This window comes from Musca vetustissima, unplaced genomic scaffold (assembly GCF_032173495.1).
Source record: "Musca vetustissima isolate MV318-11 ecotype Yass unplaced genomic scaffold, APGP_CSIRO_Mvet_v1 utg62027, whole genome shotgun sequence".
Taxonomy (NCBI): Eukaryota; Metazoa; Arthropoda; class Insecta; order Diptera; family Muscidae; genus Musca; species Musca vetustissima.
The window spans coordinates 7,415-79,503 of NW_026886719.1; the positions used below are offsets into that span (position 1 = coordinate 7,415).

The window sequence follows — 72,089 nt, forward strand, 5'->3', positions numbered from 1 at the left end:
TAAAATATTTGTATTCATTGAAAAACATTGGGATCATGTTGAAGATTTAATAAAGATTAAATAAACACATTTTTTTTTAAAATTTGCAGTTTGTTTTTTATTTACACAAAATTTTGTTTATGGAATTGAAGGTTATAAATGTGAATAATAACATGAAAAGTGTTGAAATCTCATTCACTCTGGTATTACCGCAAACATCTGGACCCAATTCAGGAAGCAAAAATCTAATAATTTTGGGTTAATTGGAATATTGTTTGTGATTCGTCTTCTCATCAAAGGGCAACCATATGACCATCTTAGATGTTCTGCAACTGGACAATCAGTTCTCTCCCAATGAAGAATATCAACTTTACGAAAATAACATCTAGGTACATCTCCTACTCCAGTTAAAAAATACCAACTGCAGCCATTATTTTCTGGATATGATAATGACCAACTGTTAAAGGTTTTCAGACGTTCATCTTCACTATTAAGTAGAGACATCTTTCCTCCAAAAGATATTCTAACAAACTATGTTATGATCTGAAGTTGACATGGGTGCATATTCTGCAAGTTACCGGGGACCTTTTCCCACCTTTTGCGGCGTTCGATGCAGGAACGACAGCCAAGGAACCGGTAGCCTGCGGAATTGACATTGGTTGGTTGTCTTCCTTCTTAACAGAGGTGGTGGGGACATTATCCAAATTGGATCTTCGGGGTTCGCTTGGATTCCCGGACTGGTAGCCAACATCTCCGCTTCCAATTCCCAATCCGACATCATCACCTCGTCGTAATCGGACAAAATAACCTCTGGGAATAATTCTTGTTGAGAGGACATTCTAACACGCCAAAAATGGCAACACGAAATAGAAAGAGAAACGGCTTAGTTATGCAAGACGACTAATTTAACGACTGGTCGCCTAACTGTTCCCTGAGCAGGTTTGACATCAACAACTCGAACATTCCCGTCAATACCTGGATAAGTCTGGACAACACGCCCTAACTTTCATGAAGTAGGTGGCAGATTTTCGTGGCGAATCACAACTAAATCATCTATTTCAAAATTTATCTGGGGGTATTTCCACTTATAACGCTTATGGAGACTGACTAAATATTCTTCTTTCCACCGAAGACAAAATTGGTGTGTTAAGGCTTTCAATTTTCGATATCGATTAATTAAGCTCAATGGTAATTCTTCTATCAGAGGTTCGGGTGGAGAAAGGAGGGGAGCACCTATAAGAAAGTGTCCAGGAGTGAGCGCAACTAAATCATTTGTATCATCTGTCATCGGGTACAAGGGTCTAGAATTCAGACAAGCCTCTATTCGAGTCAAAATAGTAGAAAATTCTTCAAAGGTGTAAGATAAGGGCTTGGCATGTCGATAAAAATGTTTCTTAAAGCTTTTTACAGCTGCCTCCCATAAGCCACTCATGTGGGGAGCACCAGCTGGTATAAACTGCCAAGTAAGTTCCTGAAATCCTAAGGTGGAGCAAACCTTATCACGACTTTCATCAATAAATTTCCTAATTTCCATTATTTGATTACATGGTCGATGCATTTCTAACAAACAGACTTTACAGCGGCTAATTGCGGTGCGGATCAGAACTTTCACCCGAGGTATCCAATACTCCATACGAATGAGACGCAACATTAGTTGGTTTCCACCATGAACGTACTTTGCATGTACATATTCAACAAGGAGACGAGTGAAACGACACGAATACTGCAAAATTATGGGGTATTTTTCGGCAAGAGTTAAAGTATCAGATTTGACCAAACGACCATTCAATCTCATGACACCGAATTCATCCAACACTGGGTTAAGCGACAAAAGGGAGCTACTAGAGGACAAACGGCGTTTATCGATAAGGGTCTTATATTCTGTGGGGTAATAAAGTTTTTGTGCTATGATGGCAAGGCGACGTTTAACTTTTCCAATTTCCTCTGAAGTTATAACCGTACTGGTAAAAGAATTTTGTGAACGATAACGTGGATGAGTTTGATGTATAAATCGGAACATATAAGATATAACTCGCAACGCTCTATCCAAGGATGAAAAATTATCTGAAATATCTTCATATTAGGTAAAAAACGAAAAATGTGATTTCACGCTTCGAACCTCTAAATTGGTTTCAAGAATACTTAATTCATTCGTGTTCCAATGTGAACTATCAATACTCAACCAAGGAGGACCTTTCCACCAAAGTGTGGACTTAGCAAGTTCTGCAGGTGAAAGACCACGACTTCCCAAATCAGCTGAGTTGTCCTCAGATCTAACGTGAAACCAATTGGCACTTCCTACGTTTTGTTGAATTCGACAAGCCCGATTTGCTACAAATGTCGTCCAAGTAGTAGGCGTTTTTCGCAACCACGCTAACACAATTCTTGAATCCGACCAACAGTATAACTTTTGAATAGGAATGTATATTTCATTCAAAATGGGTTTTAAAAGCTCCGACGCTAAAACGGCCCCACACAACTCTAAGCGAGGAAGAGAAACGGACTTTATGGGTGCAACTATCGTCTTGGATGATAACAAATTTACCTTAATATTACCAGAAGAGTCCTTTATACGAATATATACCCCCGCATATGCTTTCTCTGAAGCATCAGAAAACACGTGCAATTCCGCTACGGAGCTTGGCTCGTATTGAACCCAAAGCGGAATCTTAATTGAATTTACCTGGGGATAATTCTCAACAAATTCTTGCCAGGAGGTTTGTCTTGCAGACAAAAGTGAATCGTCCCATCCAATATTATCTAACCACACTTTTTGCATTATAATCTTTGCAACGACAATAACGGGAGCTAACCAACCTACAGGATCAAATAATTTGGCTATATGTGAAAGGACTTCGCGCTTTGAGTAATTAGATTTTATAGGAATTGGATTTACAGCAAATTAGAAGTAGTCTAGACTGGCATTCCATCTTATGCCCAAAGGTTTGGAACTGCTCACTTCTACGAATGATAGAACTTGAGCATCGACTAAGTGACTAGGGGTAAACGTTCAAGAATAGATTTTTCGTTTGAGGTCCATTTTCGTAACTCAAATCTAGCTGTGGACAAGGAAGTGATAAGTTGGTCACGCGCAAGCAATGTGGAATTTATATCGTGACCACCAGCAAGAACGTCATCGACATACATACTTTTACGTAATATTTTAGCAGCCAGAGGATATTCTGATTCACAATCATGAGCAAGTTGAAATAAAGAGCATATAGCAAGATAAGGGGCACAGTTTACGCCAAATGTGACCCTTTGCAATTCGTAGTCTTTAATGGGGTCACTAAGGGTGTCTCTAAATAAAATCCTTTGGAAAGGCGTATGTTTTGGGTGGACTCGAATCTGGCGATACATTTGGGTGATATCACAATTAAAAACAAATCGATATAAGCGCCATCTCAGAATTAATAGGACTAAGTCAGCTTAGAGTGTTGGTCTCACGTGCAGAATATCGTTAAGACTTGTACTAGTGAAAGTCTTATTCGATGCATTGAAAACTACTCGCAATTTTGAGGTCGGTTTTTCTAAATTGACAACGGGGTGATGGGGTAAATAACAAATATCTGGCGCTTGAGAAGGAGAAACAAGTTTCATATGATCTAAATCAAGGTATTCGCGAACAACTGCATCGTACATATCTTTAAGGGAGGGTTTGCATAAAAGGGACTTTTCATTTCGAAGATATTGACTCAAGACATTCTGACGTGACTCACCAAGTTTCAAATATTTCAGCTCGCAAAGGGAGGGCGACAACATATCGACCATCTGAATTCCTCGTGGTGGTGGACCTATAATTCTCCTCGCAAAACTTGTCAGACGGCGAGAGAAATTTGCGCTTGGCAGCCTCCTCAAGTTCCCAAAAACGCAAATTCTAATGTGGTCGTAAAGACACGAACTGGTGAACAAGAAATTGGACCAGAAATAATCCAACCGAAGACAGAATTTTGCGCCAAAAGAGAACCTAAAATGTTTTGTTGTACCCCAGGCAACAGAATTTGAGGATATAAATCAGCACCCAATAACATATCGACAGGACGACAGTCAAAGAGATGTGGATCAGCTAAACGAATTTGAGGCAAGGCACACGATACAGCAGGATCGATAGAAAAGGAGGGTAGATTGCCAGAAATTGTGGGCAGAACAATGGCATCGGTTTCTAATGAAATTGAGGAATCTAAAAGAGAGCTTATTCTTATGCGACAATTTTTCCTTGAAGTGACCGACGGGGAACCATTTACACCAGAAATGTTGGCAAGGGTGGATTGAGAAGACAATTTAATTCTATTTTGCAAGTGCTCAGTTATAAAGGCAGCCTCAGACGCAGGGTCAATGAGGGCTCACACTGGATACGAAGCACCTTGGTGCACAAGGGTGACTATAGCTGTTACGAGAAGAACTTTAGAATTGTGAGAAGTGTGATAAACTTGTCGATTAACTATGGTAGGGTTCGCCCCAGAAGACGTAGAAGCGACATTAGCTAAATTAGAATCCGATTGGGCAGTGGAGGGAACGGGCGTTGCAGTTGATGAGTTATTAATGTGTGCCACTCTATCGGGGTTGTGCAAAAGGGTATGATGATGTCCTTGACATATATTGCAATTATGGGGACTTGGACATTTACTAACCGAATGTCCTTTAGAAAGGCAATTGATACACACCACCACTTTTTTGACAGAAGATAGTTTTTGATCAAAAGTTAACTTTTTGAATCGAGGGCAAGAATATAAAGTGTGGCTTTCGTTGGAGCAAAAGAAGCAACGATGTTTGGAGTGGAATTTTACTTGTTCAGAAGTTTTCGCCAAATGTGGCTTAACGTTGCGTGAATTTGAATTAGACGAATCAATACCTTTTATATCACGCAAACAAGCCAGCGTCTGAATTCTCTCAGTAAGGAAAGACCATAACGGTAAGGAAGACTTATCTTTGAGACGCTGGATGCAAATAAAAACCAGAATAGGATCCCAATGATCCGTTGTAATGTCGTAAACTGACATTGCAGACAGACAACCGTTGATGCCCCGTTGTAACAATTTTAGCCCCGAACTATTTTCATTGTTAAGCGAAGGAATCAAACGGAATTTTTAAATGACTATTAACAAGAGAGCAAACCAACGACAACGAACCAACAGTGATAGGTGGGGAGAAAAGAAATAAATTGTTGGTAAGCTTGCTGGTTAGTAAACCGGTTTTGAGTTCTATTGTGTTGTTATTGTTGAGAATTATAACAAATATAAAAAGAAAAATATTTCTCAACAAAGCAATAGAAGAGGTGAACAATTTAAAAAAAGCCAACACAATAGATGTACGCTACAATGGCAGAATATTTCGATGAACACTAATACTTGGTTGGTCAATATTATTTAAACAACCGCATATATTAGGAAAAAATTTATATTTTGTTCACATTAACTTAATCTTAGGGGACGGAAATAAAATGCCAATAAATTATTTTCACTTTCTCGTTAATATTTAAATTGAGTGGACTGTAAAAGGTTCAATATCAAGAAATAGGGTGTAACAAAGGCCACCAGTACCGCGAAATATTTAAACAAAAACACTTTTTCACTGCGGTATTTTTTTTTTGCTAACAATAAAAACACTGAACTTACGTACCTTGTTTTTGTTGAGTATTGATGAGTAGGTGATGAAGGTGATTAATGTGTTCGATGAAGGTATGAGGGGGGATGCGTTTTTGTTGGTGATTCTTTCGTAAAAACAGAAAAAAACTTCAATTAGTTCTCGTTAATTTTCCACATCCGGCTCGATGCGACCAAATGTTTGTGTGGGGGTGTGATGCAAAACAAAAAAATGGAAAATAAATGAGAACACAAGGTGATTAGTTTTGTATTAAAAAATAGTTGGGAGGTTTATTGAATCCTTTTCTTTTCAAATGACAACAATAATTTACCTTTGTAAATTGGAGTCGCGTCAGAGTCCTTGGTGCTTTCGCTTACAAATCAAAACGACAAGTGAACGTTGGGGCTCAGTGCAATCGCAGAGGATTGCGGTGATCGCTGAGGATCGTTGTCTTATATTACTACTACTACACTACTTCCAATGAGAGCGAGAATCTCTCATGTACCAAGGTGAGAAAAACCAAGAACAACCACCGCCCGGTGGCATCTGAACTCTGCGGTCTCCGCTGAGGGAACTTGCTGAGTAGATGCCCGTTGTGTCAACCAGCAAACGTGATTGACTGAGCTCGGGAAGTTGAAGGTCAACATATCTAACTTATACAGTACCCTTATATGGGAGCTATGCCTAAACGAACTTGAACTTGACCTGCCTGCAGACAAAAGACAACGCTATGCAAAATTTCAGCACCGTATCTCAATTCCTTCAAAAGATAGCGTGATTACAACAGACGGACGGACGGACATGGCTAGATCGTCTTAGAATTTTACCCTGATCAAGAATATATATACTTTTAGGGTCGGAAATGAATATTTCGATGAGTTAAAAACGGAATGACAAAATAATATACCCTTCATACTATGGTGGATGGTATAAAAAGGGGGTTATATAGGGACTACCCCAAAAATGGGCCGATTATAAATAATTTTTGGTAGGGAGATTTGTTACCATATACGACTGCAAAATACCAAATTGCAGCGAATTCGGTTGAAAAACGCGCTCAAGAACCCCAAAATACCGAATATTGGGGGTAACCTTTATATGGGGGCTACCCGATAGTACAAAATGGAAAAATTCACTTTTGCAAACATAAATTTACTGTGAAAAAAAATTCATTTCGGGTTGAATTAACATAATCTACATCTTACTTATCTAAATATCGGAAAATATAGTAAAAACTATAAACTAAACCTTTTCTAGTGTTTCTAATCTAATAATATTAAAAATCAAACAACTACAATTTGTGAAGTTAAATAAACTTAATTTCTTCACTTAATTGTAAAACAGTTATAAAAATGAGTAGTGAAATAAATGGAGAAGAATCTCCAATAATGTACGACAAGGAGAGAGAATTAAAGAATAAAACTCCAGGTTCCAAATTCCTCGTAATGAAGAGAAGATTTGGTGGAGATCTACAAAAAGTCTCTCCCTTCTTCCTAAAAAAGTCATTGACTCTACATGTAACGGAGAAGTTGACTTTTGCAAAAAAAAAACAGAAGTGGATTTGTATTGATCAAATCAAAAAAATGTTAATCGGGCAAAAAAATTGATTCAATTAATAAAAACAGCACCTACTATAATTGTGGATGCTACTGAGCACAACTATTTGAACAATTCAAAAGGATTTATCTTCACCAAAGAATTATTGGGAATCTCCGAGGAAGAAATTCTTAAAGATCTCAAAATTTTCAACAATATAGAAGTTAAGAAAATATACAAAAAAGTTGAGGAATAAATGATTGAAACTGGACGTATAATCCTGACTTTCTCATCCAGTGTTACACCTGAGGACATATTTATTGGCTATGAACATATTCAAATACGTCCCTATATTCCAAATCCTCTACGGTGCTACAATTGTCTTAGATTTGGCCATCCTACCAAGTACTGTAAAGACACCAAAAAGTGCATAAACTGTAGCTATCCCCTTCATATCAACCTTGAACAAAACGAAAATTGTAACAGAGAAGGAGATTCAAGCAATAAAAACCATTCAAAAAGTAGACATGAAAACAGCTCGACAAATATTTTATCAAAGAATGAACCATAGCTCAGTATTCTCAACACCAAGAACATCAACCCATCACATCCCCTCATCCACTTTTGTCCCCCTTACTCAACAAAAAGAAGTAACAAAATATAACAGCACTTCTATTCCCCTACCCTCCACCCAAGCATCACAACCCCCCGAACTCTCACCATCTATTAATAAAACTCCACATTTGGAAACAGTTGACAACAACATCAACTCATCGGTAACATTGGCAAACCAAATGTCTCCACAAGAAACCGGTTTGGAGATAGAAAACTGTAGCCAGAGCAGCAAGAAGCCCCAACATACAAGAGAGAGATGGAGACTCAGTTTACTCTTTGATGGATGAAGATGATATTACTTGTACGACAGTAAATACTCTTAATGTTAAAACCAATAACAATATTAAAATTCTCCCAATAACAATATTAAAATTCTCCCACGTAAAACCTCTCATCGTTTAAAACGTCAATTAAAAAATACTAACAATACTAAAAAGAAAACATCTATGAAATATAATAATGAGAATTTTTAAACATTGTAAATAATTTTTGTATTATAATTTACTTACTATACTTGTATAATATTTCTCTTTCTTCATTATTTATGTCACTTAAAATAATACAATGGAACATTAAAGGTTACCTAAATAATTACAATGAATTGCTTCTAATACTAAAAGAGCATAATCCTCACGTAATATCATTACAGGAGACGCACTTATATTCGATTGAACATATTCCGATTCCTATAAATTATATAATGTTCAATTCTAATAATTCTGGTAGTTCTTATGGAGGCACTGCCCTCTTAATTCACAAAACAATTCAGCATACTTTAAGACAACTAATAGTACTTTCGACATAATTTCCGCTAATATTTTATCAAAATCTAAATTTACAATTGTTTCTACATATATTTCCCCAAGTACGAATTTTAATTTAGAAAATTTAACAAAGAGTTTTGAAAATATGACAACGCCAATATTATGTACAGGGGATTTTAACAGTTGGCAATGGGGATCAGTATCCAATAATCGTAGAGGGAAAACGCTTTTTAATTTATTAGCCAGTCAAATTTGATCCTTTTAAATAATGGCGCACCAACTCATTTTTCGACCCACAATTCATTTTCACACATTGATGTCTCTTTGGCATCTCCAGAAATTGCCATCGGTTCTTCTTGGAAGGTTTTACCAGACTTTTTTTTTAATAATATTATATCCTGAAAAATCTGTAGACAACATTAAAATACCACCTAAATTGGATACTAATAGAGATAAATGGAATAAATACACAGATCGTCTCATCCATTACAGTTCCATTCGTCCCGTCAGTTTTGATATCAACAAAGAATCTGCAAATATAAAGAAAATAGTACTCCAGGCTGCAAATGAATCTATTCCCCTCATTACCCACCCTAAATCCAAGAATGTTCCTTGGTGGAACAATAAACTAGAAACATTAAAGAAGGAACGAAATAGAAAGTGGAACAAATTCAAAAAGAATATGACAATAGACAATTTAGTAGAGTTTACAGACCCATTTCTCTTAATTCGTGTTTTTCCAAATTCCTAGACAAAATAATTGCGAATAGACTAAGTTGGTTTATAGACTCAAATAAACTTCTTAGCAGTCGGCAAATAGGATTTGTACAAGGAAGACCTGCAGTCGATAATCTACTTTATATAGATAATCTTATAACTGATTCATTGTCAAAGAGGACACATTTATCAGTATTTTCCTTAGACTTTACAAAAGCATATGATAAAATAGGCATACACGCCATTATAGATCAATTGAAATCGTGGAAACTAGGAAAAATATGATGAAAAATAGACAATTAAAGTTAGAGTTAATAACGGAATTCCTCAAGGGTCACCAATTTCAGTTATATTATTCCTTATTTCATACAATAAATTATGGACAATTTTAAATGAATTTAAAGAGATTAAATTTTGCGCAAACGCGGATGATTTCATTATAACTAGGCAATGTTCTAAAAATGTATATCACTTAATTTAAGTCCAGTGATAGGTAGCATTAATGAGTGGTGTCGTTAGTCAGGAGCCACATTGTCTCTAAATAAATGTAAAAATCTGCACGTTTGCCGGAAAAAGAGTTGTAACTTCTCCATAAATATAGACCAATGTACAATACCAACAGAGGATTCGATGAAAATTCTTGGAGTGTACTTCAATTCTAAATATTCTTGGACCTCTCACATAGAGTATCTCGTGACTTGTTAAATCGTCTAGATGTTATAAAATGTCTCAGTTGTACTAAATTTCAAACCAATATAAATACCATAATTTCAGTAATAAAATGACTAATAACAAGTAAAATAGAATATGGAATATATTTATATGGATTTTCTTCCAAACAGAACTTAAACAAAATTAAAACTTTATACAATAGCGCAGTAAGAATAGCTTTAAATGCGTTTCGCACAACACCGATTACCAACATGCTCTTCGAAACTTTATCCCCCACAATAGAAGATATTAGAGATAATTCAGTAAGACGTCTATTTAAAAATATACTATTTTGTGGAGAAACTACTAACGCATATCTCATCAGAAATAATATTAAATCAAAACGAGAAAGTAGAGTAATATCGACAAATAAACGAATTATAAATTATATCAAAAATAGGGAAATTTCTTTATATGTTAAAAAGTTGCCCATGTCAAAACATTATATAAAAATTTAGACGAATAGTTAAAATTCGATCTTACATTATCTAATAAACAGTCAACACCCAAAGAAACATACATCCAATATTACCAAGAAATGAAAAACAAATTTACTAATTATAATTTCATTTACACGGACGGTTAAAAGAAGGACGGCTTAGCTGCTTTTAGCGTTACTACACAGAGTACTGTTATACACCAGGCTCTATTACCCCTGAGTTACTCATCCGTATTTTCTGCCGAAATAATTGGAATATTTTATGCAATAAATTATGCTAAAAGAGAAAATAAGAAATGTATAATATGCACTGATTCATTAGCTTCCATGAATGCAATAAAAAATATTACCAATAATGACTACTATCCGAAATATATTCGGATTACTCTAATTAATTGTTCGCCCTCTTTGAAAATAATGTGGATTCCAGGCCATTGTGGTTGTTGAGGCGAGGAGTGTGCTCTACTCCTCGCTGTGGTGATGTTTGTGTGGTGGTTGGGGTGATCAATGATTAACTCAAGGGAGCGGGGGTTGCGAGCGACAAGAACTCCCAAGCGGTTAATGGTGTATGGAAAAGAAAGTTCAAAGGAAATAAAACACAAGAAAGAATTAGTTAAATTATTCTAAATATCTTGGATTTATTGGTGGTACTCTTTTCCTTATTACAACAAATAAATTACCTCTTATAATTTATGGTGGCGGCGCTGAGACCTGTTAATAACGCGTAGACGTTATACGACTAGTTACTTCTTAGGAGGTTGGTCGACAAGTTAACTCTAAGGAGGTTAAACGACAAGTGAACGCTGTGGTTCATGCAATCACAGAGGATTGCAGTGATCGCTGAGGATCGGTTGTCGTTTACTACTACATTAACATATTCCAATGGGAGAAAAGTGTCGAGCAAACCAGCAACAACCACCGCTCGGTGGCATCTGCACTCTACGGTCTCCGCTGAGGGAACTTGCAGAGGAGATGCCCGTGGTGTCAATCAGCAGACGTGATTGACTGAGCTCGGGAAGTTGAGTCAGAATATATCAAATTTATACAGTGGTATTAAAGGTAATGAATTTGCAGACAAATCAGCCAGAGTCGCCGTATGCGCTCCATTAGAAACAGTACATAATTATAATTACAGAGACATAAAACAATTTTTAAGAACAGAAATTAATTTACATTTATTAAATGATTTTACAAAAACATCGACGTGGTATAAAAATATAAACAGAGAGAAGAACACAAACAAGAATTATTATAACAGGACTATTTTCCAAAGTATTACTAAATATGAAGCTACCAAATTAATTCGAATTAGATTAGGACATACCAAGATTACTCATGGAAATTATATTGACAAAACAATTCCATTAACATGCACATTTTGTAATTTGAACTGTATTTCAATTGAACATTTGTTGGATGACTGTACCCATTTTGATTCAGTTCGAAAGGGTATATCCGGAAATATTGTTCCAACATCTACTCTAAGTTTCCTTCGTGATAGTTACGTCTTGGACATGATCAAATATATTAAAACTACACAAATAATTAACCTAATTTAAAATGAATTTAAGTTTATAACCATTAATGTTCCATTTGGCTGAAGACCTCAGTTGTCATAGCCATATTCTTTTCTATATTTAGCTTATAATTATTTTAGTTGTAAGTTAAATTTACAATAAATAAATAAATAGAAGTTGCCGTTATATGAGGGCCACCAGAAAAAGTGGACCTATACTCATAATTTTTTGTGGAGACATTTAGTACCCAATAAGAACCCAACGTACCAAATTTCAATTCGGTTGAAAAACACGGTCAAGAACCCCAAAATACCGAAAATTGGGGGGTACCCTTATATGGGAGATACGCCTATACGTGGACCGATATATCTCATCTTCGAACACTAATAAGAAGTAAAATAGAATATGGAATATATTTATATGGATTATCTTCCAAACAGAACTTAAACAAAATTAAAACTTTATACAATAGCGCAGTAAGAATAGCTTTAAATGCGTTTCGCACAACACCGATTACCAACATGCTCTTCGATATTAGAGATAATTCAGTAAGACGTCTATTTAAAAATATACTATTTTGTGAAGAAACTCCTAACGCATATCTCATCAGAAATAATAAATCAGAACGAGAAAGTAGAGTAATATCGACAAATAAAAGAATTATAAATTATATCAAAAATAGGGACTTTCTTTATATGTTAAAAAGTTGCCCATGCCAAAACATTATATAAAAAATTTAGACGAATCGTTAATATTCGATCTTACATTATCTAATGAACAGTCAACACCCAAAGAAACATACATCCAATATTACCAAGAAATAAAAAACAAATTTACTAATTATAATTTCATTTACACGGACGGTTCAAAGGACGGCTTAGCTGCTTTTAGCGTTACCACACATAGTACTATTATACACCAGGCTCTATTACCCCTGAGTTACTCATCCGTATTTTCTGCCGAAATGATTGGAAAATTTTATGCAATAAATTATGCTAAAAGAGAAAATAAGAAATATGTAATATGCACTGATTCATTAGCTTCCATGAATGCAATAAAAAATATCACCAATAATGACTACTATCCGAAATATATTCGGACTACTCTAATTAATTGTTCGCCCTCTTTGAAAATAATGTGGATTCCAGGCCATTGTGATATTAAAGGTAATGAATTTGCAGACGAATCAGCCAGAGCCGCCGTATGCGCTCCATTAGAAACAGTACATAATTATAATTATAGAGACATAAAACAATTTTTAAGAACAGAAATTAATTTACATTTATTAAATGATTTTACAAAAACATGAACGTGGTATAAAAATATAAACAGAGAGAAGAACACAATCAAGAATTATTATAACAGGACTATTTTCCAAAGTATTACTAAATATGAAGTAGAGTAATATCGACAAATAAAAGAATTATAAATTATGTCAAAAATAGGGACTTTCCTTTATATGTTAAAAAGTTGCCCATGTCAAAACATTATATAAAAAATTTAGACGAATCGTTAATATTCGATCTTACATTATCTAAAAAACAGTCAACACCCAAAGAAACATACATCCAATATTACCAAGAAATAAAAAACAAATTTACTAATTATAATTTCATTTACACGGACGGTTCAAAGAACGACGGCTTAGCTGCTTTTAGCGTTACCACACAGAGTACTATTATACACCAGGCTCTATTACCCCTGAGTTACTCATCCGTATTTTCTGCCGAAATGATTGGAATATTTTATGCAATAAATTATGCTAAAAGAGAAAATAAGAAATATGTAATATGCACTGATTCATTAGCTTCCATGAATGCAATAAAAAATATCACCAATAATGACTACTATCCGAAATATATTCGGACTACTCTAATTAATTGTTCGCCCTCTTTGAAAATAATGTGGATTCCAGGCCATTATGGTATTAAAGGTAATGAATTTGCAGACGAATCAGCCAGAGCCGCCGTATGCGCTCCATTAGAAACAGTACCTAATTATAATTACAGAGACATAAAACAATTTTTAAGAACAGAAATTAATTTACATTTATTAAATGATTTTACAAAAACATGGACGTGGTATAAAAATATAAACAGAGAGAAGAACAAAATCAAGAATTATTATAACAGGACTATTTTCCAAGGTATTACTAAATATGAAGTTACCAAAATAATTCGAATTAGATTAGGACATACCAAGATTACCCATGGAAATTATATTGACAGAACAATTCCATTAACATGCAGATTTTGTAATTTGATTCAGTTCGAAAGGGTATATACGGAAATATTGTTCCAACATCTACTCTAAGTTTCCTTCGTGATAGTTACGTCTTGGACATGATCAAATATATTAAAACTACACAAGTAATTAACCTAATTTAAAATGAATTAAAGTTTATAACCATTAATGTTCCATTTGGCTGAAGACCCCAGTTGTTATAGCCATATTCTTTTTTATATTTAGCTTATAATTATAACCATTAATGTTCCATTTGGCGGAAGACCTCAGTTGTTATAGCCATATTCTTTTTTATATTTAGCTTATAATTATTTTAGTTGTAAGTTAAATTTACAATAAATAAATAAATAGAAGTTGCCGTTATATGAGGGCTACCAGAAAAAGTGGACCTATACTCATAATTTTTTGTGGAGACATTTAGTACCCAATAAGAACCCAACGTACCAAATTTCAGCGAATTCGGTTGAAAAACACGGCCAAGAACCCCAAAATACCGAAAATTGGGGGGTACCCTTATATGGGAGATACGCCTTTACGTGGACCGATATATCTCATCTTCGAACACTAATAAGAAGTAAAATAGAATATGGAATATATTTATATGGATTTTCTTCCAAACAGAACTTAAACAAAATTAAAACTTTATACAATAGCGCAGTAAGAATAGCTTTAAATGCGTTTCGCACAACACCGATTACCAACATGCTCTTCGAAACTTTATCCCCCACAATAGAAGATATTAGAGATAATTCAGTAAGACGTCTATTTAAAAATATACTATTTTGTGGAGAAACTCCTAACGCATATCTCATCAGAAATAATAATAAATCAAAACGAGAAAGTAGAGTAATATAATAATTATATCAAAAATAGGGACTTTCTTTATATGTTAAAAAGTTGCCCATGTCAAAACATTATATAAAAAATTTAGACGAATCGTTAATATTCGATCTTACATTATCTAATAAACAGTCAACACCCAAAGAAACATACATCCAATATTACCAAGAAATAAAAAACAAATTCACTAATTATAATTTCATTTACACGGACGGTTCAAAGAAGGACGTCTTAGCTGCTTTTAGCGTTACCACACAGAGTACTATTATACACCAGTCTCTATTACCCCTGAGTTACTCATCCGTATTTTCTGCCGAAATGATTGGAAAATTTTATGCAATAAATTATGCTAAAAGAGAAAATAAGAAATATGTAATATGCACTGATTCATTAGCTTCCATGAATGCAATAAAAAATATCACCAATAATGACTACTATCCGAAATATATTCGGACTACTCTAATTAATTGTTCGCCCTCTTTGAAAATAATGTGGATTCCAGGCCATTATGGTATTAAAGGTAATGAATTTGCAGACGAATCAGCCAGAGCCGCCGTATGCGCTCCATTAGAAACAGTACATAATTATAATTACAGAGACATAAAACAATTTTTAAGAACAGAAATTAATTTACATTTATTAAATGATTTTACAAAAACATGGACGTGGTATAAAAATATAAACAGAGAGAAGAACACAATCAAGAATTATTATAACAGGACTATTTTCCAAAGTATTACTAAATATGAAGTAGAGTAATATCGACAAATAAAAGAATTATAAATTATGTCAAAAATAGGGACTTTCCTTTATATGTTAAAAAGTTGCCCATGTCAAAACATTATATAAAAAATTTAGACGAATCGTTAATATTCGATCTTACATTATCTAATGAACAGTCAACACCCAAAGAAACATACATCCAATATTACCAAGAAATAAGAAACAAATTTACTAATTATAATTTCATATACACGGACGGTTCAAAGAAGGACGGCTTAGCTGCTATTAGCGTTACCACACAGAGTACTATTATACACCAGGCTCTATTACCCCTGAGTTACTCATCCGTATTTTCTGCCGAAATGATTGGAAAATTTTATGCAATAAATTATGCTAAAAGAGAAAATAAGAAATATGTAATATGCACTGATTCATTAGCTTCCATGAATGCAATAAAAAATACCACCAATAATGACTACTATCCGAAATATATTCGGACTACTCTAATTAATTGTTCGCCCTCTTTGAAAATAATGTGGATTCCAGGCCATTGTGGTATTAAAGGTAATGAATTTGCAGACGAATCAGCCAGAGCCGCCGGATGCGCTCCATTAGAAACAGTACATAATTATAATTACAGAGACATAAAACAATTTTTAAGAACAGAAATTAATTTACATTTATTAAATGATTTTACAAAAACATGGACGTGGTATAAAAATATAAACAGAGAGAAGAACACAATCAAGAATTATTATAACAGGACTATTTTCTAAAGTATTACTAAATATGAAGTTACCAAAATAATTCGAATTAGACTAGGTTCAAGAACCACAAAATCCCGAAAATTGGGGGTACCCTTATATGGGAGCTATGCTTAAACGTGGACCGATATATCCCATCTCCGAACTTGACCTGCCTGCAGACAAAAGACAACCCTATGCAAAATTTCAGCACCCTATCTCAATTCCTTCGGAAGAGAGCGTGATTAAAACATACGGACAAACGGACGGACATGGCTAGATCGTCTTAGAATTTTACCCTGATCAAGAATATATATACTTTATAGGGTCGGAAATGAATATTTCGATGAGTTACAAACGGAATGACAAAATTAATATACCCTCCATACTATGGTGGAGGGTATAAAAAAAATTAAAAAAAAAAAAAAAAAACAGAAAAAGGCTCAACAAAATCGAAATAATTATATTAAAAAAACTATTATAAAAGAAGCCAAAAAGGCGCAGAAAAAAGTAAAAGAAGCTTAAAAGGCTCATAAAAAAGCAAAAAAGGCTCATAGAAAAGCCAAAGAAGGCAAAAATAAAAAAGCCAAATAAGGCAAAAAGAAACGCAAAAAGTGAAAAAGCGTTAAGTTCGGCCGGGCCGAATACCCTCCACCATAGACAGGTACTTGAAATGAAAATATAGGGAACATACCAAAAAATGGACCTATACCGATATTTCTTCAATCCGATTATGAAAACAATAATCTTTAATAGAAAATTATACCCTCAGCCTTATGGCTAATTAGTGTGTATACACGTTCATACGGTGAAAATGTGCCAATCGAAATATTGGTTCTAGAAACCATGTTTCTTGGGACCAAATCAGTTTCAGAAAATTTTGATTTCATCCCATCTTATTATGTCTTTTAAACTTAGTTCAAGTCCGAATGTGCCTTCTGGTACCTCCCACACAGGGGCTACGGCTAAGCCTAAATGCGGGCTATAGTTCACATATAGCTCATTATCGAACCGTACGTTCTAGTTTTTTATCTCGATAACCTTCGCAGGTGAAATGATTACAACAGAGTGTTAGAACCAAACCCAAAACACGGAAAAATCAGATAATTATATTAAATAAACAAGTAAAAAAGCGTTAAGTTCGGCCGGGCCGAACTTCGGATACCCTCCACCATAGATATACTAACAGGTACTTGAAATGAGAATATAGGGAAAATACCAAAATGTGGACCTATACCGACATTTCTACAAACCGATTATGTAAACCATAATATAAATTTCAAAAATTTTTAATGGATAATTATACCCTCAGCCTTATGGCTAATTAGGGTGTATACACTTTGACACGGTGAAAATGTGCCTCGTCGAAATATATTTGTTTTTCTTTCTTTGGAAAAAAACCGTTCCAGAAAATTATATTTTCATCCATCTTACTATTTCTTCCAAACTTAGTTCAATTTCGAAGAGTGGGAACATCGGTCCATTCCTTCTGGTACCTCCCGCACAGGGGCTAGGTCTAAATGCGGTTATAGTTCATATATACAGTTCTTTATCAAACCTTACGTTCTAGTTTGTTATCTCGATATCCTACGCGGGTGAAAAGATTACAACAGAGTCTTAGAACAAAACCCAAAACACGGAACAAATCAGATGACGATTTTAATATAAAACCAGCGAAAAAGCGTTAAGTTCGGTCGGGCCGAACTTTGGATACCCTCCACCATAGATATACAGACAGGTACATGAAATGAAAATATAGGGTAAATACGAAAAAGTGGACCTATATCGATATTTCCACAAAACGGTTATGAAAACCACAATGTAAACTATAAAACAAATTTCAGAAATTGTTAATGGACAATTGAGGGTATAATTGTCCATTAAAAATTTATGGATAATGAGGGTGTATACACTTTGACACGGTTAAAATGTTTCTTTGGGCCAAATTTGTTCCAGAAAATTTTGATTTCATCCAAACTTTGGCCATCTTATTATTTCTTCCAAACTTAGTTCAATACGTCTACATATACGACTACAAAATATCAGCGAATTCGGTTGAAAAACCTGCTCAAGAACCTCAAAATAGCGAAAATTGGGGATACCCTTATATGGGGGCTACTAGAAAAATTGGACCTATATTTATAATTTTTGGAGGATATATTTCGCACCCAATAAGAACCAAATGTACCAAATTTCAGCGAATTCGATTGAAAAACACGCTCAAGAACCCCAAAATACCGCCATTTGGGGGGTACCCTTATATGGGGGCTACCAGAAATAATTGACCTATATTTATAATTTTTAGTGGAGAGATTTGCAACCCAACATGAACTCAAAGTATTAAATTACAGCTAATTCGGCGGAAAAATACGATCAAAACCTCCAAAATACTGAAAATTAGGAGGTACCGTTATAATGGGGCTACCAGAAAAAGTGGACCTATATTTATAATTTTTTGTGAGAGATATTAAGCACCTAAAAAGAACTCAATATAGCAAATTTCAGCGAATTCGATTGAAAAACGCGCTCAAGAACCCCAAAATACCGAAAATTTGGGGATACCCCCATATGGGAGCTATACCTAAACGTGGAACGATAAACCCCATCTTTAAACTTGACCTGCCTGCAGACAAAAGACGACTCTATGCAAAATTGAGGCGATATATCTCAATTCGTTTAGACGCTAGAGTGATTACAACAGACAGACGGACAGGCACACGGACAGACGGACATGGCTATATCGTCATAGAATTTTACGCTGATCAAGAATATATATAATTAATAGGGTCGGAAATGATTATTTCGATGAGTTACAAACGGAAAAACAAAATTAATATACCCTCCATACTATGGTGGAGGGTATAAAAAAGGGGATTATATGGGGACTGCCCCAAAAAGGGGGTGCATATTAATAATTTTTTGTAGCTAAAATTGTTACCATATACGACTACGAAATACCAAATTTCAGCGAATTCGGTTGAAAAATGTGCTCAAGAACCTCAAAATAGCGAAAATTGGGGATACCCTTATATGAGAGATTTGCAACCCAATATGAAGTCAAAGTACTAAATTACAGCTAATTCGGCGGAAAAATACGATCAAAACCTCCAAAATACTGAAAATTAGGAGGTACCGTTATATGGGGGCTACCAGAAAAAGTGGACCTATATTTATAATTTTTTGGGGAGATATTAAGCACCTAAAAAGAACTCAATATATCAAATGTCAGCGAATTCGGTTGAAAAACGCGCTCAAGAACCCCAAAATACCGAAAATTTGGGGGTTGCCCCATATGGGAGCTATGCCTAAACGTGGACCGATAAACCCCATCTTCAAACTTGACCTGCCTGCAGACAAAAGACGACTCTATGCAAAATTTTGGCGATCTATATCAATTCGTTTAGACGCTAGAGTGATTACAACAGACAGACAGACGGACATTGCTATATCGTCATAGAATTTTACGCTGATCAAGAATATATATACTTTATAGGGTCGGAAATGATTATTTCGATGAGTTACAAACGGTAAAACAAAATTAATATACCCTCCATACAATGGTGGAGGGTATAAAAAAGGGGGTTATATGGGGGCTATCCCAAAAAGGGGGTGCATATTAATCATTTTTTGTAGGTGGTGTAGCACCTAAACAGAACTCGATATAGCAAATTTCAGCGAATTCGGTTGAAAACGCCCTCAAGAACCCCAAAATACCAAAAATTTGGGGGTACCCCCATATGGGAGCCATGCCTAAACGTGGAGCGATAAACCCCATGTTCAAACTTGACCTGCCTGCAGACAAAAGACGACTCTATACAAAATTTTGGCGATCTATCTCAATTCGTTTAGACGCTACAGTGATTACAACAGACAGACGGACATGGCTAAATTGTCATAGAATTTTACACTGTTTGAAGAATATACCCAATAGTGTCGGAAATGATTATTTCGATGAGTTAGAAACGGAAAAACAAAATTAATATACCCTCCATACTATGGTGGAGGGTATAAAAAATGGGGTTATATGGGGACTACTCCAAAAAGTGGGCGAATACTAATAATTTTTGATGGAGAGATTTGTTACCATATACGACTACAAAATACCAAATTGCAGCGAATTCGGTTGAAAAATGCGCTCAAGAACCCAAAAATACCGAATATTGGGGGTATCCATATATGGGGGCTATCCGAAAAAATTGACTTAGATTTATAATTTTTGTGTGGAGAGATTTGGTACCTATTAAAACTCAAAATAATTAATTACAGCCAATGCTGAAATTAGGAGGTACCGTTATATGGGAGCTTTCAGAAAAAGTGGACCTATATTTATTATTTTTAGTGGAGACATTAAGTATCCAATAGGAACCCAATGCACAAAAGAACTCAAAATACTTAATTACGCTACTAGAAAAATTGGACCTATATTTATAATTTTTGGTGGAGATATTTGGCACCCAATAAGAACCAAATGTACCAAATTTCAGCGAATTCGGTTGAAAAACACGCTCAAGAACCCCAAAATACCGACATTTGGGGGGTACCCTTATATGGGGGCTACCAGAAAAAATTGACCTATATTTATAATTTTTAGTGGAGAGATTTGCAACCCAATATGAACTCAAAGTACTAAATTACAGCTAATTCGGCGGAAAAATACGATCAAAACCTCCAAAATACTGAAAATTAGGAGGTACCGTTATATGGGGGCTACCAGAAAAAGTGGACATATATTTATAATTTTTTGTGGAGATATTAAGCACCTAAAAAGAACTCAATATAGCAAATTTCAGCGAATTCGGTTGAAAAACGCGCTCAAGAACCCCAAAATACCGAAAATTTGGGGGTACCCCCATATGGGAGCTATGCCTAAACGTGGACCGATAAACCCCATCTTCAAACTTGACCTGCCTGCAGACAAAAGACGACTCTATGCAAAATTTTGGCGATCTATCTCAATTCGTTTAGACGCTAGAGTGATTACAGACAGACGGACAGACAGACGGACATGGCTATATCGTCATAGAATTTTACGCTGATCAAGAATATATATACTTTATAGGGTCGGAAATGATTATTTCGATGAGTTACAAACGGAAAAACAAAATTAATATACCCTCCATACTATGGTGGAGGGTATAAAAAAGGGGGTTATATGGGGACTACCCCAAAAAGGGGGTGCATATTAATAATTTTTTGTAGGGAAAATTGTTACCATATACGACTACAAAATACCAAATTTCAGCGAATTCGGTTGAAAAACGTGCTCAAGAACCTCAAAATAGCGAAAATTGGGGATACCCTTATATGGGGGCTACTAGAAAAATTGGACCTATATTTATAATTTTTGGTGGAGATATTTGGCACCCAATAAGAACCAAATGTACCAAATTTCAGCGAATTCGGTTGAAAAACACGCTCAAGAACCCCAAAATACCGACATTTGGGGGGTACCCTTATATGGGGCCTACCAGAAAAAATTGACCTATATTTATAATTTTTAGTGGAGAGATTTGCAACCCAATATGAACTCAAAGTACTAAATTACAGCTAATTCGGCGGAAAAATACGATCAAAACCTCCAAAATACTGAAAATTAGGAGGTACCGTTATAATGGGGCTACCGGAAAAAGTAGACATATATTTATAATTTTTTGTGGAGATATTAGGCACCTAAAAATAACTCAATGTAGCAAATTTCAGCGAATTCGGTTGAAAAACGCGCTCAAGTACCCCAAAATACCGAAAATTTGGGGGTACCCCCATATGGGAGCTATGCCTAAACGTGGACCGATAAACCCCATCTTCAAACTTGACCTGCCTGCAGACAAAAGACGACTCTATGCAAAATTGTGGCGATCTATCTCAATTCGTTTAGACGCTAGAGTGATTACAACAGACAGACGGACAGACGGACATGGCTATATCGTCATAGAATTTTACGCTGATCAAGAATATATATACTTTATAGGGTCGGAAATGATTATTTCGATGAGTTACAAACGGAAAAACAAAATTAATATACCCTCCATACTATGGTGGAGGGTATAAAAAGGGGGTTATATGGGGACTACCCCAAAAAGGGGGTGCATATTAATAATTTTTTGTAGGGAAAATTGTTACCATATACGACTACAAAATACCAAATTTCAGCGAATTCGGTTGAAAAACGTGCTCAAGAACCTCAAAATAGCGAAAATTGGGGATACCCTTATATGGGGGCTACTAGAAAAATTGGACCTATATTTATAATTTTTGGTGGAGATATTTGGCACCCAATAAGAACCAAATGTACCAAATTTCAGCGAATTCGGTTGAAAAACACGCTCAAGAACCCCAAACTACCGACATTTGGGGGGTACCCTTATATGGGGGCAACCAGAAAAAATTGACCTATATTTATAATTTTTAGTGGAGAGATTTGCAACCCAATATGAACTCAAAGTACTAAATTACAGCTAATTCGGCGGAAAAATACGATCAAAACCTCCAAAATACTGAACATTGGGAGGTACCGTTATATGGGGGCTACCAGAAAAAGTGGACCTATATTTATAATTTTTTGTGGAGATATTAACCACCTAAAAAGAACTCAATGTAGCAAATTTCAGCGAATTCGGTTGAAAAACGCGCTCAAGAATCCTATGCCTAAACGTGGACCGATAAACCCCATCTTCAAACTTGACCTGCCTGCAGACAAAAGACGACTCTATGCAAAATTTTGGCGATCTATCTCAATTCGTTTAGAGGCTAGAGTGATTACAACAGACAGACAAACAGACAGACGGACATGGCTATATCGTCATAGAATTTTACGCTGATCAAGAATGAAATGATTATTTCGATGAGTTACAATCGGAAAAACAAAATGAATATACCCTCCATACTATGGTGGAGGGTATAAAAAAGGGGGTTATATGGGGACTACCCCAAAAAGGGGGTGCATATTAATAATTTTTTGTAGGGAAAATTGTTACCATATACGACTACAAAATACCAAATTTCAGCGAATTCGGTTGAAAAACGTGCTCAAGAACCTCAAAATAGCGAAAATTGGGGATACCCTTATATGGGGGTTACTAGAAAAATTGGACCTATATTTATAATTTTTGGTGGAGATATTTGGCACCCAATAAGAACCAAATGTACCAAATTTCAGCGAATTCGGTTGAAAAACACGCTCAAGAACCCCAAACTACCGACATTTGGGGGGTACCCTTATATGGGGGCTACCAGAACAAATTGACCTATATTTATAATTTTTTGTGGAGAGATTTCCAAATTGAAAATTAGGAGGTACCGTTATATGGGGGCTACCAGTAAAAGTGGACCTATATTTATAATTTTTTGTGGAGATATTAAGCACCTAAAAAGAACTCAATATAGCAAATTTCAGCGAATTCGGATGAAAAACGCGCTCAAGAACCCCAAAATACCGAAAATTTGGGGGTACCCCCATATGGGAGCTATGCCTAAACGTGGACCGATAAACCCCATCTTCAAACTTGACCTGCCTGCAGACAAAAGACGACTCTATGCAACATTTTGGCGATCTATCTCAATTCGTTTAGACGCTAGAGTGATTACAACAGACAGACGGACAGACGGACATGGCTCGTCATAGAATTTTACGCTGATCAAGAATATATATACTTTATAGGGTCGGAAATGATTATTTCGATGAGTTACAAACGGAAAAACAAAATTAATATACCCTCCATACTATGGTGGAGGGTATAAAAATGGGGTTATATGGGGACTACCCCAAAAAGGGGGTTCATATTAATATTTTTTTGTAGGGAAAATTGTTACCATATACGACTACAAAATACCGAATTTCAGCGAATTCGGTTGAAAAACGTGCTCAAGAACCTCAAAATAGCGAAAATTGGGGATACCCTTATATGGGAGCTACTAGAAAAATTGGACCTATATTTATAATTTTTGGTGGAGATATTTGGCACCCAATAGGAACCAAATGTACCAAATTTCAGCGAATTCGGTTGAAAAACACGCTCAAGAACCCCAAAATACCGACATTTGGGGGGTACCCTTATAGCGGTGCTACCAGAAAAAATTGACCTATATTTATAATTTTTAGTGGAGAGATTTGCAATCCAATATGAACTCAAAGTACTAAATTACAGCTAATTCGGCGGCAAAATACGATCAAAACCTCCAAAATACTGAAAATTAGGAGGTACCGTTATATGGGGGCTACCAGAAAAAGTGGACCTATATTTATAATTTATTGTAGAAATATTAAGCACCTAAAAAGAACTCAAAATAGCAAATTTCAGCGAATTCGGTTGAAAAACGCGCTCAAGAACCGCAAAATACCGAAAATTTGGGGGTACCCCCATATGGGAGCTATGCCTAAACGTGGACCGATAACCCCCATCTTCAAACTTGACCTGCCTGCTGACAAGACGACTCTATGTAAAATTTTGGCGATCTATCTTAATTCGTTTAGACGCTAGAGTGATTACAACAGACAGGCGGACAGACAGACGGACATGGCTATATCGTCATAGAATTTTACGCTGATCAAGAATAGATATACTTTATAGGGTCGGAAATGATTATTTCGATGAGTGACAAACGGAAAAACAAAATTAATATACCCTCCATACTATGGTGGAGGGTATAAACAAGTGAAAAAGCGTTAAGTTCGGCCGGGCCGAACTTTAGATACCCTCCACCATAGATGTACAGACAGGTACTTGAAATGAAAATATAGGGAAAATATCAAAAAGGGGACCTATATCGACATTTCCACAAACCGGTTATGTAAACCACAATGTAAACTATATAACAAATTTCAGAAATTGTTAATGGACAATTGAGTGTATTATTGTCCATTAAAAATGTATGGATAATGAGGGTGTATACACTTTGACACGGTTAAAATGTTTCTTTGGGCCAAATTTGTTCCAGAAAATTTTGATTTCATCCAAACTTTGGCCATCTTATTATTTCTTCCAAACTTAGTTCAAGTTCGAAGATGGGAAATATCGGTCCACTCCTTCTGGTACCTCCAACACAGGGGCTAGGTGATATGATTACAACAGAGTCGTAGAACCAAATCCAAAACACGGAACAAATTGCATAACTAATTTAATATAAACAAGTGAAAAGGCGTTAAGTTCGGCCGGTCCGAACTTTGGATACCCTCCACCATAGATATACAGACAGTTACTTGAAATGAAAATATAGGGAAAATACCAAAAAGTGGACCTATATCGACATTTCCACAAATCGGTTATGTAAACCACTATGTAAACTATAAAACAAATTTCAGAAATTGTTAATGGACAATTGAGTGTATAATTGTCCATTAAAAATTTATGGATAATGAGGGTGTATACACTTTGACACGGTTAAAATGTTTCTTTGGGCCAAATTTGTTCCAGAAAATTTTGATTTCATCCAAACTTTGGCCATCTTATTATTTCTTCCAAACTTAGTGTTAGCGGCACTCCCAAAATCTCATTGATTTGTAAACGATCTTGCAACTCTGTTGCTTATGAAATAATAATTTTTCGGAATGTCAATTTATTGTAAATATTTAACGAAACTTAGAAAAAATGTCAAGTAGCGTCCCTGAGTACCGCCATTTTCTGTCCTGAATAAATACCAATAAGTTGGATAATACGCTGTGCTCAGGAACTGATTTTTTGAACTATTTTAAAAGTTTTTGAGGTTTTCATACCAAAAAGTATGGCTTGTTTTATATTTACTATTTTATAGTTTTTTTTTAATAGTGTTTGGCGGGTTATTTGGGATACCATTTGTATTTTGTTTTTGCAAAATAGTCAGGCTTAATCCCAGTTTGTTGTTTTTATAAAAAACAACTATTTATTAGTGGGGAATGTATGGCATTGTCCGCCGAGGGGTAAGGCAGGGAAGACTATAGTGTCGGATCTCGCCACTGATCCTCATCAGTTCCCTTAGTTTTTTGTTGGGATATTCTCCCCAGAAGCTATTAATAGCTTCTTTACAAAAAAACCTTTCAAACCCAAATGTCTCTTGTGACAATTCGAAGTTCTTACGTTACCAGCGATACAATCCCAATGAGAAGTTCTTTTCGTTGGCGCCTGACTTCGTGGTCAACAAGGCATTTACAGACAACTACAATACATTTCCCACTGCTATGTGTCGTCACTTTGTGACGAATGCACATAACGTTGTTGCTGGCATTGCTAGTTAAAGCAATAAACCAAACAGTATGACCGTGCCTCGTCTACAACTTCAGTAGTGTTTGGCGGGTTATTTGGGATACCATTTGTATTTTGTTTTTGCAAAATAGTCAGGCTTAATCCCAGTTTGTTGTTTTTATAAAAAACAACTATTTATTAGTGGGGAATGTATGGCATTGTCCGCCGAGGGGTAAGGCAGGGAAGACTATAATTTCGGATCTCGCCACTGATCCTCATCAGTTCCCTTAGTTTTTTGTTGGGATATTCTCCCCAGAAGCTATTAATAGCTTCTTTACAAAAAACCTTTCAAACCCAAATGTCTCTTGTGACAATTCGAAGTTCTTACGTTACCAGCGATACGACCCCAATGAGAAGTTCGTTTCGTTGGCGCCTGACTTCGTGGTCAACAAGGCATTTACAGACAACTACAATACATTTCCCCCTGCTATGTGTCGTCACTTTGTGACGAATGCACATAACGTTGTTGCTGGCATTGCTAGTTAAAGCAATAAACCAAACAGTATGACCGTGCCTCGTCTACAACTTCAGTAGTGTTTGGCGGGTTATTTGGGATACCATTTGTATTTGGTTTTTGCAAAATAGTCAGGCTTAATCCCAGTTTGTTGTTTTAATAAAAAACAACTATTTATTAGTGGGGAATGTATGGCATTGTCCGCCGAGGGGTAAGGCAGGGAAGACTATAGTGTCGGATCTCGCCACTGATCCTCATCAGTTCCCTTAGTTTTTTGTTTACAAAAAACCTTTCAAACCCAAATGTCTCTTGTGACAATTCGAAGTTCTTACGTTACCAGCGATACGACCCCAATGAGAAGTTCGTTTCGTTGGCGCCTGACTTCGTGGTCAACAAGGCATTTACAGACAACTACAATACATTTCCCACTGCTATGTGTCGTCACTTTGTGACGAATGCACATAAATAATTCCTATTTTTTTTGTAATTTAGGAATTTTAATAGAAATACATTTTGTTAAATAAATCAACTTTTATGGAACAAGTTGTATTTTATTCAAAATCCCAGTGGAAACCACCAGCTCGGCCTACTTGCCTTTTCAACATTTTAAAATTCTTTTTGTAGTCTCATCCTGGGCCAACTGCAGAGTCTACAATAACTTTCCAATCTCGCAGTAAGTAGAAAATGGAGTTATCAAATTCAGAAGGTCAGCAACACAATGATCACAATATTTCACTAAGTCAAAAATCCCCTGACGAAAATGAGAAATATTGCATAGAATGCAGCAAAAAATTCAACTGCAAAAATTCCACTTCGGACATAACCCAAAAATGTCCGCAGTGCTCCGCCATACGACCTAACTCACCAGCATCAACTGCTACCACTCGGAGTTCTGTTCATTCTAACAAGTCACATTCGCGTAAAGTTCAATTACAACTTAAAAGACTTGAAGAAGAGCGAATATTTTATACAGAATATCTAAATAAAAAATACCAACTTCTTGAGGAAGTCGAAGATATAAGTGATAATTCGTCTAACAAATCCCAAACAGTACAAAATTGGCTAAATAAAGTTCCAAATCAAGATGAAACATCAGAAATTCTCCCTGAAGATAGGCATCTATCTGCCGCTAATAATCAATGTACCAACACAAATCAGCAAGCTACAAGCTTGCCCCACGAGATTGTTTATTGTGACATGTCAGGTCACGCCAATACGCAAAATATACCAAAAACAAACATGCAAATAAATCATAATCACCAAACTGCAAATACTTCATTTGTTCCCATTGTCTCCACTGCTTCTGCGAGTACCTTGCCAATACCGAATCGTCCAATGTACACGGCCACTACAAGCGTCTGCCACCCAGAAGTGCAGTCAGGTGTCATTGATCATCTTCCTCATGTAACCGTAAATCCACATTTACCTCGACCTCCACTAATTCGCAATGCAAATTTTCCTCCTTATCAGCCAACAATTATTAATAATTCTGTTCCCCACACCTTTTTACAAACTGCTCCAATTTCTACCACCATGAATATTTCACCTAATGAGTATCCAGCTCCATTGAATCGCAATACGAATTTCGCTTCTCATCAGCCACGTCAGCAGTCATGCATTAATAATTCAGCTCCACATACGTTCTTACAGAATGCACCGATGTCTTCGACTATGAATATTTCTCCTAATGCCAATACAGCGACATCATTTTGTCCACCTTTAAGTCTGGAACCTCACATCAGGCTACTACAGTCGCACATAAATGCTAGGCAATCCATGCCGAAGGAATTGCCACCATTCTCTGGCAATCCGGAAGAATGGCCCACTTTTATTTCCACTTTGGAATGGTCAACTGCCGCCTGCAACTTCACTAATGCGGAGAACTTAATCCGTCTTCAAAAATCTCTTAAGGGAGAAGCTCTCCAAAGCGTGCAACATATGTTGATTCATCCTGCTAATGTACCAGGAGTAGTTGAGGTACTTCGATTGCTGTACGGCCAACCTGAAAAAATTATAAATTCAATAAAATATAAAATAAAATCGTCGCCAGTAGTTGATGAAAACAATCTAAAACACTTACCACATTTGCGATAAAAGTCCGAAGCCTAATTTCCACCATCACCGCCAGCAATTTGTATGATGAAATAAATAATTCATCTCTTCTCTTTGATTTGATACAAAAGCTCCCCCCTTCGTATCAAATGCTATGGGCAAATTACAAAATGCAGTTGATGAACCAAAACAAAAATCCAAATTTGTCTGAATTTGACAAATGGATTTCAGCATTGGCATCACTGCCAGTAGTATAGCAGTTGAACCTCACTGTTCGAAAACAACAACCAACCATAAAGACAAAATATCAACAAATAACAAAAAAGCATTCAAAAAAGATTACGTTTATACTCATAGCGATGAACGTAAATGTGTTGTATGCAACAACAACTGCAAAGCAGTAGCTAGCTGTCAAACATTCCTCTCACCCGATCGTGGCGAGAAATGGAATGTGGTGAGAAAGAACAAAAAATATTTTGTTCAAAATAATTCCTGTAAAAATATATGGAAAAGATAAAAGCATAAACACATATGCTTTCATAGATGACGGATCTTCAATCAGTTTGATGGACGAGTCGTTAGTGAACCAATTGGATGTGGAGGGCATTTCCAACCCCCTCTGCCTTCGGTGGACTGGAGGTATGGAAAGAACGGAAAATAGTTCACAAAAAGTAAAAATAGGTATTTCAGGTGGAAATGGAAAGCGCTTCAACATGAGTGTTTTTACTGTAAATTCGCTAAATTTACCATCCCAATCGCTGGATTATAAAGTTATGGCGCAAAATTATCGCCACTTGCAAAATCTTCCTGTGAAAAGTTATAGTAATGCTGTGCCAATGTTGTTAATTGGATTGAATCATTTCGACCTAGGAATTCATAATAAAGTCCGTGAGGGATCCCCGTATGAGCCCGTTGCTGTAAGAACACAACTTGGATGGCTAATATACGGCACAGTCGCAGAGCACAAAAACTCAGGTAAGCACTTTAATTATCATATATGTGAGTGTTCTGCGAGTGATAATGATTTAGACAAGTTGGTCAGAAGCTATTATGCCCTTGATAGCGTGGGGATTAGCATAAAAGACCCTCTTATTGCTGAAAGCGAACAACGCGCGTTGCATTTATTAGATAACTTTACAAAACGAAATGCCAATGGTAACTATATAGTTCCATTATTATGGAAATTCGATTTAGTAAAATTGCCTGACAGTTATGATATGGCCTTCAAACGTCTTGTTTGCTTGGAGCGAAAACTAAAGCGAAATGACGAGCTTTTCAACACATTTAAAGAAACATTGTCAAAATACATATCTAAAGGCTACATACGAAAATTGAAAGATAATGAAATTGATCGAGCCGATGGAAGAGTTTGGTATCTACCAATTTTCGCTGTCTTTAATAGAAACAAACCCGGTAAATCGCGTGTAGTTTGGGATGCAGCAGCAAAATCAAATGGATCATCTTTAAATTCATTTCTTTTAAAAGGACCTGACTTTCTAGCTTCATTACCATCAATTCTTTTTAAATTTCGGCAAAAATCTGTGGCTATATGTGGAGACATTGAGGAGATGTTCCACCAAATTTATATACGGCGTGAAGATCGCGACGTACAAAGATTTTTGTGGCGAGAGTGTATGCAGGAGAAAATTCCCGAAATATACGTAATGGATGTAATGATATTCGGTGCCACATGTGCTCCAAGCATTTCACAGTATGTGAAAAATCATAATGCAGCTCAATTTAAAAGACAATTTCCTACTGCATCCAAATCAATAATAGAAAATCATTATGTAGACGATCTTCTGGATTCCGTGGATACTGCTCAGGAGGCTATTAATTAATTACCGAAGTGTCATATATTCACCGCCAAGCCGGTTTTAATATTCGTAATTGGATCTGTAACAACCAATTTGTAATGGATTCTCTTCCTACAATCGAAGCACAGAACGTTAAATGCCTAAATTTCAAAGAAAACCAACAGATTGAGAAGGTTTTGGGAGTATTTTGGGAATATCTGGAGGATGTAATAACATTCAAAATTTCTAACTGGCTTATGGAAAGCGATATATTTTCGAATAAAAAATCTCCCACTAAAAGGCAAATGCTAAGATTAGTTATGTCTATTTACGACCCGCTCGGTCTCATCGGACACATTATAATGTATGTAAAGGTTCTTATGCAAGAAGTTTGGAGGGCCAAAATAGAGTGGGACGAATCGATTCCCCTTGAATTGAACCGAAAGTGGATCCAATGGGTCAATATTTTACCCGAAATACAAAATATTAAAATTCCCCGTTGTTATTTAAGATCTTTTGATACCCATACAGATACAGAGGTGTAACTGCATACCTTTGTCGACGCAAGCAAAGATAGTTATGCAGCTGTCTGCTATTTCAGATTGAAAAAGAATGATACAATCGTTTGCTCCATTGTGGGGTCGAAAACCAGGGTAGCACCTATTAAGATTACATCTGTGCCACGTCTTGAACTTATGGCCGCCCTTATAGGTTCTCGTTTTGCCAAATTTGTAATGGAAAATCATGATATTAAAATATCTAAAAAATATTATTGGTCTGATTCAAAAACAGTGCTAAGCTGGATCAATTCTGATGCCAGAAAATATAATCAGTTTGTGGCTTTTCGAGTCACAGAGATTTTAGAGTTGTCTTCGCTCAATGAATGGAAGTGGGTCCCAAGCAAGCAAAACGTAGCTGACGATGCTACAAAATGGTCGAAGATACCTGTAATTTCTATAGATAGTAGATGGTTTAACGGTCCAGATTTTTTACATTTGCCTGAAGAGGAGTGGCCTAAAACAAGTGCTCATCCTGAGCCAACGGAAGAAGAACGAGTACATCATTCTTTTAAAATTACAACATTATATACAACCTTTGATGTACTCAGATTTTCGAAATGGGTCCGCCTTTTAAGGACGGCTGCATATGTACTACGATTTATTAACAATTGTCGCAGAATTAAGAAACAAACTCATGAATTAACTCAAGAGGAGCTAAAACGAGCAGAAACAATTTTATATAGGCAGGCTCAAAGTGAAACATATTCCGCAGAAATATCACAACTTATGTCGAAAGCCTCTATACACAAATCCAGCGATATTTATTGCAAATCACCGTATCTGGAAGATGGCGTTTTACGTGTGTATGGAAGAATTGATGAAGCAGATGTGCCTTGGGAACAAAAACGCCCTATTATCTTACCTAGAGAATGTCATATAACAAAACTGATATTGTTACACTATCATGAGAAATTTCACCATATGAATCATGAGACAGCCATCAATGAAATCAGACAAAAATTCTCGATTTCCAGACTACGTACGACATTTAAAACAATAACACGATCCTGTCAAATGTGTAAAATCCACAAAGCTATTCCACAAAGTCCACAAATGGCAAAATTGCCTAGAGCACGACTGGCTTCATTCGGTGCACCATTTTCTTTTACCGGAATAGATTTCTTTGGTCCCATATTGGTCACCGTCAATCGTCACAAGGAAAAAAGATATGGATGTCTGTTTACATGTTTGACTATACGAGCAATTCACATCGAGGTTGCATATTCGCTGACAACAAGTTCATGTATTCTAGCCATTCGAAATTTTATGGCACGAAGAGGAATTCCACTTGAATTCTATAGTGACAATGGCACAAATTTTGTTGGCGCAGAGAGAGAGTTACGTGAGGCGGTAACTGAGGTAGATAAAGATGAGTTAGTAAAAACTTTCACTAGTACTACGACAAAATGGAATTTTAATCCTCCTGCCTCACCTCACATGGGAGGTGCGTGGGAGCGGCTTGTACGATCAATTAAAACTATTTTATATAAAATTATGCCAGCAAGGTGTCCTAGTGATGAGCTCCTATTAAGTACCTTAATAGAAGTTGAAAATATCGTAAATTCTAGGCCTCTTGCTTATGTTCCTGTGGACGACGAAACGTCAGAGGCTTTAACTCCAAATCACTTCCTAGTGGGAAGTTCAAGTGGGTTAAAACCGATATCAGTTTGCAGCGACAGTGGCATATTATTAAAGCAAAATTGGCTGCTTTCACAACAATATGCAAACATATTTTGGAAAAAGTGGTTAGCTGAATTTTTGCCTTCGTTAACTTGTAGGTCGAAATGGTACGAAAAATCTAAACCATTATGTCAGGGGGACTTAGTGATTATTGTTGATCCTTCTCTACCTCGAAATGTTTGGCTGCGTGGTAAAGTACTTCAAACGAGATTGGCAAGTGATGGACAGGTCCGTAGTGCAAAAGTGCTCACACAACGAGGTATCATGGATCGGCCTGTAACTAAATTGGCAATTTTGGACGTAGCCCCTCAACGAGAGTCTGGCAGCGGAAAGGTTCCTTGCCATACTGCGGGGGGAATGTTAGCGGCACTCCCAAAATCTCATTGATTTGTAAACGATCTTGCAACACTGTTGCTTATGAAATAATAATTTTTCGGAATGTCAATTTATTGTAAATATTTAACGAAACTTAGAAAAAATGTCAAGTAGCGTCCCTGAGTACCGCCATTTTCTGTCCTGAATAAATACCAATAAGTTGGATAATACGCTGTGCTCAGGAACTGATTTTTTGAACTATTTTAAAAGTTTTTGTGGTTTCATACCAAAAAGTATGGCTTGTTTTATATTTACTATTTTATAGTTTTTTTAATTCCTAATTTTTTTGTAATTTAGGAATTTTAATAGAAATACATTTTGTGAAATAAACCAACTTTTATGGAACAAGTTGTATTTTATTCAAAATCCCAGTGGAAACCACCAGCTCGGCCTACTTGCCTTTTCAACAGTCCCTATATATCTTTCGATTTACACGAAATTTGGCACAGCGTAATGTGTAATGTAATCTCTAGAATGATGTGTGTTAAGTTTCCTTAAAATCGGTTCAGATTTAGACATAGATCTCATATATATTTTCGTCCGATTTAAGGTAAATTGTGCACAAAAGTCCCTATCTATCTCTCGATTTGCACTAAATTTGGCTCAGCGTAATGAATTAGGTCTAGAATGATGTGTGTTAAGTTTCCTGAAAATCGGTTCGGATGTAGATATAGCTCCCATATATATTTTCGTCCGATTTAATGTAAATGGTGCACCAAAGTCCCTTAATATGTTTCGGTTTGCACTAAATTTGGCACAGCGTAATGAATTTGGTCTAGATGTGTGTTAAGTTTCCTGAAATCGGTTCAGATTTAGATATAGCTTCTATATCTGACCAAATGAACAATTTAGTATCGGATGCAGAATGACGTGTTTATGGTTCCAATTTCATTTTACTGGTCCTTTAAAAATGCCACGTCTGTTAGGATTCATCTGTTGAATATACTCAAAGTGGTGAAGGTATATATAGGTGATAGTCGGCCCCGTCCGACTTTACTACTTTCCTTACTGTTTTTTCAAGTCACTGTGACCAACACAACACATGGTGGTACGTCAAACCGCACTGAGAACACGTATGCTAAAAATATGAATGTCTCTAATGGTAATATCAAATGACTCCAGACTGTCTACACCAGAAATATATAGTAGCTAGGGTTGTCAGGCCGGCTGTATTGTCCAGCGTTTTTGCATAAAATGTCCTGATATTTGGGTCATAATTGGAAAATGTCAAGATCCGGTAGCTGTTATAACGTTTAGACCCTGTATTTCCCATTCGTTTTAAAGGTCTCTAAGAAAATTTGGAGCTTTTAATTTTTTAAATCGATGTATTTCAAAATTATCAACGACCAGACTTAAACCTAAAATTGTGGTCACTAGAGCGACCACAAAATTCACAAAATAACTCTTTTTGGAAATTTGTCATAAATATTAAATGACTAGCATATGCGCGCTACTTCGTTAGTGAATGTGGGATATATTTAAATATGTATAAACACATTATTTTATTTTTATAGAAAACTGCATATCGATAGTAAATTACATTTGAGTACCATTCAATACCAAATTTCATGTTCACCCAAATCCAAATTGTACCAAATTTAGTTCCATTTAGCACACATTATTTCCATAAGTACCCACCTCAAACATCCAACTCAACTTCCTGGTCTTAAACCCCCACAAAAATTCCAAATTCAAATTTCTGGATTGCAACGGTATAGGTTCACCCACAATTTAAATTGTACCAAAATTAGTACACAGTAGTACAAATTTCCAAAACCTCCTTCTTACCCCAAACCTACACCCCCACAGTGATCTTATATCCAAGTTTCAGGATTCCAACTCTATCGATTCACCCACAATTCAAATTGTACCAAATTTAGTACACAGTAGTACGATTTTCGAAACCTCCTTCTTACCCTAAACCTACACCCCAACGTGGATCCTAAATCCAAGTTTCAAGATTCCAATTATATCGGTTGACAATCACAATTCAAATTGTACCAAATTTAGTACATAGTAGTATGAATTTCCTAAACATCCTACTTTACTCAAACCAACACCTCCACAGTGATCCTAAATCCAAGTTTCATGATTCCAACTCTATCGTTTCACCCAAAATTTAAATTGTGCCAAATTTTGTACTCATTAGTACAAATTTCTAAAACATCCTACATATCTCAATTTTACTCCACAACAGTTAGCCTGACTCCAAATTTCATGATTCTAGCTCTATTGGTTCACCTAAAATTCAAATTGTACCAAATTTAGTACCCATAGCTATTAATTTCTTAAACTGAATCGTGACCCTAATCCTCTATAATGATCGTGACTCTAAATTTCATTGTTCCCGCTCTATCGGTTCACCCAAATCCAAATTGTACCAATTATAGTAAGATTTAGTACTTATCGTACACATAAATAAAAAAATTTCCAAAACTACGTACATATCCCAATTCGACGGTAAGGATTCCAGCTCGACTTGTACCTCCGAATTAAATTTGTACCAAATATAGTACTATGTAGTACTTTTCGAACACATGAATACACACTTTCAAAACCATCTCCACAAATAGACACTCCATCTCAACCCTAATTCGCATTCCAAATTTCAAGTTTTTAGCTCCATTCATTCACATGTTACGAATGAATACCAAATTTAGTACATTTTAGTACTTTTCGCATACTTATAGTTCGAATGTACAAAAAACTCTTTGCTATATCTATTCTACAGCTCCAACGGTTCTCCAAGTACAAATGGTATCACATTTAGTACTTTTCGTACAGTTCTAGTACGTATTTCCAAAAACCCAGCCTTATCTGTCACCTTTGAATCAAGAGTGACCCTCACCCAAAATTTCAAGATTCTAGCTTCAGCCATTTCGTCTGGGCGTTGATGAATCGTTAAATCAGCCAGTCAATCACGTTACTCTTTTATTAGTATAGATTATTACCAATAAGTATAGATTTCTGTGGTCCTTAATTGTAATATACGGACACACATAGGGATAATATTTGATAATGCTACAAGCTTTTTGGGACGCACAAACTTATGACAGTCTCGCAAGATATTATCACACAAAACCAAAGTTTCCAATTTAGCAACTACATGGTTGGGTTAATATTTATACTAAAATTCCTTACGATTCATGTTATGAAAATTGTATATTTTAATCTTACAGATTGGCTACCTAGATGTCGTTATACCACCCGATTTTGTTACAGAAGATACATCATCTGATGTCATTGTACCCGAGGGAAGTGCAGTTCGGCTGACATGTAGGTAAGTTATCTGTCATTTTTTCTATTATTTATAGAAAATATTCGAACAAAAAATTGATTGTATGAATTTTAAATGTCATCATTAAATAATTAACACTTTTGTGGTAAACGAAGCCATCAACATAACTTATTTAACATATTTAATTAGTTCGCAAATTCGTCGAAAAACTGTAATTTTCTCGCTTTTATCAGACAATGAAAAACGCCGCTCCATTACAAATGACAGTAACTGACCACAAATTAAAGACTCATTAAAACAACATAATTCAATTAACACACATAATTAGGCCAATAAATTTTGTCCCAAACTGAATTGGCAACTAATTCACAGCAAGTGTGTGTGTGCGTTTGTCTGTGTATGTGTCATTATCATGTGGAACAATGACACTGCCAATGAAATGTCCTAACCAAGTCAACTAAATGATTTTGAAATGGAAGAGAAAAGAAAAAACAAATAAAAAGCCATTTATATTTATTACAGACCATAAGGACTTCTGTCTTCTCCTGAAGACCCAATTCACTGCTCCCATAAGGAATTTCCATCTTCTAGAAAATAGGGGTTGATTTATTAAAAATATTTTTTGTAGGCAAGTCCAAGGCGTAGATTTATTACAAATATTTTTTTGTAGCCAAGTCTAAGGCGTAGATTTAAAAAAAAAATGTTGGCAAGTCCAAGGCGTAGATTTAAAAAAATGTTGGCAAGTCCAAGGCGTAGATTTAAAAAAATGTTGGTAAGTCCAAGGCGTAGATTAAAAAAAAAATGTTGGCAAGTCCAAGGCGTAGATTTATTACAAATATTTTTTGTAGCCAAGTCCAAGGTGTAGATATAAAAAAAAATTGTCCAAAATTCCAAGGTGTATATTTATTAAAAAGAGCGAAGAGGGAAGAGCTAGAATTCTGAAATTTGGAATGTGGGGTCACTGATGGAATGTTAGAAAGATGTGCAAAAGGGTTTTTGGAGATTCGACCTATAAGTGTACGAAAAGTACTAAAATTTACTAAATTATATAGATGGAATCCTGAAAAGACGAATTGGAATACAGGATTAAGGTAGCTTTATAAAATCGTACTTATGTGTACGAAAGTTACTAAATGGTACTAAATTTGGTGCAAGTTGAATTTATGTGAACAGATAGAAGTCTTCAAATTGGGAATTAAAATGACTGTTGGAATGTGGAATAGAGGTAGTCTAGGAAATTTGTACTTATTGGTACGAAAGGTACTATATGGTACTAAATTTAGTAATATTTGGATTTTGCTTGAAATGATAGAGCTCAAAACGTGAAATTTGGAATTATGGTTACTATTGAAGATTGAGCTATAGAGACATCTTAGGAAATTCGGAATTTTGTGCACGAAAAGTACAAAACGGTACTAGATTTGGAACAATTTTTTAAAGAACTGGATACCTAAAATTTGGAATAATGGTTGCTGTTGGAATATACAATTGAAATATGGAAGCATAGTACTTATGTGTACTAAACGGTACTATATTTGGTACAACTTGATTATGTGTGAACGTATAGAGCTGAACTCCAGAATTTTGGAATTAAAATTATTGTTGGAGTGTAGGAAATTCTTAAATATAGAAACAAAAAATAATAAATTCGGTACCTGTTTACAAATTGCTTTTGTGTGAACGGATAGGGCTAAGATTCTGAAATTTTGAATTAATATTACAGTTGCAGGGCAGGATTGAGATATATCGGCAGTTTTGAAATTTCGTCAGTATGTGTACTAAATGGTACAAAATTTGGTACAATTTAGATTTTTGTTAAAGTATAGAGATGGAAAACTTAAATTTTGAATGCAATTACAGAATTAAGATAGTATTTTCACTAGCACTAAATAATACAATTCATTTTGTGTGAGCGAAAATCCAAAAATTTGGAGTTAAAATTAAGGTTGGATTGTATGATGAAACATGGAGGTAATTTCAAAAATGCATAATTATGTACACTAAATGGTACAATTTAGATTTGAATGAAATGATGGAGATGGAAAATTTATATTTGAAAATAAAATTACTGTTAGAGGATTGAGATAGTGTTGGAAATTCGAACTCATAAGTACGATAAGTACTAAATGGTACTAAATATGGTACAATTTGGATCTATGTGAACGGATAGGGCTGGGATCCTGAAATGTATGATTAAAATTACTATTGCAGTGTGGAATTGATTTTTTTTTTTTTGAGTTTTAGAAACTTGTGCTTACATCTACGAAAAGTAATAAATGGTACTAAATTTGGTACAGTTTGGATGTTGGTGAACGAATAGAGCTGGAATCATTAAATGTGGACATAAGGTTATTATTAAAGTGAATGACTGAAGTAGTTTTGGAAATTCGTACTTATGGGTACGAAAAGTAAAAAATTTTGGCTTTGGTGAGCGGGTAGAACTCGAATCCTGAAAGTTCCAACTTAAGTTACCGTGGGAGTGTAGGAAAAGTGCAGAATGGTACCAAATCTGATACAATTTGGTGAACAGGCAGAGCTGAAATTCTTAAATTTGGACATACGATTAATATTTGAAAGTAGGTATGGAGTTTGGAATATGGGTACAAAAAGTACAGAACGGTATCAAATCTGATATAATTTTGGTACGAAAAGTACTAAATGTGGTACATGTTGGACTTTGATGAAAATAAGATTACTGTTATTACTAAATGATATAAATAAATGATACAAAATTTGGAATAATTTGGATTTGGTTGAATCCTGAGATTTGTAATTTAAATTATTGTTGAAGTGTAGTATTGAGCTATGGAAACAACTTTGGAAACTCGAACTTATGTGTACAAATAGTAAATAGAATAGAAAATTCACTAAATTTGGAACAATTTGGACATAGGTAACGGAGAGCTGGAAAACTAAAATTTAAAATGTGGGTCACTGACGGAGAGTTAGAAAGAAGTGCCAAAGGGTTTTTGGTACTAACTGGTATTAAACTTAGTGGTGGTGATGGTATGGAGGTAGTGTTGAAAATGTGTAATTATGTGTTCGAAATGTGCCAAATACGAATTTGCACAAATATATATGATTGGAATTCTGACCTATTTCTTTGTAATGAAAATTAGAAAGAGATTTCGGAAAATAGTTTTTATGTGTATGAAGAGTACTAAATGGTAATAAACTTGATATTAGATATAGGGATAGAGGTGGAATTCAGAACTGTAGTACAACAAATTATACAGTATTCACGATTTCCATATGAAATATAATTTTTTGCATTCCCTTTCCGCATACGAAGTAGCGGGCACTTTGCTAATGACTGAAAAAAATGTTGGATATGTGTTTAAAGTTTTCTATAAATTAAAAAAAAATAATAATAATGAAATAAATTGTATTATATAAATTGTTATTAGAGAATTTATTTTTATAATTTTATTGTTATTAAGATTTAGTTTTATTTATTTATTTTTTTTTTAATTTTATAAAATCAAAAAAAACGGTGTATACTCTACTAATATTTTTATTTTTAATTATTTCTTTTGTAATAGTTTTCCAAAGTAATACATGTTTTCCATTGATATTTTTTATGTTCAAATTTATTTTTTATGTGTATTTTTTGTAGAAACAAATATTTGTTTTTAAGTCTTCAATGACTGAAAGTAATAAAATAATATTACATTTCCTAAATGAAATTATGAAAATATAAAAATGTTTTTATTTTTTTATTTTTGTGGTTGATTGCGGGAAGGTAAGTATGAAGCTATAAATTAAATTCATTCCGCCCAGAAGAGGGCTTTACTGTAGGGTATTGTCTGATCATGAGCAGCATTTTATAGAACCCGACAAGACATCTACATCAGCACTATATATTTTGAGGGACAGCAAAATATTTTTTTCTTTACAATTATTTTCTACATCCTGTATTTTTTTTATCAGGTTACTATATAGTCATAGCCAAGGTATTATATTAAAGGCTAAATATTGGTCATAGTTAAAAATCGTCAAATTTTATTGTGAAAAACAAACATATCTTTCTACATAACTGTTTACCTATACATTTTATTTATTGGTATTATATTTATATATAATATATATATACTGCCTCAACGAAATTTTGATTTTAGACTCCATGTTTCTTTGGACCAAATCCGATTCACACAATTTGGAGTGGCTTTACAAATGTCCGTCTGTCTGACTGGTGGGCGAGATAGCTTTCGAATGGATTAACCAATCACATACTGTAATATTTCTTCATAACTTAAATCAAGTTCGAAGATGGGGAATATCGGTTCCCTCCTTTTCACGAGAAATTATACGATTATACCTTCCACATGACACCACTTTTTCTGCAATACGAAAAAAATTATAGCAAAATTAAATAAGGTATGCAATATTTATAAACCCGTCGTCCGCGCCATCTATTGGTGTCTGTAAGACGTAAGACGTTGCCCATCACCATACAAGACCCTAAATGAACGCCATCTCTTGAAAGGAATGACACAAATAAAAGGATGAATATTGGTCTTTGACATAGAATCGGCAAATTGTATTTTGAAAACTTTTGTAAGGCAATAACATACAAATGTATCCTCCTACATAATATTTCAAATAAAACATTTCACATTTTTTAAATTTTGCATAGATCACGAACTAGTCAGACTTCCTACCTTTAAAACGACATCAATTTAATTACAATACCTCCAGTAGTTCCAAAGTTATGAGACGAAATCCAGGACATTAAACTACACATTTAAACTCTACATTTATGAAATTTCCAGTTACGGTATCAATATAGGGCGCTCCGTTCGCCACATTCTATGGTCGTAAAGGAAATTGAAATCGATATATATCTAGCCACTATAAATAATAGCCACTTCAATGGATCGATTATACAGCCACAAAATTGAAGAAACGCGCAATGAACTTTCTTAACAAAGCACGCATTTTCGGTATGAAGTTCAATGATTTGAAAGCGTTGATCGTTTCTATGACGATTCATCCTTAAATTATGGACCAAACTGAAGATGTATGACAGAAAAACAAAACACGAGATGTGTGTAAACTGTTAAAAACAGTGTTGCCACAAAGATAATAGCTAAAAATCACCTTTTTAGGTGTAATAAATTATAAATATATCATTGTGTAATAAAACTGCAGAATTCCCTCTAACCATTGCTGCAAAATTCATAAAAATCGGTTAAGTATTTCCGGAGTTATTCGAATTTCAAGTCTACCATGATCCGAAATAAACTTTCTGTTCGATGCTGGGCGCCTATTACCAAAAAATTAAAAACACCACAAACATCGATCTTGCAAAAATGGTAATTTTTTCTTCATACAGTTACAGTGTGTGTATGTGTAAATAAAAATATTTTACATTGCATATGTGCATAAATCATATACAATCACACCTACATATCATGCAACAAGAAATTGCACCTTGAACTGCCCTTTGCCCCTACAAGTATGCTATAATTTTCATACAACAGCAGACATTATGAAAACAAATTTTGCCTTTTTTAAAAGACCGATTTTTGTGTGGTTTTTCATTTTCAGGTAATAGGCGAACAGAATCGAGCAGGAGGGTGTATTTCGGACCACTGTTCAATTGAAAGACAAATATCTCGGCAACTACTAAACCGATTTTTATAAAGTTTCCAGATATGGTTAGAGGAAATTCGGAAGTTTTATTACACACTGTCATTCCATATTTTTACAATTATAAAGGGTGATCTTTTAGCTATTATCTTTTTGGAAACACTGTTTTTGAACAGTTTACATATATTTCGTGTATTGTTTCACTGCCAAACATCTTCAGTTCGGGCTAGAATTTAACGATGAATAGTCATACAAACAAACAAAAATCATTGATTTTTATATAAAAATGTGTGCTCTGTTAAAATGGTTTATGGCTGTATAATCATTCCACTTATGCGGCTATTCCTTACTCTTTTATTAATATAGATATATACCGATTTAAATTTCCTTGACGACCTGGTAATTTAGCGACCGCAGCGTCATCTATTGATGCAGTAGTTGAAAAAGTCGTAAATGAAAAATGTAATGTCTTGTTTTTTTTGTCATAACTGTTGAACTACTGCAGACATTGTAAAAAAATATTGTGCCATATGAAAAGTAGGAAGTCTAGCTATTTCGTGATTTAATTATAAAAAAAATTCCAAAAAATATGAAATGTTTTATGTAAAAAATTATTTAGAACCTTAACTAAGTTTTCGAAAAAAAAATTGTCGTTTCCTTACCAATGACCAATTTTTTACTTCATTATGATACCTTACAGGTCAGGAAAGACAGCCCTGAGAACCACTTACATCTGTGGTCCCTGGTATTTTTTAATGAATCCACGCCCATATCTGGTCCCCAAAACAAACATGTTTAAAAACCCACGACTTTATGTGTTACTCACAAAAATGTTTCTTTAAAAGATATGTTTTTATCTAAAGTCTAAATGTAATTCCCGAAAAAAATATTTTTAACGAAATCAGTCTTTTGAAAGCTTCCTAAAAAAGTTATGTTGAATTTTTTTTAATCTATTTCCTGAGATGCCGTTCCGAATATCTCTAGTAGTTCACCAGTTATGACAAAAAAATAAAAAACACGACGACATTAAATTTTTCATTTATGATTATTTCAATTTAAATCGGTATATATCTATATCAATAAAAGAGTAAGGAATAGCCGTGGATCGATTATACAGCCATAGGACTGAAGAAACGGGCTGTGAACGCATTTTTATAAAAAAATCAATGATTTGAAATGGTTGTTTGTTTAGTTGTTTCATCGTTAAATTATAGCTCGAACTAAAGATGTTTGGCAGTGAAACAATACACGAAATATATGTAAACTGTGGAAAAAAGTGTTTCCAAAAACATAATAGCTAAAAGATCACCCTTTATAATTGTAAAAATATGGAATGACAGTGTGTAATAAAACTTCAGAATTTCCTCTAACCATATCTGAAAACTTTATAAAAATCGGTTTAGTAGTTGCCGAGATATTTGTATTTCAATTCAACGATGGTTCGAAATATACCTCCTGCTCGATTCTGGTCGCCTATTACCTGAAAATGAAAAACCACACAAAAATCGGTCTTTTAAAAAAGGCACAAAAATTGTTTTCATAATGTCTGCTGTTGTATGAAAATTATAGCATACTTGTAGGGGCAAAGGGCAGTTCGAGGTGCAATTTCCCAACATACCATTCTGTAATCAAATCTCAATACCACTTGAGAACAAGCTTATAATAATAGTTGTTCTTAAGCTTTTTTTAGTAATATTAAAAAAATGTTGTTAAAATTTGACTTCACAAACAGTTTTCAACTATGCTTGATAAACTATTGTTGTACACAAATGTTTCTCAAGAGTTGTATATTGAGATGATAACCTTTATACACACTAGTTAAGATAAAATTACATTTGTAACTTATTCTACAATTGCAAGAATAAGCTTTTAGTAACATTACACAAGTAATTGTATCATAAGGGTTCCGTTTTGATTTTTCTACAATTATTAATAAACATATCTCAAGATTATCTCAAGACTTTTTCAAGCTTAATGCTTTTGTGGTAAGCTTAATATAATATTATTCTCAATACTTTTGGTTTGTTGGGTTCTTGTTGCTTGATATGTGGGTGTGATTGTATGTGATTTATGCACATATGCAATGTAAAATATATTTACATACACATACACACACTGTAACTGTATGAAGAAAAAATTTCCATTTTTGCAAGATCGATTTCTGTGGTGTTTTTCATTTTTTGGTAATAGGCGCCTAGCATCGAACAGAAAGTATATTTCGGAGCATGGTAGAATTGAAATTCGAATAACTCCGAAAATACTTAACCGATTTTTATGAATTTTGCAGCAATGGTTAGCGGGAATTCTGCAGTTTTATTACACAATGATATTATATATTTATTACACCTATAAAGGTTATTTTTTAGCTATTATATTTTTGGCAACACTGTTTTTAACAGTTTACATACATCTGAAGATTTTTCATAAATCTTCAGTTTGGTCCATAATTTGACGGTGAATCGTCATACAAACGATCAACGCTTTCAAATCATTGAACTTCATACCGAAAATGCGTGCTTTGTTAAGAAAGTTCATTGCGCGTTTCTTCAATTTTTTGGCTGTATAATCGATCCATTGAAGCAGCTATTTTTTACTCCATTTCATATAGATATATATCGATTTCAATTTCCTTTACGACCATACAATTTTCCCGAACGGAGCGCCATATATTGATGAAGTAAATGGAAATTTCATAAATGTAGAATTTAATGTCCTGGTTTTTGTCTCATAACTTTGGGACCACTGGAGGTATTGTAATAAAATTGATGTCATATGAAAGGTAGAAAGTCTGACTAGTTCGTGATCTATTCAAAAAAAATTAAATGTTTTATTGTAAAAATTATGTAGGAGAATAAATTTGTATGTTATTGCCTTAAAAAATACAATTCGTTTATCAATTAGTTCCTCTATACTACCATTGTATTAAGTAATATTATGTAAATAATGTATGTAGTTGAGTTATTTCCTTATGTACATACCTTCTTCGTTTATTGAAATAAAACAAATAAACAGATCTAAAAAATACTAAAAATGTGTTTTTATTTATGGACGTCTATTGGGGGGTTCTTAGTGGGGGTTCACAATATTAGTTTTTTAGTAACAATAACGCCCATTGATACAATAATGGCTACCAATGAATTTAAAAAAAAAAATCCCAAAAATTTGGTGCAATTTTGCGCAAATTTCACAAAAATACCAGGCGCCCAGAATGAAGTAGCAAGTTGCCCGCAAAAAAAATCGAAAAATTTTGGTCTGGCAACACCCAACCCGCGAAAAAAAATTCGAGCGCCTAAAAGTATGCTACAAATTTTGTAATTTCTTTGTACGGCATTGCCAGATGCAATTTTTTACATTTTTTAATTGTTGTTTTTTGGCGGGCTACTTTCTATTTTCTTCTGGGCGCCTGGTATTTTTGTGAAATTTGCACAAAAAATGCGTACAACCAGGTGAATGAAAAATTATGACGTCATCACACATGCATAGGGGCATATATACTTACCATATTTGTTGTATCCGTAAATAAAAACAAATAGTATTTTTTTAGTAAATTCATTATTCTTTATTTTTTATTCAATATACTTTGTAAAAAATATATACATTTAAAAAATATATATTAAATATCAAATTTTATGAAATAATTTTCTTAATAACTTAGCCTTATTTGGACTATATTCTACTGTAATCTTTCCTTGCGGTATTTTATGATTGAGAGATGAGGATAATTCCAAATATATATATATTGATCGTTATCGGCGGGCCTGCCATATTTTCAAATAATTTGTATATCGTTTAAGATTATCATCATACGGAAATTCGAGCATATATAATTCATAAAAACCTGGAATGAAAAATAAGACAAATTAAGAAATATATATAAGTATTAAATAATCTATACTAATAAAAGAGTGAAGTGATTGACTGACTGACTGATTTAACGTTTAATCAAAGCTCAGACGAAACGGCTGAAGCTAGAATCTTGCAATTTTGAGCGAGGGTCACTCTTGGTGACAGATAAGGCTGGGTTTTTGGAAATTCGTACTAAAACCGTACGAAAAGTACCAAACAATACTACATGTGGTACCATTCGTATTTGGCGAACCGGTGCAGCTAGAACTCTGAAATTTGGATTGAGGGTCTTTGATGAAGTGTAGACTAGATGTAGCAAAGGTTTTTTTACATTCGAACTATAAGTATCCGAAAAGTACTAAAATTTACTAAAGTTGGTACAATTTCGTAGTATGTGAATGGTTAGAGCTAAACACTTGAAATTTGGAATGCGAATTAAGGTCGTACTTATGTGTACTAAATTTGGTACAATTTGAGTTTTGTTTAGGATCACTGTTGGGGTGTAGGATTGGGATACGTAGGAGTTTTGGAAATTACTACTAAAGTGTACTAAATGTTACGACATTTGGTACAATTTGGATTTAGGTGAACCGGTAGAGCTGGAACACCGAAATTTGGAATTAAGAATGGAGGTATGTGGTAGTTTGGGAAATTCGTACTTATGTGTACTAAATTTGGTACACTTTAAATTTTGGGTGAAGCAATAGAGCTGGAATCTTGAAATTTGGAGGTAGGATCACTGTTGGGTTGTAGGATTGGGGTACGTAGTAAGTTTGGAAAATTCTACTAACGTGTACTAAATGGTACGACATTAGGTGAACCGGTAGAGCTGGAAACCTGAAATTTGGAATTACGATTATTAATGCATTTTAGAACGGAGGTATGTTGGTAGTTTGGGAAATTCGTTCTTATGTGTACTAAACTTGGTACAATTTGAAAATTGAAAAATTTGGATTTAGGATCACTGTTAGGGTGTAGAATTGGGATATGTAGGTAGATTTTGACATATGTACTAATGTGTACTAAATTTAGTACAATTTGAATTTTAGGTGAATCGATAGAGCTGGAAACCTAAAATTTGGAGTTAGGGTCACTGTTGGGGTGTAGGATTGGGATATATATGAAATTCTGAAAATTGGTACAAAGTGGTACCAAATTTGGATTTGGGTAAACCGATAGAGATGGAATCTTAAAATTTGGAGTAATGATCACTGTTGGTATGCAAGATTAGGCTATGCAGGACGTTTTGGAAATTCGTACTTATGTGTACTTATGTGTACTAAATTTGGTACAATTTGACTTTTGGGTAAATCGATGATTCTGGAATACTGAAATTTGGAGTTAGGATCACTGTTGGGGTGTAGGATTGAGGTTTATAGAAAGTTTTGGAAATGCGTACCTATTTGTACCAGATGTTACAATTTCGATTTGGTTGAACTAGAATCTTAAAATTTGGAAATATGATTTCTATTGGATTGTTGAGGAAGGTATAAATGGAAATTTATATTAATGTGCACTAAATTTGGTACAATTTGGATTTGCGTAAACCATTAGGGTTGGGAAATACGATTTCTATATTATTAATGGATACTGCATTTGGAAAGCTTTGGTTTTTGGTAAACATATAGAACTCGAACCTTTAAATTTTAAATTAGTTTTGGAAATAAATACAACTAGAGTACAAAAGGTAATGGTACCAAATGTAGTATAGTTGAGAATTGATGAGTAGTTTTTAGATATGGAAGTAGTTTTGGATATATATACTTTAGGATATCGATATCGGTCGATATAAGTCGTATAAGTCGTCTGTGAAAAACTATTTTTTGTAGGCAAGTCCAGGGCGTAGATTTATTAAAACTAATTTTTGTAGGCAAGTACAGGGCGTAGATTTATTAAAACTAATTTTTGTAGGCAAGTCCAGGGCGTAGATTTATTAAAACTAATTTTTGTAGGCAAGTCCAGGGCGTAGATTTATTAAAACTAATTTTTGTAGGCAAGTCCAGGGCGTAGATTTATTAAAACTAATTTTTGTAGGCAAGTCCAGGGCGTAGATTTATTAAAACTAATTTTTGTAGGCAAGTCCAGGGCGTAGATTTATTAAAACTAATTTTTGTAGGCAAGTCCAGGGCGTAGATTTATTAAAACTAATTTTTGTAGGCAAGTCCAGGGCGTAGATTTATTAAAACTAATTTTTGTAGGCAAGTCCAGGGCGTAGATTTATTAAAACTAATTTTTGTAGGCAAGTCCAGGGCGTAGATTTATTAAAACTAATTTTTGTAGGCAAGTCCAGGACAGAAGATCTTCTCCTTGATCGACAGAAGATCTTCTCCTAGATGGACAGAAGATCTTCTCCTAGATGGACAGAAGATCTTCTCCTAGATGGACAGAAGATCTTCTCCTAGATGGACAGAAGATCTTCTCCTAGATGGACAGAAGTTCTTCTCCTAGATGGACAGAAGATCTTCTCCTAGAAGGACAGAAGATCTGAAGATCTTCTCCTAGATGAACAGAAGATCTTTTCCTAGAATAGAGTAGATAAAAAGGTAATTTTTTAAAACACCAGAAAATCTTCATCTAGTAGACCAGAGCTTTTACTTTTGAAGAGCAAAGAGTCTACACCTAGATGACCTCAAAATTTTTTTAAGGAAGATCAAATATATTCTTCTAGAAAACCAAACGTTCTTCTAATATAAGACCAGAATGTCCACTTTTAGTTTATGTATAAGCCTTCTTATAGATGACGTAAAAATCTTCTTTTAAATGATCGAGAAGTTTGGAGAAGTTTTTAAACCGAATTGACTCTAGTTTTATTTTTTGGATTCTCTGGGAAAATTTTCCAACATAGAATCTCTAATATCGTCCACGTTGGTGTATTTTAATTTCAATGCCCAAAATCAGGTTATATAAAATTCGGCCCGCCTAACGTTTTCACTTGTTTATTTCTAATACTTCTCTTACGCACATTATTTCATGAAATGTCCCATATTACTATCCCGCAAATAACAAGCTAAACGACGACCACGGCAATAACATGTCAGAGTCCATTACCATTATCTACATTCTTGTGAAAATCTATACTAATCATTTGGAATTATCTGCGACACTTCATGCCACCATTCATTTCTATATCCGACCAATCGTAATTTCAACGGAGGTGGGGTTGGCTGTTAGTCGACAAATCCTTTATTATTGTTTTACACACCATAGCCAAGAAACAAAAAACCGTACTCTTACAAAGTTTTAGCGCATTATCGTTAAGTAATCTTTTGGATTTCATTCTCTGGTTTGTTCCTTTTTTTCGAAGTTGTTTTTTACCATTGGTCTTCGAGATGTGATTGTTGGCCACAAAATACAACTTCGACGATATTGTCCTTGGTTGAATGATGTTGTTGTTGCTGCTATTTTTTCTTCCTTTTTTGGGTAGTAATGTCAACAAATTAAATGACACTTCATTCTTTTTGATTTACGTTTCCGTGTTATTTCACTTCCTTACCGTCCGTTGTTTGTGGTTGGTAGTTGTTGATCACTGTTGCTTTGGCTTATGTTCCTGCTTGGAGGTCGTGGGTTAAGTAACTCAGTGGCATTTGACTGGTTTAATGTATAAGTGTGTGTTTGTGTCTAGTGAAAACGAAGAAATGGTGTGAGAGATAAAGTGCGAGAAAAAGGTCATAAAAACATTTATTTTATTTTCGTATATTGCTGTTACTGTTGCTGACCCCCCAAACACACACACAGTCATAGAAACACACAAAATTTACAACCCGTACGGGTCAGTTTACTTTATGTGTCTGTCTGTTTGCCTGCCCTTTGCCAGGAGTATATTTTCAATGGATTCTGGTTAGCTTTATTTGTTGATTTATGTTATTTGTAACTATAAAAATCTGCCGTAATACCATCAACAATCTTCTGCTTGTTGTCTCCGTCGTGGTCTTCCTCTTCTCCTCAATTTTCTTTGGCATTTTCAGAAAAGGCTTTTCATTTAATTAACACTCATAAAAAGGAGAGTTATAAAAATAGCTGTCACCAGTCGTAACATCGTTATATGGAACTACTAAACCATTCAATGTAGTTGCAGGAATAAGTTAATATTAATACAATTAGCTAAAGTTCACATAAAGTGTAAGTAATTGCATAATAACTTTGGGATAAATAATAAATAGAATTTCTGATTGATTGCTTTAATATTACTCCTTGTACATTAGAACTTTTTACCGGGTTAACCTACCTTATGAGGATTTATTTGACATATATGCAAAGGGAATGACAATTGAAACCCACTGGGTTAACGAAATCCGGTTAAATGTAAACGTACTATAACTGTGGAATACAATGTCAAACAGAAAATATTATTAAAAACAATTATTTTTAAAAATTGAACATTTCGCCCCGGCGGAACATTTTATACCATTCACCATGAGATGGACATTCGATATACCTAAAATCGGTCGGAGATTCCAGGAGAAACTAAACAACAAACACTCAGGGTATATTATACCGGGTTATACGAAGCCCAATCCTCTGTGAGCTTGGATTTTTTAGGAATAAATTTTATATTTTGAAAGGTCTATCAGAGCGTGGATTTTTAATGGAATTTTTTCCGAATGGGAATCTTATTCTTTGTTCATAAATAATAAAGGCCCACCAGAGCGTAAATTTTTTAAATCATCTTTTTGGGAACTCTATGAGAGCATGGATTTTTTAAAGGCCTATCAAAACTTAAGATTGTTAAAGCCCATCAAAGTGTGATTTTTTAAGAGATTTAAGAGATCAGAGATGTCGATGGATTACCAGCCGAGCTATTCAAGACTGGTGGTCAGATCCTGGTCAGGAGAATGCACCACCTGATTATTTCAGCTGGCTAGAGGAATCCATGCCCAATGATTGGAACCTCAGAATCCTGTGTCCCGTGCACAAAAAAGGAGACAAGACGATATAAAGGTGCTATCCAGCGTGCTGCGTAAACAACTGAAGCCAATGGTCAATAACATTATTAGACCATACCAATGAGGCTTCAGGCCTGGAAAATCCACCATTGACCAGATTTTCACTCTGCGCCAAATCCTAGAAAATAGCCACGAAAAACATCGACACATTCCACTAATCCTTCGACTATAGAGCCGCATTTGGAAGACTTTTCCGTTCAATGGCGTTTAAAGCCATGTCTGAGTTTGGCATTACTGTAAAATTAATACGGCTAAGCAGGATAACTTTAACATGTAAGCAGTTAAAGTCGGAAAGGACCTCTCGGAGCCCTTCAATACCGAACGAGGATTCAGACAAGGTGACAGTTTTTCGAGTGACCTGTTTAACATCCTGCTGGAAAAGTTCATACGAGATGAGAATGTGAACATAAATGGTACTTTGTACACCAAACAGCATATGTTACTCGCCTACGCCGTCGACATCGACATAATGGATCGAACATTGCGAGCGCTAACAGCCAACTTTAAACGAATTGAGAAGGAGTCTGCCAAAAAGGGTCTGGCAGTAAATGGCGAAAAGACGAAGCTGATGGTACCAACACGCAAGACGTTCAGTAGACTCGGACCAACTGTAGAACTTGAATTCTACAGCTTCGTGGTATTTTATATACCTCGAACGAACGATTTTATATACTACCTAACTAATAATATCAGCTTTGAAATCCGATAATAGATAACAGATGCTAATGTTGTCTAACTCAGCACCTCAAAAGCAGTTCCCCTCTCGCCAAACCAAACTCACACTCTACAAGTGATGTTGTATGCATCTGAAGCATGGGTATTTACGCAAGCAGATTAGGCTGCTCTTGGAGTTTTTGAGATAAAAATTCTCCGGAAGATCTATGGGCCGATTTGCGTTGACGGTGAATATCGCCGTCGAATGAAGCTATGCCATATATTCTCAGACATCGACATAGTCAGACGGATCGAGCTGCAACGACTACGTTGGTTAGGTCATGTTGTGAGAAGGGATGAAGATGCCCCAGCTCAAAAGGCATATAAAAACGAGTCAAGTGATGGTTTACTCAGAAGGGGTAGACCACGAATCCGATGGAAAGATCAAGTAGAAGACAAAATCTCGGAAAATGGTGTTTCGAATTGGAGGAGTTGCACACAAGACCGACGAGCTTGGAAATATTTTTGAAGCTCGGCTTATGGAACAACCGTTCTGTCATAAGCCAGTTAAGTAAGCGCGTAATTTTTTTACTGAATACTTATTAAGGCATATGAAAGCGAGTATTTTTAAAAATATATCAGTGGCCCTATCAGAGAGTGGATTAAAAATGTTTTGGACAAACCTGGAACCACTATCAGAATGTGTATTTTTTAAAATATATTTCTTATGAAGTAGGATAAATTCAATCAATGAATAGGTTTCTTATTTTTCAGGTTGGTTTCTAGTCGATAATATGCGATTATCCAAAATATAGTTTTATTAGGTCCGCCATTTCTCTAATTTTTGAGTGATGTCAATTTGCCTAGTTCATACCATAGCCAGATGTTCCAGTAATCGAACAAAAAAAAATCTTCCCTTAAATTACTATTTCTATTATTACTACAAAACAACAACAAAATTATATAAATTATTTTTTTTCTTTTAAATTTCAAATACTTATAGACAAAACCAGTGAGCGGAGCAGTATAGTCGGACGGGACGACCATATGATACCCTACACAACTTCCACGAAACTATAACTTTCTGTGGTTCTATATTCTGAGCTTGGGCAATATTTCGCTAGACTAGAGGTCATGAAATATTAAAAATATTCAAGACAGCCCTTATAATCACTTGTCCAGATTCCCTTCACCGTGGGTTGTGTTGTGATGTTCGGCTTTAAATTTTGGCCTATAGATCGACTCGAAAAAAACACCAAAAAATAAGTTTTCAGTCCACTTCATCCCAAAATTATTATCTGATCATCACCGAAAATTATAGGCGTTGTCGGTGACCATAACTTGAACCTCATGGAAAATTTCAAAGCGATCAGCGATATATTTCCGCCCTCTAGTATGGTAATGGGGTACTAAATAATATATGAATACGTAAGCGCCCGTAAATATTTATGTGTAAATCCTGCACTGTGTAAATCCTGCACCACTCCTCTTGAACATACTATCCACTTCTCGGGTCTAGGACCTTCAGGTGCTAATATATACCCCATAGAATACACATTTTTTTATTATTCACACAAAAGTCAGGGTCCATTTGACCCGCTAAATATTGACCGGTCTTTATCAAAACAGGCAAACTTATTCTTTGGCCCGATCCCCTTCTCTATGCAAAAATTCGAGGTGTTTGGACCATAATTGCGGCCTCTGTAGTGACCAGAAAAACCGACAAAAATAAAGTTTTTGGTTCATTTCATCCCCTAAATATTAACCGATCTTTTCCAAAAACAATAGGGGTCTTCATTGGCCAGAAGCCATCATACATGCAAAATTTCGTGAAGATTGGTCCATAACTGTGGCCTGTATCGTGTTTACAAATTATAATGGACAGACGGACGGACGGACACACATGTCTAGATCGACTCAGCTAGTCGAGATATGACTATGATAAATGAAAATCGTCGAAGTTTCAAATCGAGAATTCTGAGTCCCTTGTAATGACAAATGGGTTGGAAAATGAGTCAAAAGTCTGCTTATATAACTAAAAAAATTTAGGACCCTAGTATTTAACATAGACCTACATTGGACATGCTTTTTAATCACTGAGAAACCAAAAACCTACATTACAGAATCTCAAGTAAGTAAAGAAGGAAAGAATACCTGAAACCCTGCGAACCTTAATATCTAGTTTTTTAGTCACTGAGAAACCAAAATGCTACATTACAAAGTCTCAAGCTAATAAATGAGGCATAAACTTTAATCATGTGGGTAGAAACAAAAAACGGGGATAGAAAATCGTTTAGCCTCCAAGAACCCGAAATTTCAAATAACGACCAATTTGGTTAAAAGTTGTCACAACCTTTAAAATGTCGATATGTCATGGTTATATTACATAAGGACCATAACATGAATCGAAATATTCCACTTTAAATACCACACATTCTAAGAATATTAGCCATATTTGAGTGATCAATCCTAAATGAAGTGAGTTCTATACATACAGATTTTGTTATACGAACATGTAATTGTATTACAATAAAGAATATATCGACGCCTCCGAACCATAGTATGCTAAGTCGACTTAGCATGTTTTAAAGTTCTTTACGTTTTTAGATACTGCGGTCCTTAATTTATATTCTCTGAAATTTTGGTAATCATCGGCCAATCCAAACCAAAGTTATAAGCAAAAATGTACTTAGCATGGCCCGTAAGATATATTAAACTTCCATACTTTGAGAACTTCTACTGAAAAACGCACTTTTCAGACTTAGCATACTATGGTTCGGAGGCGTCGATATGTATATTCCTGATATTTACTTACTCCTAACAGCAGAAGTCGTGCCTTTTCATTTTTTTGTATTTAAGTAATACACTATAATCTCCCAAAAAATTATACATATTTGTATTAAAACTTAAAAATCGTTTAAATTCCACAAATTAAATTTACATAGTTTCGGTAACACATCTATAAATAATTTGTAATAATTCTCCTCATTTTCTCTTGCAGAGCTCGTGGTTATCCCGAACCCATTGTAACTTGGCGCCGTGAAGATGGAAATGAAATAGTTCTCAAAGACAGTGTGGGCACTAAAACTTTAGGTAATTAAATTCAATTTCAAAAAACCCAACACCACGACCGACCCGTATAATGATAGTTCAACAATAATTTGTTCAACTATTTTATAACTTTGACCACACACACACAGAGACGTAGACTCACTCAACTATATATTTATTTGGCCAATGAATTTGTCCATTTATACGTTTCTTTTTACACTTTCTATAATGATTCTCTTCTCCCTGGTTTTGTACTTCGTTACAGTGTCCTCTTATCGGGGTGAAGTATTAAAGCTGGCAAAAATTTCTCGCAATGAAATGGGTTCATATCTCTGCATAGCATCAAATGGTGTACCACCATCGGTTTCCAAAAGGATATCACTGAGTATACACTGTAAGTAGCTACTACTACATATATACATCCTAACTCTTAACTTAATATCTAAGTATTTGAAAGATTTTTTGCAAAAAAAATGTCCAGAGTTTTAGGGAAAACAGGAGCAACCACATATAAGAAATGGTTTCAAACTTGCCATGAATGCAAACTAAAATGTAGTAAAAAACTAGAAGAGAAAAAAACGTCCACTTGCATAGTTACAGTTTCTAAAAGTTAAATACAGCTCATTAATTACCCCTAGAAATAAAGACACGACATTAGAATGCCAAGCCAAAAGCAAAGCAACACATAAAAAAATGGCCATAGCAGCCACCGCCAAGCTTGTGATGATGGTTTCGTTACTACAACCACTGCATCCTAAGTTTGGTAAAAAAAATGCATACCTTGTTTTTGCGTCCTTCTTCGTATTTCTTTTTACCTCTGACAATTACACCTTTGTTCCGAGACATCACAGAATGTTTATCTACGTAGCTGCTGCTTGTTACCTTACAAAAAATCACAACCGTTTTCTACGTTTCACAAATCTTTACTTCCACCCACCATCATCATCACTGGTGACTGCTGTTGCTGGAGCTTTCCTTCTATTTCTGCGCATCAAGCTGTATTATCACGTCATAATGATCACTGGGGTTTGGGCTTCATAATGATGTCGGTGGATGTGGCTTTTTTGGGACATGCATGTGGAGTATTCGATGAGGAAAGAAACACTATAAAGCCATATTTTTCAAAGATTGTCAGAAATATAAGCGCGTTGATCTTGACTACAAGAAGTGTGGATTTTTAAAGAATATTTTTTCAAGGACTATAATAAGCGTGGATTTTTTTAATATTTTTTTCAAGGATTATAATAGGAATGGATTTATTAAACAATATTTTTTTAACAGGCGTGGATATTTTAAAGAATATGTTTTCACGGGCTATAATAGTCGTTAATTTTTATACCCGTCACCACACTGTGGTACAGGGTCCGTCCGTGTATGTTAAACTGTGAACAACGTACAAGTCGCATTTATGATCCGAATTGGATGCAAGTTGAGTATTTGTGCATATGTTTGTAACAGGCAAAAGGAAACGACATAGACACATGGTTCCTTTTAAGAATATGGATAGAATCATTTTCTAAGTCAATTTATGCATGTCCGCCTGTCCGTGTATTGTGAACGTTGTTCAGGTCGCATTTATGATCCGAATTGGATGAAAGTTGGCATAGGTCACTTATTTGGCCCAAGGACGAACGCTATTGAAATTGGAAAAAATCGGTTCAGATTTATATGTAGCTCCCATATATAGTTTCGTCCGATATTCAGTAAATGAGGCACCAATGCTTCAAAATATGACCGATTGGCACACAATTTTGCAAAACGTTCTGAAATTAGTGTAACCTACGGAGTGGAATGTTTCACTTATATCGGTTCAGATTTAGATATAGCTCCCATATATAGTTTCGTCGAATTTTCAGTAAATGGAGTATGGCCGATTGGCACAAACGTTCTGAAATTAGTATAACCAACGGTGTGGAGTTTCGCTGAAATCGGTTCAGATTTAGATATAGCTCCCATATATAATTTCGTCCGATTTTCAGTTAAAGGGGCACCAAACTCCAAAATATGGCCGTTAGGCACACATACGGCGTGGAAAATTTCACTGATATCGGTTCAGATTTAGATCAGAAATTAGTGTAACCTACGGTGTGGAAAGTTTCACTGATATCGACACGACATTTTGCAGAACGTTCAGAAATTAGTGTAGCCTACGGTGTAGAAAGTTTCACTGATATCGGTTCAGATTTATATATAGCTCCCATATATATTTTCGTCCGATTTTCAGTAAATGGGACACCAAAGCTCCAAAATATGGCCGATTGGCACAAAATTTTGCAGAAAGTTCTGAAGTTAGTATAACCCACGGCGTGGAAAGTTTCGCTGATATCGGTTCAGATTTAGATAGTTTCGTCCGATTTACAGTAATTGGGGCACCAAAGCTCCAAAATATGACGGATTAGCTCTACATTTTTTCAGAACTTTCTGAATTTAGTGTGGAAAGTTTGACTGAAATTGGTTCAGATTTAGATATAGCCCCAATATATAGCTTCGTCCGATTTTCAGCACAGCTCCAAAATTTTCACCACAGCTCCAAAATATGGCCGATTGGCACAAAATTTTGCACAACCTACTAACGTGTGGAAAGTTTCGTTGAAAGTGGTTCTGATTTTGATATAACTCGGTATATATATATATATATAAAGAATAAACCAATATGGCCTTTATGCATAACATTTTGAGCAACGGCCTGAAGTTAGTTTAGCTCCCATATATATTTTTGTCCGATTTGGAGTAAATAATACACCAAGAACCCAAAATATGGCCTATAAGCTCAAAACGTACTGAATTTAGTATAACTTTGAACGTTGAAATCGGTTCCGATTTGAATATAGCTTTCATATATATTTTTCCCGATTTAAAGCAAATGGTGCACCAAACTCTTCATTTTTGTCAGATTGATACGAAATTTTGCAAAAAGTACACAAATTATTACAAATGAGTACAAAAATGAGCAAAGTCGGCCCCGTTTGACTTTACTACATTCCTGGTTTAAAAATGTTTTAATCATAATCAAGCACTATACACGGCGTGGATTTTTTAAAAATATTTTTAAAGGATTTTTACATGAATATATTTAATTCTTTGGTCAGAATTTAAATTAGCTACTCTTATTAATCTTCTGGGAAACCTTACACAGAATCTCCTCCTATCTCCTCATTATTAAACAATCCAAGCGCACTCTTTTTTCCTCCAATTGAAAATTAAATTCACTTCAGTGTTAATTTGACCTTTTATTGCAACGGCAAATATAACGTCCAAAATTACACCATTTTAGCAAGTATAAGTCCATCACTCAGACAAGACCAAAACTGTCTGGTCTACATTTAGAAACCACATCAGCAGCTAACCAATGTCTAATAGTGCCAAATACTCACCGAAACACACACATCGAATTCAAACCCCCCAAAAAAAACGAGAGACTATACACAAATTCCTCATGATACGTTAATGCAGTCAAATTGCGAAAATCCACGTTCGATGTGAAATGGCAGCACATAAAACATTCATATATCGAAGTGAGTCCACATCCGTTCGATAGCCACTGCTCTTGTGTTGATGAGCTGGGGACAGACATAAAAAGCAAGTCAAATTTTCCGGAAAATAAGTCGTAAACGTTATACATACACACACTCACACACACCTACATATGCACATTAACTGTGCGGTTGCTCTTCTCATATAGTACCTCTTTATGTGTACCTTTTTTTTGGTACAGTGTGGTCAAGAGAACTCAAAAGTTAACTGAATGAAAATGATAGACAGACAGAGCGAGAGATGCGTATAAAAAAGAACGCTTGTCTTCCGTTGAATGACCATTATTGAGGTAAAGGCAAAATTCATGGGCAAACGACGTTAGTAGTACTATTACAAATGAATATGTTCAATGCCAACTACACACATACATAAACATATAGTCATTTACACACACTTTCATTACATGATGTGTGTGTGTGTATTTATAGTGCGTACATAAGTGAATTTTTACACAATCGTAAATTCGTCGAGTACTATTCGCTCACTTTTGATTTAAAGGATCGAATTTTAAAGAGTCAAATCATGTCTGCGACAGTCACATTTATTTCGATGTTCGTATGTGTGTGTGTGAGTCTGAGTGTGTATGCATGTGAGTTATGTATGCAACAAAACTTTTCATTGCCACATTGCGGACAATGTCCTGCTGTTAGACGACAATTACAATGCCAACAACAACATCAACTACACACTAACATCAGCAAAACACGTAATAATGGCAACGGAAGCTCTTGAAGTATCAGCAGCAACAACATGACACTGTTGTGTGAGAATACAGGTGGTGTGAAAATTTAGGGGACATTTGTAGAGAAGTAACATGCGATTTTATGGGTATAATTTCAATGCCGAAATGTGCCCCAGTCTCCCCTATTTTCGGATGATTATGTAAACCATTATTTCCTCCTAAAGCACGTATCTGTGGTAGAATCACTACTTTTGTAGTAGATTTTGATAATTTTTATTAGTTTCAAGATAGATCAGGAATCCATTATCGTCAAAATTTTGGGCAGGTTTTTCTACCGATTTGGCTGTAATTTGGTATTTTGGGTTCTGATTTTATAACAAAAATATCGATATTGACCCATTTACTCCCATATAACGGTATTCTGCGCATGTCGTCGCTTGATGCTGTCGTAATAAATCGGCTATATCTTCAAGATTGCTTGTGATTTTCACTTGAAATTTTAAGGAGACATTCATGAGAAGCTTTAGGTCAAATTAAAGTAAAATAAAAAGATAAATTTTTGCCGTGAATAATAACGAATATTTTTATGAAGTAATGTAAAAGTACAGCCTTTTCGGTTAAAAAATGCGAACAAAACCGTCAAAATACCTAAAAATATTTTGGGCTATATCAAAACATGGCTCTGCATTGAAAATTTAATATTAAAATAGATACCAGCCTCCAAAAAACTGATATGCCAAATTACAGCTCTTTCGAGTCGATCTAAAGGCCACAAGTCGAATATAACAACTCAGCCCACGGTAAAGGGAATCTGGATAAGTAATTAGCTGGGCTGTACTGAATATTGGGAATATTCGGAAAATATGACAGTGTAAGGAAGAGGTGATGTTGGCCTATAATCGTACAAGAGGATGCAAATATAACGAAATATTCCTCTGGCACGAAATAAACATCCGTAGAATGTTAGTGTTCCGAGATAGTTGTGTAGGGTATCGTATGGTCGGCCCCGACTATACTGCTCCGCTCACTGGTTAACACTAGATTTAGGGAGCCAATTTGACTCATAGGACCCATTTTCGGAATCTATCTAGCTTTACCACTTTTAAATCTCTAAATCCTTTGGGGAGTAACCGAAGGAATAGACCGATAGGCTGCATCTGAGGATATGATTACGATTTTTTAAAATTATTACTTCTGTGCGAAGTTGGGATCAAATTGGATAATTAAAAAGGTTCGTATTGGATTTACACATTTTGACCCTATATAGGGAGAGGAGTGCAGAGTTTTTAAAAACTCTCATATTTCGTTCGCATTGTAAGATATTTACACATTTTCAAAATATAAACTCTTGTGAGGGAGGTGCAAGAAGGAGTGGATCAATAATTGACACCTTCGAATAGTTTTAGTAAAAATATTAGGTTATGTAAAGTTTGGATAAAAATGTATAATCCTATCACAGGATGTTATACATTTATTTTCCATCAAAATTTTGGCCATTTGTAGGGTACGTACGTATCATTCGCACTATTCAGCCAGACAGACATTTTTGCTTCTAGAATGTGTGTATAAAAATTGAGTTCATATGTAAAAAAGTTTTCTATGAGTTTTCAGGTAATGGTTATGTTATTATAATTTAACTGGGACAAAAAAAATTAAATTTTCTGGTATGATCCAAAATCCTAAAAATTCCCCCACAATTATTTCACCACACCTCATTCATCATTTGACAGGAAAATTGAAAGGAAATGAATGATGAATACAAAATGTTGATAAATGTCCAAATGTTTGCTATCGCTTGTGATTTTACTATACGAACAGGGGTGTGTTCATTTTGACGCATAAAGGTATTGTCAAATTGCAGACTAGAATTGTGCGGTGAATGTCTAGTAGGTAGTAAACCTTTCCTCGTGCACTAACACCTCAACTAATGACATCCTACAAACTGCAACAACAATAACATATTAAAAGTACGAACGCTAGGAAAAACCTTGCTACCAGAGACCCCACACATATTGGCATTTGAGTACGTGATTTTTTTTTTTTTTTTTTTTGTAAAGGACAAATATATATTTAAAGTTTCATAGAAAAAGTTCGTTTAGTTTTCTATTGTTTTTTTTTTTGTTACTTTTTTTGTGGGTTTTTAGTTTTTGATCTCATATAACAAAGGTCTGCTGAATTATAAATATAATAAATATTTGAATTTTGTAATATATGCAACCTTGGGATGTATACAGTCACATAGATATATTTAAATATTGCCTTTTGAAATAAGTATATGTTGTTGTTCTGGATGTGCAATCATGTGGCATCGTTTTAAAAACTGAAGATGCTAATACAAGGACGCTTAGAAAATATATAACTTTAGTTTCGACCCTAATTGGTTTTTACGTCAAAACATAGATTTTTAATTATCTATCACGAGGTTTGCTATCCTGAAATAATAAGTAAGTAACAAATTGGCACTGGGTGATGCCGACAGATATGTATTCTTAGCCTAGGATATATTTAGTATACACTTATCCTGGCTTAAAATGCTTTTATTGATAGGTCTACGGAATCACTGTCTAGTGTCCACGCGAAACTATTTTGCCAAAATTGTGACAACTCGAGGGTGCGATGCAAGAGATGGTGGTTGATAGCTGATCTAAATATATTGTTACTATAAATATTAAGATATGCCAGGTTCAGATCACACACTCCGTGAAGAAGATATGCACCTATATAGTCGATACTTGCATATATGGTTAGTATAACCATATCCACTTTCGGATTTAGTGTAGGTTTGGTAATAATATTACAATGTACAATCAATGGATGGAATCAGAAAAATTAATAAAGTTTTAAAAACCTGATGGGTGCCATCTTCGGACTACATCTAGATTTTGTAAAAATGTTGCAAATGTGGATCGAAAAGATATTTTCGAAATTTTGGCACCTGAAGGGGTAGACGGATGAAGTATATTTAAGTTTGGAAGAAATATTACTTGTGCTAAGTTTCGATGAAATCGGTTACGACCTTCAAAAATTATCATCAGGCACATACACATTTGACTCCATCGTCTCCAAATTGTTTGAAATGTTCCAAAGAAATCCATATACAATATTACAATGATTGAAGTTTGAAGAAAACCGGTTAATTCCTTCGAGTATTATTGTGCACAAAAGCAAGACAGACGGACGGACATTTGTAAATCGACTTCAAAGTATTTGAAACGGATTTGGTATAAAGAAACGTGAGGTCTAAATTCAATATTTCAATGAGGAAAATTTTTGTCGTATCTAAGTGTATATAATCTCATAAGTCATAAGGCTGAGGGTGGAATTTTAGATGGAAAATCCGACTGAAAACTTCACCCTCCAACATAACAGAAGTGAGACGAGGTCTATATGTAGAAGCTATATCAAAACCTGAACTTATAAGACTATATATATAATAATATTACGCTCTTCAAAAATTATCGTCAGACATTTGACTCCATCAACTCCAATTTATTTGAAGCGGTCCGCAGAAATTCAAATCCAATATTTCAATCATTTAAGACTGAATGAAATCGGTTACTTACTTCAATAATTATCGTGCCCACCAGCTAGACAGATGGATGGATATTTGCAAATCGCTCCATAGTACCTAAAATGGATTTGGCCCAACGAAACATCCAATATGTCGATAAGGCACATTTTTTTCGTAGCTAAGTGTATACAATCTCGTAAGTCTTAAGGACATAAGGTTGTACAGATACGTTTTTTAACTCAAAGGACACAGAATGCCAGAGCATCAAAATATATAAAATAAAGTCCCTGTATAAAGGATATATAACAAAGGGACATATATAACAAAGGGACAATCACAGGCATTTAGGTGGTAAAATTCATCTAGGAACTTCACAATATTAAAAAATGTCTAGAATGTTTTGAAAAATGCCTAAGATCTCCAAAATAATTAAACGAAGCGCAGCCAATATATAGAGGCTATTTCAAAACACAGATGCGGTTATAATTACATATATTAAACATGCTATGCCTAAAATCTTACCAATATATACGGTATTTCCTAATATGGAAATATTCTAAAGCCAGTGAGCGGAGCAGTATATTCGGACGGGGCCGACCCACTTTGGGCTAGAGATCCCATTTTTGGCCATAATCACAGCAGTGGGTTAATGAAATATGTTAATATCGCATATTAGGTTGGGAAAAAATAAATCCATTATTTTTTCGGCAGATGTCTGTACAGATAGATTTCTCATAAATTATCGATGAAAACAATTTCAGATTTATTATCGTTGGAAGGGTGACATTTCGCAGTAAAAAAATTAGTTTGCTGTTTTTTGTTGGGTGCATTTAGTTGTATGTTACAGGGTGTTAAAAATGGAAGTGAATAAAGAAAAAAATCGGTACATTTTACAGCCAAGAAAATACAAGCCAAGCGGCTGAAATTGTGAATGGTGTTTATGGTTCCGAATTATGTGCAATTTTAGATCCGTTCAGGAATTTTTGACGCCAAAGATGATCGAAGTCGTAACATCATCCAGAAGCTAAAAATCGACCATAATACTGTTTTAAATCATTTACAATTACTGTTTAATTGGCCATAATTTAATGTTAATATTTTGACGCACATCAATCTTATATGAGATTTATCAAATATAAATTATATTCACAGAAATATGAAATTTGATTTTTGACCTGATGTTATTTGTTATAAAATTATAAAATTTTACTGATGTAAAGCTTAATGTTCCCAGATTTCAAAATATAGCGTTTCAAATATATAAGGTTTGCTGAATTCTAGCTTTCATTATTCCGAGTCAAAAATTCGCGATATTTGTAACCTCTTCCACGAATGGAGATCAGCATCCCCTATTCCTCACCATCGAATAATTCATTCCTGGAGTAAACATTTACATTTTTCGGTCCATTTCGACCTTAAATATAATCTGATCATTATCAGTCATTTTGAAGGTCAACCACTCCTCATGGATATACTTTCAACTTCTCCAGTCTATTATCTTCAGGAATAAATATATACATCATAAAATACAAATTTTAAAATTTCCAAATAAAAGTTTGGGTCCTTTTGACCCATTAAATATAGACCGATTATAACAGCTATGGACGATTGATCCGTAACTGTATAACAAATTATAATGGATAGACGAATGGATACACATGTCTAGATAGAATCAGCTAGTCGTTTCAGGAAATTTTACAATATTTAAATATGAACATTTTTTTGGAGTTGAAAAATGCAGTAATCCGTCTTCATTCCTCCGAAAAAAATATGTGATGACTCCACATCCGAATACTGTACCTGAGTGCAAACGTTTGTGGTATTTCTTCCTTTTTTGTAACAAAAAATAAATAATACTAATTACATCCTTTGCCAAGGATACAACCGGATGCATTACATCTGTGTACGTTTCCCAAACATACAGGAAGTCAATTCTGCTTATTCTACGAATATGCCTCTGCTGTGCGGTGCAGTGTGGTGTTGTGTTCATACAAATACATATGTATATAAATATGCAACATTTTTTCGTTATGCATACTTTTTACTTTCTGACTTAAAGTGGCAAAAGAAAATCATGCATGTTGCCTTATTGCTCTTTTGTCGGTTCATTGTTTTCACAATTCAGTTGATGTTTTTGTTGTTGTTTTTTTGTATGTCTTTTGTGAAAAGAAAACCACATAATAAATTAACAAAAGTGTATGCGTGCGGTGCAATTTGCTACAATCCACCAGTGCTGGTTTTGTGTTAACCATCATACATGGGGGAATTGAGGTGGTATTTATTTTAATTTTATCTGAAGAACTTGAAACCTCAAAAAATTGATAAAGAAAACTCTGAAAATTTTTACGAAATATGTTGCAATAGTTTCTTTAAATTATTTGGTAAAGAAAAACAATTTATCGGAAATTTAATTATGATGTATAAGAACATTGGATGTGTGATATTTTCAGGTCATTGAGTAAATTTGTAAAATTTCCGTTATGAATAAAATATGATTGTTGTTAAAAAATAAATAATAAACCAGTGAGCGGAGCAGTATAGTCGGACGGGGCCGACCATACAATACCCTACCCAACTACGACGGAGTTCTAACATTCTAAAGAAGTTTATTCCGAGTCTGGGTAATATTTCGTGGTAGTAGTACCCTCATACCCGATTAGAGGTCAACAACACCTCTTCCTTACACTGAAATATTTTCCGAATATTACCAATATTCAGTGCATCCCTTTTAATTACTTGTCCATACTCCCTTCGCCGTGGGTTGTATTGTGATGTTCGTCCTATAATTGTAGCCTATAGATCAAATCGAAAAAAAACGCCAAAAAATAACTTTTCGGTCTACTTTATCCCAAAAGTTTTATCTGACCATCACCAAAAATTATAGGCGTTGTGTCTTGACCATGGAAAATTTCAAATCGATCAGCGTTGTATTTCCGCCCTCTAGTGTGATAATGGGTTACTAAATAATATATTTATACGTAAGCACCTGTAAATATTTATGTGTAACTCCCACATCCGAGAACATAAGAAAATATAATTGTTATCAATTTAAAGGTCAGTCACTCTTCTATCAACTTCTCGACTCTATGTCCTTTAGGAGTTAAAATATACACTATATAATGCAAATTTTGTAATTTTTCACACAAAAGTTAGGGTCCATTTGACCCGCTAAATATTGACCATGCTTATTCTTTGACCTGATCCCCTTCTCCATGTAAAAATTCACGATGTTCGGGCCATAATTGCGGCCTCTGGAACGACCAGAAAAACTGACAAAAATTAAGTATTTGGTCCATTTCATCCTCTAAATATTATCTGATCTTTACCATTAGATCGACTCAGCTAGTCGAGATATGACGATCGGTATGCTTAAAGGTGGGTCTAGGACCAATATTTCGAGGCGTTACATAATTATAATTATATATAAAAATATTATAATTAATAAATTCAAAAATATTAGTTAACTGATTTGATGTGAAAAAAAAGATTTCGTATTTTAAATTTAGTTTTGATGGATATGGACCTTAGATAAAATTTTTGTGTTTACAATTAAACATCGCTTATTATTTTAATTTTTTAAGCTATGTAAAAATCTAAAGATTTTACAAATTGAGAAACATGAATTTCGGTCTTTAATATGCCAACATTTTGTGGCTTGCAATGCGGTAACATCGTCTAACCACAAATATGCTGTAATGTTGTTGCACAACTTGCACTTCTACACAACCGTACGGTTGCATGTTCGTATAAATGTATGATTCGTGTCCAGATAAACTCCTTAGGTTTAGTGGTTATTTGGCGCCGATGGATACAAGCAACACAAACCATTTAGTGTTTACACTCACCTACGTACTGTGTGAATATTACGTGATATTGAGACATTTATGGTAGCGGTTAAATGTTTTACTTTCTCAACGAAGTATCTCTTTATACATATCTGAAAGTGTTTGCCATTGGATATTCCATACTGACCAATGTGTCACCGTTGTTAGGTATAATGTGTGCAGACATGCATGAAATTTAAATGTGTCACTTCAATAGTTCAGTATTGAGCCTCAACTTTATTTCGAACAATAACAGCATATATATTACGAGGTCTATGTTCTAAAGTTTTGGCAAACAAATATTTCCTAACGTCCGTAAAAATATTCTTTAAAAACCCCCTCCATATTGTAGTACTTTGAACTTACTTACTTATTTACCTGGCTTGTTACAGAACGGTTGTTCCATAAGCCGAGCTTAAAAAGGATTTCCAAGCGCGTCGGTCTTGTGCGCATCTCCTCCAAATTTGAGAGATCACGTTCTAAGATGTTGTCTTCAACTTGATCTTTCCATTTAATTCGTGGCCTTCCCATTCTGCGGGAGCCATAAGTAGTATATGCGATGGGAAGAAGGCTAATTCCTCTACAGTTTGTATCCTTTTATCGTCTTGTATTCTTTTTTTTGCAGGGGACACAGAATGCTGAGGTTCCAATCTTTGGGCATGCATTCCTCTAGCTAAATTGCACTAATCAGATGGTGCATGCTCCTCACCAGCATCTGACCACCAGTCTTGACACAGAATGGTGAGGTTCCAATCTTTGGGCACGCATTCCTCTAGCCAAATTGTACTAATCAGCTGGTGCATGCTCCTCACCAGCATCTGACCACCAGTCTTGAATTGCTCGGCTGGTAACCCATCGTCTGCTTTATTGTTCTTCAGCCGATTAATTGCTACTCTGACCTAATCTTGGCTAGGTGGTATATACTCTATACCGTCATCTCTTATTGGTTCTGGGGTATCTTCTTCACCGCCACTATTTGATACCAGAAGCTTTTCAAAATGCTCCTTCCAGATCAACACGATGTATGTATCTGTCACCAGGCTTCCTTCTTCATCTCTACAGGAGGATGTGCCTGCACCAAAACTTTCCGTTTGGTGTTTTACTCGTTGGTAAAATTTCCAGGCCTTGATTCTGACTCCTTTACACTCACGCTCACATTTTTCTTGTTCTTTTTTCTTTTTTTCTGAAAAAACGTTTCGCCTCTCTCCTTTTCTCCCGATAATTCTCCATCACATTACGTGTTAATACTGTCTGCAGGGTTGCCCTATACGCTGCATTTTTCGCATCAGCAGCATTACGACTCTCCTGATCGTACTATGGGTTTCTTGGTGGTGGTTTTTGGTACCCAAGTGTTGCTTTTGCTACAGTTTGTAGTTCGTACATCTCTTCTAGCCTTTGAAAATATTCCTTAGAAAACCTACCAAACCTCTAGTCCCTAGAAATATATTTTTAAAAAACCTACACATCTGCTAGTCCTTAAAAATGTTCTGAAGAAATCTATATAGCGCTTGAAAAAATATTCTTTTATAAATCCACGCTTCTCATAGTCCCTGGAAAATATTGTTTAAAAAATCCGCACTTATTAAAATTCTTAAAAAATATTCTTTAAGAAATCCTCACTTCTTATAGTCCTAGAAAAAATATTCTTAAAAAATCCAGGATTCTTAAAGCCTTTGAGAAATATTCTTTAAAAAATCCACGCCTCATATAGTCATTGGAAAAGTATTTCATAAAAAAATTACGCCTCATATAGTCCTTGGAAAAAATTCTTTAAAAAATCCATGCCTTACAATAGTCCATGAAAAAACATTCTTTTGATTAAAAAATCCACGTTTCTAATAATTTCTACTATATATATATATATATATATATATATTAATCTATTATATTGTAAAAAAAATAGAATATAAATCAATTAATTTTATCCTAAATTTGGATAAAAACACACTAAAGCTTTGATAAAAAGAAACAAATACCCACACAGAGATATTATTTTCTCTTTATAAAACTAAACTATTCCTCAATGCCTAAACCTTTTTTGGAAATTTTCAATTAAAATCCAAAAAAGATAGTCAGTTAAGGAATGTCTCCCTTTCTCCCCTCCAACCAAAGCTATAAAGTCAAACTGACCACAAATTTCACACATGTCCATAACCAACCAATAATGAACACACACACGCACTCATGCAGTACGCCTTTTATTGAAATTTAAGCAACATCTGATGATGCTACTGCTGGAGATGATGATAATAATGATGTTGACGATTATTGAAATGATGATAATCTACCTTAAAAATTTTGTAACATTGTACCCTTAACCGCATAAAAACCACCTTCATGCATGTATGCCAATGCACTTCAAGTTTGGCATTGATTCATTCAGCTTGGAGACATACAGACAGCCAAACTTATATGGCTGCACACATACAAACACACATGCGAACACAATTGCATCGAAGCATGGAAATCAATTAAAATCACATCACTTTAAAAATTCTACCTTTTCGATTTCTCGATTTTTATTTCATACACAATCTATAAACACACAATACACATTTATTCTCAATACAATACAACAAAGATGCCCGGACACAGACACAGTAACACACACACAACCACACAGTTGCAAATTTGTGGCTGATCTGAAACGTTTCCTTGGTAAGGCTGGCTTTTTTCATTTGTTTTTCAAAAAGTTTAAGATATAAACGATTTTCTACTAACTAACTTCTAAACCTCAATTTAGCCACATTCTGGATATGCCTAAGTCTCATGGCATAAAAGCTTTAGCATATGTGGTGTCTTGTTTTATTTGCATTTATACTGGGCAGAATGTATATATGGTAAGGGACAGTGATATAAAATTTGTGGACTCCAAATGTTTTGAAATATAACTCTGATAAAGGTGTGGATTTTTAAAAAATATTTTTTCAATGACTATCAGAGTTATAGGCGTGGATTTTTCCAAGGACTATCACAGTTATAGGCGGGGTTTTAAAAGAATATTTTTTCAAGGACTATCAGAGTTATAAGCGTGGATTTTTCAAGGACGTGGATAGGCGTGGATTTTTCCAAGGACTATCACAGTTATAGGCGTGGATTTTTAAAGAATATTTTTGCAAAGACTATCAGAGTTATAGGCGTGGATTTTTAAACAATATTTTTGCAAGGACTATCAGAGTTATAGGCGTGGATTTTTAAAGAATATTTTTGCAAGGACTATCAGAGTTATAGGCGTGGATTTTTAAAGAATATTTTTGCAAGGACTATCAGAGTTATAGGCATGGATTTTTAAAGAATATTTTTTCAAGGACTATCAGAGTTATAGGCGTGGATTTTTAAAGAATATTTTTGCAAGGACTATCAGAGTTATAGGCGTGGATTTTTTAAGAATATTTTTGCAAGGACTATTAGAGTTATAGGCGTGGATTTTTAAAGAATATTTTCAAGGACTATCAGAGTTATAGGTGTGGATTTTTAAAGAAAATTGTATTGACTATGAGAGTTATAGGCGTGGATTTTTAAAGAAAATTGTATGGACTATGAGAGTTATAGGTGTGGATTTTTAAAGAAAATTGTATGGACTATGAGAGTTATAGGCGTGGATTCTTAAAGAAAATTGTATGGACTATGAGAGTTATAGGCGTGGATTTTTAAAGAATATTTTCAAGGACTATCAGAGTTATAGGCGTGGATTTTTAAAGAATATTTTCAAGGACTATCAGAGTTATAGGCGTGGATAATCAACTAAACATATATAACTCTCATATAACACTTACCTCACTATTCGATATATTGAGGATTGCCGCTAGGTTTTTCAAACATCACGTGTCATTTTTTTGGTATTTTCTAGGTACTAGCCAAACATAAGTGTCTGTAGTTACCGTTTGTGCTGGAATGTCCGATCGGTTTCAGTTGTTTTTATATCTGCTCATATTTTTAATTTTTATCTTCAAAATTTTCATTACCTAAAATATAAATAAATAAATATATCACGTCACTATATCATACCCGATTAAAATTTTAAATGACATGTTCAATAATAATTCATTTTAAGTACAATACACATTATTCATATATGCTTAATAAATGGCGAGCACAAGCAATTTGCTTATTAACACGGAGAGCAACGCAAGTACAGACATGGGTAATGGAGGGGGTGTGCGGCGTATCATTATTGTATTCAATTTATTTATTCCCCACACTTGTGGTGTCTTCAAAGCTCAACAATTAATTGATATTGTTCAAATAAGAAAAAACAGTCTTCATTGCTTATAATTCACATAAGCAATTTCCATATGAATTTTATATAAATACTCAAAGTACCATTGCAGCAGTCGGACGGTTCCATCTTCTCTCTGTTGAAATGGTTGGCCACATTTCCATTAATTGTGGCAATGTATGCTTATAATAATACTACACACATATTACTCTAAGAATACACACACAAACTTCCGCGCATGGAAAACCGAAACAAAATTCAATTTCCAATTATTGTATAAATCATTGATCCCAATTTCCATTCATATTGAAATACGATCGCGAATTCTTTCTCAATCGGGGACAAAGAATTCACAAAACAGCAGAGAAGATTTAAATGTGATCGTCTTTTTTATATATAAATAAAATTTTTAACCATTGAAATTAATGTCAAATTTCACTTTTTTTTTGGCTTTACATTTTAAAATTGCTTGCAGTGTATTTGATTTTACTCGAATTGAGTACAAATCTTTTGTCCGATATATTGTACTAATACAATCTATTGACAGGGAAAAACCACAAATTTGTATGTGCATTGTTTGAAACATCTATAGAAAAAATATTGAAAGTCCTAAGACCTGCACAGTGGGATTTTATTCTATATTGTGGTATGGTAAAGAACATATTATATGTGAAGGGTTTCCTTATTTTTTTGAAGCTGAAATAAATTCTATTTAAACATAACAGTTTTTATTCATTTACCAGCCCATGGAAATTCATGAAAAATTAAAATCGCGAATGTGGGGAGTTCCCTCAATACTTCGCGAAATTTATATTTAGTTCATACCAAATCTAACATGAAATGTTTCTAATCTAGTTGTCTTTTTTAATGTAGAATAAAACCCACTGTCCTCTATGTCTGACACCGAACTCGGATATTATCCATACTAATAGTTCAACTTCACAGCGTTGGTAGTACGTTGTTGGTTTCGAAAAATCTTTAATTATCCATATCCATTGTGAAGTTTTTTTGGTACCCTGAAGATGAAGTACATGTATGGACATCAATAAATATACATCTTTGCTTTCCTACTAACATAGACCTTAAAGCATATATTGTGTTATCTATTCCAATCTTTAATATGTCTACTAAAAATGTACGGTTCGCACTTTTTAGTACTGACAAATGTTCTATTGAAAAATAAAAAAACATTCGGCAGGTTGCATTTTAAAACCTACCATACCTGGGCATTCCAGTATATCAAGTTCAAAAATTATCTATCCCTGATTTAGATCATTGTAAATTGTTTTTCACTTGAAAACCACTTAAAAACTTCAATAGAAGGCGGATCTTTTGCATGAAGCCATGTCAAAATATGACATTATAATCAAAACTTTCTATAAAGAACCTTTTAATCACCAAGCGAATATTATCAGCCCCTTTTTTGAACCTATATCATAAATTGACTTATAAA

At 34.7% G+C, this 72,089-nt stretch overlaps 1 protein-coding gene across 1 annotated transcript; it reads left to right on the forward strand.

Moving 5' to 3' along the window:
• Positions 1-29,844: 29,844 nt before the first annotated feature.
• On the forward strand, positions 29,845-55,260 carry LOC133334209 (lachesin-like; the record flags this gene model as incomplete). The annotated part of the gene is made up of 4 exons (XM_061542502.1): positions 29,845-30,048; positions 36,722-36,822; positions 54,817-54,908; positions 55,132-55,260. Coding segments are annotated over exons 1-4 (526 nt in total), but the record flags the coding sequence as incomplete, so codon positions are not given.
• Positions 55,261-72,089: the final 16,829 nt, after the last annotated feature.